Raw genomic sequence first — 72,089 nt, 5'->3', positions numbered from 1 at the left:
CTTGTTGTGCACCCACCAATCATCAAATTTGCATAAATGTATAGCAAATATTGTTCTTGTGTAGTTTTAGAGTTTACAGAGTGAGAATTGTTAAGAATAAAAAAGGAGAATTTTACACTGCTACTTTTCTGTGTATTTGATCAAACTCTCTTTCAATTAATCATACACAATAAACTTTGGAAAGGTGAAATCAAGCAAATCTAGCAACCTTTAAAATTAATCAAAGTAGCATATTCTCTTTATCAAAAAAAAAATAAAAATAAAATAAAAGTAGCATACTCTTGCCAAGTCCAGAGGCTAACGTACAGGCCGATAGAAGCCCTCTAACTAATGAAAGGAAGACCATCAATGAATAGGGAGAAACCAAGCGAGGCCGTTGCAGAAAAAAATTAAAAGAAGAAAAATCTACTGGTGCAACTCTTAAATTCACGGATTCGAATGACCTGGGAGGGGGTGGTAGTGCCTACTGGGCTTGCCGATGGAGGTATACTGGGTTCGGTCAGTGTTTCACATTTCTCTCTAACTTCTCCCTTCTATATATTTTTCAAAGGAAAAAAAAATACACACACACACGTCTTTCTCTACCCGCAGTGCGAAAGACCTTTCTTTAATCACGCACCACACGCAACTTACAAATCCCTTATATATTTATCTATACAGATTGTCTCACTTATTGTTTATGTCGTTTGAGTTTAGATTGGGTGAGAGGTTTTAAGTATTGCAATAGAATAACGTATTAGAAAAGAATTATTCACAAACTTTTAGAAAAAGCGATTAAGGCAATTGAAAGAAAAGCTCACCATTATCCTGTAGAATTAGAAAACAAAGAAAATGAGAAGGTTTGTGCCTATCTTAAGGGAAAAAGATCATTGTTGGATCCTTTTTCTAGGTATCCTAACGATTCCATGATCGTGATCGTTTATCGTACATCATACGTTAAGCTTTTATTAGATATTATTTATATTTAATATTTAATTTTAAATTTTAAAATAATTTCTAATTATACTATGTACGATAAACGATCATGATCACGATTACGAAATCTCTAAAATTCGTAAAAAAAAGAACTTCGCCCCATCCTTTCCCTATCTCAAGTACCACTATTGGAACATGCAGGGAAAAAGTGGAAGGTCTGAGATTCATCATTGCCTCCAACATTTTCTTTTCGACTTTTGTTCAGTGCTTTGAAAAATGCGGGTGGGGCGACAATTTTGTTTTTACAGTGGTTTTACAAAATTGGAATCGTAAGTTTAATTTCAGTTGCAACGTGGATAACTATCCCATAATTTCTAGTCTGCTCAACCGCTCCCTATTTTTTTTTCAATAAAATGAATTTTAAAATTTTGTTTCTTGACAAAATTATCTCTGCATTTTGTCATTGATTTTTTTTCGGCCAATTTTAGATTGTTTTGGTTTGAGAGGGTTTTATGTATGTCCGCTTATTTTTGGTGAAATCTTGTGATTCAAAGTGGAGTTATGACATGCTACTAGTAGAGATATACAAACCAGACATATTTGTCGATTTATTCCCCAAACTTGTATGGAGTTGCCAATTTTTCCTTGAACTTTAATTTTAGCCGATTATCCATTTGAACTTTTATAATTAGAGAATTTTCCTTCTGAACTATAATTTTAACCGATTACCCCCTTGAACTGTTATAAATAGCCAATTTTCCCCTAGTGTTAGATTTTTAAATTTTTTGGTCAAATTTTCATCTATCTTGATCACAGAAACAACACATGACAGCTATATGAGAGCAAAAATAATGAAAAATTGGATGGATGAAAAACTGAATAATTTTTTTTTTTTAAATCTAACGCCAGGGGGAATTGGCTATTTATTAAAGCTCAATGGGGTAATCGGTTAAAATTCAAATTTAATGGAGAAATTGATTAATTAAAAAAGTTCAAGAGAATAATTAGTTAAAATTAAAATTCAGAAGAAAATTAACAGCTGCATACAAATTCAAAAGGCAAATCAACAAATACATGTAAACAAATATAATATCTGCAGAACGTGTGGCCCGGCAAACTAGTGAAAACAACTTCCAGCAAATTATAAGGGAGTTGCATAAGTAACTTTGAGTTTTTATTTCCTCAAATTGTCTAAAAATTATGACTTGAATACGTCAGCGCCATTTTTCCTAGGAGTTTCAACCACCGACGGTTTCGATCTGTATACATAAATCATCATAGGATGAGGCCCAACTCGCGCACTTGATCGAAGTGAGGAAAAATAATTATGTTTATGCGGTTAGATTCATGTTTAATTTATATTTCCTTTAACAATTAATTATTTAATTTCTTAATGTTATTGTTTATAAAAAAAAATATATATAGCATAAGCCAATCAGTGCCACACTCGTCATATAGAAAACACTTGCTCATCAACTGTGTCACCACAAACACAATATACACTATATCATAAAGTGTATCAATAACTGTGTCAATTTGGCTAGTGCCAGAACAAAAAACAACAAAGCCCGACACAAATGACCAAGTTTACTGAATTAGCCACGCACAATTAAATTGACTAGGCACTCATAACGTGTACATATGTATGTTGACCGTTTTGGATGCGATCAAATGTCGATCACACTAAGTGCCAAATCCCGACACCTCATTGCAAAGGATTTCAAGTACCGTTTGGTACGCAGACAGGACGGGACGGGACAGGATGGGACAGAACAAAGGTTTCGTGTATGTTTGGTACGTGCAGGACAGAACATGACGGTTGTTCCGTTCTGCGTTTGGTACATGTTGGACTGAATGGAACGACTGCGGAGTCGCGATCGGAGGTGCAGAGATTGTGGGGCTTCCAGAAGCTGAGCTGCTACTGCAGCATACATAAATGTATCCCTTAAGCTCATCCTCCTTGCTCCAAAAGCCCATAGGCCCAAGACCAAGCATGACCGGTCTGACGCGCTATGGCTCCACCTCGGGCTCCCTCCTAAACTCAATCGCCGATTCCGTTATTGGAACCGCTGCCGACTTCGACTTCTCATCCCTTCAATCGCAGCCCTGATCGGCCACTACTTTTTTGGAGATAGTCACGGCGACTCTTCCTCCCTCACTAGCTCCAAGTCAACTTTCAAAGTGAACTCATCCAACGACGGCTATAGGGACGCCAGCACTACCAAGCCATTGCTCCGATCATACGGCTTGAATGAGGTTGGATCTTCTAATTCTTCTTCTTGTTTGTCGTCGTTGGCAGCTCTGGTTTGCCAGCGAAGCTCTCTAGCTAGCTTCCCCAACCATCTCACATATTCTCAAATTTCTTGCCTTTGGATGGCTTCCCCATTTTCTGAATACTGAGAGATGCCATGGAAAACTTGGGCTCGGATAGAAGTAAGGAGGAAGAAGAAGGAGACAGAGAGGTTGAGATCTGAGGAATAAGACAATAGGAGAGGGACATTTTTGTCTTAAAATGTTATAATTTTGTGTTCCACGGATGTGGCACGAGTCGTTCCAGGGGGTAAAGCGGAACGAAAATTCACTCAAAACTGGTCTCGTGGAATAGGGCATTCCACCCATTTTAGGCGCACCAAACGTGGGACGGAACGCCTCATCCCACTTCGTTCCGTCCCGTCCCACGTACCAAACGGTACCTTAGGTATCGTTTGGTATGCAGACGGGACGGGACGGAACGGAATGGGACGGGACGGGACGAGACGGGACAGAACGGAACGGAGCGGGAGCAAAGATGCCCTCGGATGGAAGCAAGGAGGAAGAAGAAGGAGACGGAGAGGTTATAATTTTGTGTTCCATGGATGTGGAACGAGTCGTTCTAGGGGGGTGTGGTGGAACTAAATTTCATCCAAAACTCATCCCGTGGAACAGCTCGTTCCACCCGTTTTAGGCGCACCAAACGTGGGACGGAACGCCTTGTCCCACTCTGTTCCGTCCCGTCCCACGTACCAAACGGTACCATAGCGCACGCATATATACACAAAAATTAGTATTCAGTTTTAGTTATTAATAATTATTGACTGAGACTCTACTAGTTTTCAAATTATAATTGAAGTTTTCAGCATAATATATTAATGAATTTATGTATAAGTTACATTTTTTTTTTCAAAATAAAAATTAATAATTGATTTAGGTTTAAATACCCTTATTAAACTCCTAATTAATTTTCAATTCAGAATGTTTCCAAAATAAAATAATAATAATAATTTAAACAAGTTTGTACCCATTAGTTTTTTTTTTTTTTTTTTTTTTTAATAAAAAATCTTAAATGCAGTCATTCATATATATTTTTTTATTTTTTGAAGGGTAAATTACACATTCATACTCAGGTTTGGGGTCTATTTCAATTCCTTACAACATCTTCAAAACATTTCAATTTCATACCTTAAGTACTATTTTATTTCAAAATAATACATCCATTACATTTTTCATCCATTGATCTATTAAGTGCTGACGTGGCTACTACATTTGTACTACGTGGATGCCAAATATGTGCTACATGGCAAAAAAAAAAATTTAATTTTAAAAAAACTGAATCTTCTTCCCAAAAATAAAATAAAATAAAAACGCAAAACCCATCCCCACCTCCGCAACCCCTCCCCACCCCTCTTCTCCCTCCCGAGCCTCCCAACCACCTCCCTCTCCTCCACTCTCTTCACCTTCCCTCCCATCCAAAAACCCACCTCATCCCACCCCACCCCCACCTCCCCCGCAACCATTTTTTTTTCTCCTATTTCTTTCTTTTCCCATTTCAAAGGGCCAAACCAAAAATCAAAAGCCTTGTTTTTCATTCTTCCAGTTCCAAATCCCAAGTATTCTTCCAAGTTGCAACCCAAACCCCATCTTAAAGCAATCTCTTTTTGTTTTTATTCAGACGCAGAAAGGATTTTGGTGGCGGTGGCGGTGACAGAACACCCACCAAATCCAAATGGAATACACCACAAGCTTAAGGCCTCAAGAATTCAGAGAGAGCCCTATTCATATTCCCCCAAAAAATCATCGAGAACCAACAACAATGGCACGGCCACCAACGCCATGGTCTGCAGTAGCAACAGCAATTCGGTGGTGGCGGCTCAAATCCCGACAACTCCGAAAGTCTCAACTCCCATATCTGAAACCTGTCTGCATCTCGTGGGTCCGATTGATGTCAATTCGAGGTTAGAATGAGAGAAGGGGGAAGAGAAAAAGATGGTGGAGGGTCGCCGGAAATAGGTGGGTGGGTGGGGTGGGATGGGGGTTTTGGTCGCGGGGAAGACAATGGCCTTTTTAAAAATAAAAAAAAATAAAAAAAAGGGGTAAATATTATAATAATTTTAATGCATTAAAAAATTATTATTTTTGCCATGTGGTGTGCCACGTTCGCAGCCACATAAGCACTTAACTGATTAATGGATAGAAAATGTAACAAATGTATTATTTTGAAATAAAATAGTACTTAATGTATGAAAGTGAAATGTTTTGAAGATGTTGTAAGGAATTGAAATAGACCCCAAATCTGAGGTATGAAAATGTAATTTACCCTTTTTTTAATCTCAAAATACCCATTGTTAAATATTCCAATTTATTATATGTAAAATAAATCATTTTTAATACAAAATGTACCCTTTTTTTTGTACAAAATCAATCCAATTTTTTTCTAATTCACTTTTTAAACTTATATGGGTATATTTTATTTCGTTGATTTATTTTCATGTCAAGTTTAATGAAAGAAGTTTAATAATGTTATTAACTATATCTATTTTTACTTTTATTTTTTGAAAAATGCACTCATGGTTTGGTACAATAATTTTTTCATTAATTTTGATAAACATACCCATGTTTACACACACACACACAATGAATTGGAGATATAATTTAGCCCTTAATATTTTTAACCCATAACTGGGTTTTATTTAAAATCTCATTAATATAAACACTACAAGTTTCAATTTTTAATTTAAAAATATAATAACTCACATAGAAATACATTATAACATTAAGGTTTGTATCACAAATGGTATCTGAAATTGATCCATCCCATCAAGATTGTCTCTAAAATTGAAAATTGATCAATGCAGTCCCTAAAATTGGGTGTCCAAAATCAATGTGGTTCTTGCATCACAATTCTGTTATGTACTAATATGACACATAAATGAGTCTCATAAATTTAATTAAATATTATTATGTGAATTAACAATACTTAAATAATAAAAAATATTTTTTATTTTTCATAATTAAAAACTTAAAAAATAAGAAAATAAGAAAAGAAGAAGAAGATTATTAAACACTGTTCATCATCTTCTTCCCCGCCCACCCCTCCCATTACAGCCCCCAACGCATCTCCTCCCATCCCATGAAGTTGTGGGTATCTTTAGAGTGTCGCCGTCAGACTTGTGGCCCAGTTCCCAGGTTAGTTGAAAAATCCTGGCCGCACAAGTGGTGGGCATCGGATCCTCCCACCCCATCCTTCCACCTTCGTGTGGCGATCCCTCGACGACCTTCTAGTCAGTTTCGGCGCCGTAGAATCGAATACCGGAACAATCCCATGGATAGAGTTCACGAACCCAGAAATCTAACCCATCTTCTTCACCTAAAACTAACACGAAAGTCTAACTCGCCTTCGATTCGACTCCATCTTCTTCACCAAAAATCTGCCGGAGTCAAGAATCTGAGAAATTTTTCAACAACCCAGATGGAAAACACTAAATCAAGATAAATACGAGGAAATTTCAAGAATTTAAGAACAAGAAATTTCAAGAACTTAAAAAATTAACCTTAAAAAGTCCAACTTTTTCCAGGGAAGAGGATGATGAACAGTGTTTAATGATCTTCTTCTTCTTTTCTTTTATTTCTTTAATATTTTTTTTATTATTTAGTATTTTAATTCACATAATAATATTTAATTAAATTAGTGGGACCCATTTAAGTGTCATATGAACATATAAAAGAATTTTTTATAAAATTATAATGGAATGACCACATTGATTGATTTTCTATTTCAGGGACAATTTTGATGGGATAGACCAATTTCAAGAATCATTTGTGATAAAAACTCTAATATTAATGTTGAAGACTTTGATAAAATACTAAAAACCACCGATGTTTTGACAAACATTGACTTTGATATATATATTTCACGTGTATTGACTTTGGTATAAAGTTGAGCAAGAAATACATTTCATTTTTAATTTTGATTTTTAATTTTTACGTTAAAATAAAATAAGGAGAAATACATGAGGGCAATGAGGAATATAAAACACGGAGGAAATATGATGTGAGAAATATAAAGAAGTGTACAAAATGAAAAGTATTTAAAACCTAAAACTATTTTAATGTTTAACTTTATTTCTCTTCTCCTATATATTTTCCTCGTATCCGCAGAAACACAAAGTTTAGAAATGAAATGAATATATTTTCCTTATTTCTCTTCTCCTTTTTTTCTCATTGCTTTGCATTTCCAGAGGAAACATCTAAAAAGTGTACGCGGTTGAGCTGCCTTAGTTTACTCTCCAATGTCGAAAGTGGCAAGAAAACTCTATCTAGCAACCGTTTTAGATTAAGGTTAATTTGATTAAGGTTCAGCACATGTCCATCAACATAATTAGATACATAATCCTTTATGTAACTTTCATGCAGCTCACCCCCCCCTTTTCCTAGGAGTTTCTAAGCTGATGAAATTCCTGTTCTGTATAAATTAAGCTTATCGTACACATCTTATCCATATAGAGAGAGCAGTTTCGATCGACAACATTTTTCTGTCACCATATAAAACCATGCACGCTATGAAGCTAATGATGCTTATTCTCTTGATCATTTTCACAGCCAAATTTCCGTCTGATCATGTAGCAGCTTCTGCTCGACCTCTGGGCGGCATCATGAAGCCCAAGACTTTTGGTCCAAAGACGGCGTTCCTACCACAAACAAGTGGTCCAGTGCCACCCACCGGCGGCCCAAATCCGTGCATCCCTAGGGCGGGACGCGTCAACGGCCATTGCAACCGAGTATAATCAACGAGTGGAAGCTCATCGTCGATCATCTCAAGCACCTGCTCTAAGAAAATCTGTAACCGCACACACACACACACAGATATATAGTTCTAAGCTGACAGACTTGTAAAAGGTTCATGCACAGGTTTATCATTTATATTTTTTCTTTTTTCTTTTTTGTCAATATTTATATTTTTTCGTTCTTGGCCGTGTTTGTATATTTTGGTCGTATACATGTATTTAATTGGATTCGGACCCTCTACATTTAGATTCTATGCATTTACTTTTTTTGCTACATCTTGACCATTATAATTAAGTTTTAGGGTAAAGTACAAAAAACTATCTCAACTATTAGGGTCACGACAGTTTCATACCTCATCTTTTAAAATTGACAATGTCATACCGCATCTTACGAATTTGTGACAATGTCATACCTCCGTCAATTTTTCTGTTAAGTGCTGACGTGGCTTGATTCGGGACCTACTTTTATTAAAAAATTATTAAAAACTAAAAAATAATTATTTAATATTTTTTAAATATTAAAATAATAATAAAAAGTAGAAGAAAAAAAACCCTCATTTCGTCCCTCTCCTCCCCCCTCCTCCCTCCTCTCTCCTCTCCCCATCTTCATCTTCTTCCCCCACTTGCAAATCCCAACAAAAAAAAAAAAAAAAAAAAGCCAAAATCCCGTCAGCAGGAAGATGGGTGCGCAGAGAAGGTGGAGGATGGGTGCGGAAAAGGATGTGGAGAATGGATGAGAGTGGTGGATTTGGGGTTTGATGGGTTTTCAAATTTTTTTTTTTTTTTCCTTCCTCCTTTTCTTCTTCTTCTTCTTCTTCTTCTTCTTCTTCTTCTTCTTCTTCTTCTTCTTCTTCTTCTTCTTCTTCTTCTTCTTCTTCTTCTTCTTCTTCTTCTTCTTCTTCTTCTTCTTCTTCCGCAGGGGGGTGTTGATGGGTTTTCAAATATTTTTTTTTCTTCCTTTTCTTCTTCTTCCTCCTCCTTTTCTTCCTCTTCTTTCTTCTTCTTCCTCCTTCTCCTTCTCCCTTCTTCTTCTTCCACGCCGACGGGGGGTTGGGGGGGGGGAAATTTTTTTTTTCCTTCCTCCTTTTTTTCCTCTTCTTCTTCTTATGCCTCCTCCTCCTCCTTCTCCTTCTTGTTCTTCCGCAGGGGGGGTTGTTGGGTTTTCAAATTTTTATTTATTTTTTTTTTTTTTGGGTTTGCAGGTGGGGGGAGGAAAATGAAGATGGGGAGAAGAGAGAGGAGGGGGGGAGGGGGAGGGGAGGGACAAACTGATGGTTTTTTTTTTTTTTTTACTTTATTATTATTATTTTAATATTTAAATAATATTAAATATTTTTTTTTAGTTTTTAATAATATTTTAATGATTTTTTAATAGAAAGTTGACCTCGAATCAAGCCACATCAACATTTAACTGAAAAGTAAACGGCCAAGTAACGGAAGGTATAACATTGGACCAAATTCTAAAGATGAGGTATGAAAGTGTCGTGACACCAATAGTTGAGGTAGTTTTTTGTACTTTACCCTAAATTTTATATTGAAAAAAATGAAGGCTTATTATATTAACACCCCGCAAATTGTTAAATAAACCTCACATACTTAATACATCCCACATACTTCCCCATAATACCCTCACACCTAACATTCTCTATATACACCTTACATTTTCTACATGCACCCCGTATTTCTCAAATCTTATAAAACTTTTAATTTGGACAAAAAATGCAGACTGAAATTTTGACAAAAGATGCCGCCTCAGATTTAAAGCATATGTGGGTTGTTTTCAATTCCACCATTAAAACCCATGTCGTATGTTTTTAATATTTGGTGGTAATTTTAGTTGTTTAATTCTTCATGTAATCGATGTGATCCCTAAAAGATGAATACGAATATAGAAGCTTGAATAACGCAGCAAAAGCAAGATTAAATAATTATCGATGTCGTCAAAATCACTAAAACAATAAAAAATATGAAGTCTTACCTTATGTGAAGCTTCCGAAACATTGATTTCGTGTTTCATTCGTCAAAAATAATTTCTCAATCAACATGCTTGAAATTTCATTGGTTAGGGTTTTGCTTAACAATGATGGGTTGGAGGGATTTTGATAGTTGAAGAAGATAAATAATACATTAAAAGTGATTTGGAGTGTATTTAGAATTTTTTTTATTTTTCTTTTAACCTAATAAGGTCAAAATTGCCTTTGTATGGTAGGGTAAATAAATAATTTAATATTAAATTTTAATGTAAGGTGCATTCAACATTTTGTGGGGTGCTAACATAAAAAACCAAAATGAATTTCCAAACTAACATTTAACTGTTGCCGTCAGTTTGTCCGTGCCTTCGATCTATTCGTGTTTTTCTTCTTTCACTGGTATGATCTCCCTTTTTTGTGATCGGCAAACTTAAGTTTTTGGTCCTCGAGTGACATGTTTATGTATTTTTGTTTAATTAGCACTTTATTTCGTATGGATGGTGAATTTCAGAATTGGATCCACTCAACTTGAGGATTAAAAAGTCTGGACTATACAAATTGAATTTGACGGTTCTTATAAACTTATTTCGCTGGCTCAACTCATACAAACCGACGATTTTGATTTATTTTCCACAAATGAAGGCCCATATTTTTTGATCCCTAGGCTCCAAACACTAACGTCGGAATAGATCCAATTTCGCTCGTTTTCTTGTTTTGCATTTTTTTATCCTTTAATTATCTTTGATTTACTCAGTACAAAGACAAAAACTCTGAATAAATAAATAAATACAAAGACAAAAAAGAGTTTTAAACACTCCTAGGTATTGTTCACTTTTTAACGAAAAAAATATTTTTACTCTAAAAAGTCACTCCTGATACTATTTTATTACAATACATTTTTGTCGTTTTAATTACAATTTAAAGTTTTCAAGTTATTTTCATTAGTTTTCTTCTAAAAAAGGGAAAATGTTCATCAATCTTCACTAACTTTTTAACGGATCCTACACTGTAGTTTTAGCAGTTGTGTGTTGTTTGAGCTAGTTGTGGAAGAGGAGAGAAGTTAAGAAGGGTGAGAAATATTGGGTGAATGAAGAAGATAAGGTCATGTTTGAGTCTGTACTAGGCACTGAGGCATTGTAGAGACACCAAGGGTGGTGGAGCTGGGGACGCGAATTCTAGTCGGAATACCCAGACAAAGGTTTCAAGTTCGGAGCTGCTTAACGATGAATCATCGACACAAATTGATGAAAGAGAGGGAGAAAGCCTTACCACGGCCTAAGGTGACAACAGCCAACCTTTCCCTCTCGCCGGCCGGGCCCAACCACAGAAGAAGGCATGCGCCTCTCTTCCTCTCTTCCTATCTCTTGGGCCGAGCCCAGCTCACCCGAGACTAGCGCCCCAGCGCTCTTGGCCTGCGCCAGCTGCACGCCGAGCCCCAGCTCGCGCCAGTCCCAGCGGCCGTGCAACACCACTGCAGTAGCTCCCCCAAGCTGCCTGCACAGCTCAATAGCCACATGATTGCCCCGTCATTGTCATCAACCCCCGCCGAGCCATTCTATCAAGCGCTGATGCTCCAGAAAAATAAAGAAGAAAGAAAATTAATTTTTTTATTACTTTGGTCCGGCGCAAAGAAGTAGAAAGAAGCCAATGAACAACTTTTTGCAAGGGCAAGCAAAGAAGAAGGTTAGTGGAGGGGGAATGAATTTCTTCTGGTTTTCTCTCTTTCTTGTAGAGTTGGTTATTTATTTATTTTCTTCCAAATTTATTAAACCCTTGCTTAAGGCAAACTTAAATCAGTTTTGGTGGTGATTGATTTCCCATTCCTAGAAGACTTTATTTCCAAGTCAAATTGGAAAATCTACATCAAATTAGGAACAAGTCTTTGCCTACTTAAGCAGCTTGGGATTTCTACACCTACTGTCACTTCCTACGAGCAATCTAGCAGGTGTGAGGGGTATTTGTGGAGTCAAAAATAATTCTAAAAATTCACAAGACAACATGTGAACTTTATTCCCACACATAGCTTAGCATCCCTAGAAGTGCAGAGAGTGGACTACGACTGCTTAAGGTTCCCTTGTTTGTGGCATGGAAAAGTCAAAGACATTAAAAATATATTAATTATAAAATCTTATATTTAATACATTCTCAATTGAAGACCAACTCTATTAAGTAAGGAATCCCTTCACAATCAATTAGGGGTATCGTCATCATCATTCCAAGATATTTTCTCTTAATTAATATCTTAGAAATATCATTTCCTTGCACATCTTACGGATGACATAACTTGGCCAATACGAGACTGTCATGTGTAGGTTAAGCTCTACACCATACCCGGCCACTACTTCCTATAAATACTCACATTACCTCCAAATTTTGGTAAGCTTTTCACGATACAGAAAACCCTAACACACTCACTTTATTCAGAGTTATTGACTTAGGAATCGGAGATTCATTGGCCAAATTTCCCCCCAACTTCTCCTGGGAACGTGAGGCTTTGATATTTGATCAAAGGTGTTGATTGTTTTATAGGTACATTTTCGTCAAAGACTGAAGACATCGGAAACTTGCTACCACAGAGAATGCCCCTATTAATCCCTAGGCCTTTGAAAATTAAGAAAATGTGCATAGACCTGCCTAGGCACCTGTCTAACTGGCCTAGGTTACGACGTTGACTTAGAGAGAAATTAGATAACTTTTATTTTCTATTTTACTTTTTAATAAATTGTAAGAAACTTATCAGATACTAGGATGAACATTCATTATATGCTTGTTCTCCATATTTTCAATATGTTCTAATACTTTATAATCTATATTTCATTCTATTTTGCAATTTATGTAGTCCAATATAATTATGTTTTTTTTTTAAATTTAAGTAGACATTTATTTATATATTACATAACAAATTGAATTAGAATTAACAAAAATTGCTTAGCCCCTTGCCTAGGTACGCCTAGATGCTAGCTGAGGCGGCGTTGCAGTTGTGCAAAATATGCACTAGCACAGAGCCCCAAAAGTTTTTCATCCTCCTATATTTTACATGTAAGTATAAATTTTCTAATAAAAAAGTTTTTGAGAAAAATTATCATCATACAATTTTATCTATGTTACAACTGATTAAGTGGAGCCTATACTTAATATATTAATTTTTCACTTTTCTCTAGTAATAAAAATACTTGTGTATTACTATCTTTACTTTTCTTTAGCAATAAAAAAACTAACTTTTGTATTAATTTCTTCCACAAATACAAGCGTATTTATGTATCTCTCTTTTAGTCGTGCTCTTTTTTTTTTTTTTTTTTTTTCATGGATGAACTCTAAATCATAATTTCATGGCAATTGGAAATTATTCAGTTAATAAGAATGAGATGCTAATTTAAATTAAGTTTGAATGTTGATTGTTGAATTTTGTATTAATATATTATTTAAAAAATTATTATTTCTTAAATAAGGAAGGACCTTTTATTAAATTCACACACCCTCACAATGTCAAAGACGACCTTGTGCAGAAACATAATTATATTATGTCACTGTGATAAAGTGCGGTTTGCTCCTTATGTTGTGATGATATATGTATATAGATTGAAAACGACGGAGGTTGAAAGTCCTAGGAAAACGTTGGAGGCCGTGATCAATCAAAAGACCTTCCACTTTTTCCCTGCATATTCCAGGAGAGTGGTACCGATCGGGAATATGGTGAACTTTTCTTTCAGTTGCCTTTGATTTCTTTACTAATACGTTATTCTCTTGCAACACGTAAAACCTCTTACACAATCTAAACTCAACAAAATAAAAAATAGGTGAAACAGTCTGCACAGATAAATCTATTAAGTATTTCTATGTCGAGCGTAGTGCATTATCAAATAAAGGCCTTTAGCACTCTGCATGCAGAAAGACTAATAGATTATGTTATGATGATATGTGGTTGAAGGAAGAAAAAACAGCCAAAATTCATTTTGCGTAAAATTAAATTACCGTCCATAGTTTTTATTTTTTGATACAGAATAAATTATCTTTTCATTCTCTTTTAATTAACAAATAGGATTTTATTAATAGCTAGTTTAGATTACAAAAGAATGGAAATAACTTCCGCACATTCATCTTCTCTCCAATATACATCTTTGTTTGTTTTTTATTTTTGAATTAGGTAAATCAAGAAACATAAACAAACAAAAGTGTGTAAAAAGATAAATTTAAAAAATGTGCACAAATCATACCTCTCAAAAGTGTGTAATAAAGCAACAAGTTGAACCCTGCGCTTAATTAAAATGTAGTTTACTTAATTGCATGATTACGATTAACGAATCTAATGTCCCTGTCAATGGAAAACAATGTTGAGCTTCCACATAAAAATCCTAGATGAATACCATTAATTACCCTACATAAATTTAGAAGTTTACTAAATTAGATAATACTAAAGTCAAAACATGTGAAATTTAGAAGCTTGATAAATACGACATTACCAAAGTCAAAACATGTGAAATATGAAGAAACTCCCATTAGAATCTTAGATACGATATATAAATTAGCTTCGTCGTTAAGCATATTAGCTTTACCTTAAACTGTATTTGAAAGAGTAAATTCCAAAAACAAAACGTAATTAGCACGTACGCACTTTTGTAATTTTAATGCAGAGAAGGTGGATCCACTGCTGTCGTACGTTAAGTGATTTTCCCTGACTTGCCACTACTTACTTAAAATGTAGTTTACTTAATTGCATGAGTACGATTAACTAATCTAATGTCCCTATCAATGGAAAACATTGTTGAGCTTCCACATAAAAATCCTAGATGAACACCATTAATTATCCTGCATAAATTTAGAAGTTTACTAAATTAGATAATACTAAGGTTCTAAAGCGCTAAGTCGGATGGTGGACAAGAGCCTATCATGATTATGCATCTTGATGCATATTTGATCTCTACTGATTCCTCTCTTCATTAACAATTCAATTTGTTAATGTTGTCGTTTGTAAAAAGTGCATGCGGTTGAGTTGCCTTAGGCCTGGTTTGGTACTGAGGTGATTTTGGAAAAAGCTGGTATAAAAAAAAGCTAGGAGTTGTTTTTGTGTTTGGTAAACATTCAGCTTCAGTTTTTTTTCACAATTTTGGATGAAAAAAAACCAAAAACAAGAAGCTACAAAACCCAGCTTTGAAATACCGGCTTTTTTTCACATCTGTTTTACATAAAAATCTACCAAACACTATAATACTGTTTTTTTTTTTTCAGAAGCACTTTTACAAAAAAAGTTTACCAAACACTCTGCTGCTTTATTTCACAGTTGCTTATTCTTACAGCATAGCAGAAGCAACTACCTTAGTTTACTCTCCAAGGTCGAAAGTGTAAAAGAAAACTCTATCTAGCAAGCACTCTAGATCAAGTTTAAGCACATATCCATCACCATAATTAGATACTTAATCCTAGAAAGTAGTAATATATGTAGTACCGTTCTTTTGTAATTAACTTTCATGCAGCTCAGCCCCACTTTTCCTACGAGTTTCGCAGCTGATATTCCTGGGAAATTTGTGTTCCAATACCGTATTTCTTAGCTCACACACAATCTCTGTATAAATTAAGCTTATCCCACACATCTTATCTTCCATATTTCCATATTGAGAAAGCAGTAAATCGACAACATTTTTCAGTCACCATATAAACCATGCACGCTATGAAGCTAGTCATGATGCTGATTCTCTCGATCATTTTCACAGCCAAATTTCCGTCTGATCATGTTGCAGCTGCTGCTCGACCCCCGGGCGGCATGATGAAGCCCAAGACTTTCGGTCCAAAGACGGCGTTTCTACCACAAGCTAGAGAGTCGGTGCCAACCCCCGGCCCCAATCCACGCAAGCCTAGGCGGGGAGGCGGCAACGGTAGTCGCAACTGATTATAATCAACGAGTAAAGCTCATCATAGATCATCTCAAGCACCTGCTCTAAGAAAATCACAAGAAAGCAATGTAACTATATATATATATATATATATATATATATAATAGATAGAGAGGAAGCCCTTAAAGGGATGAATCTTCATTTAAAAAAACAAAGAGAGATTAGTTGTGGGGTCCACATCACATCGAACTTTAACGATCCGAATCGTCTATTTTTCAAGTTGTACCTCATTGATTATCCTTACAAAATATTAGCTAAATTGTAAATATTTAAGACATCTAATTGGATTTAAATAAATAAACGAATACTTTGTTATATAGGAAACAATAAAATTTGATCTTGATAATTAAATAATCAAATGATTTCGTATTGAATTTTTGCAATGATGATCTATGAATCGAAACTTACAAAATAGACGGTTCGGATGTTGAAATTTGATGTGAAATGAACCCCATACCTAGTCCTCATTTTTTTTTTTTTTCAAAAAATAAGGATCTCTTTGCATAAGGGCATATATATATATATATATATATATATATATATATATATATAGTTGTAAGCAGACAGACATGGTTCATGCACAGGTTTATCATTTATATATTTTTATTCTTGGCCGTGTATGTATATTTTGGTAGTATGCATATATTTTATTGGATTCCGAGTCTCTATATTTATATTTTGTGCATTTACAAAACAATTTTGAATTAGAATTAACAAAAATTGCTTAGCCCCTTGCCTAGGTACGCCTAGATGCTAGCTGAGGCGGCGTTGCAGTTGTGCAAAATATGCAGTAGCACAGAGCCCCAAAAGTTTTTCATCCTCCTATATTTTACATGTAAGTATAAATTTTCTAATAAAAAAGTTTTTGAGAAAAATTATCATCATATGATTTTATCTATGTTACAACTGATTAAGTGGACCCTATTTAATATATTAATTTTTCACTTTTCTCTAGTAATAAAAATACTTTTGTATTACTATCTTTACTTTTCTTTAGCAATAAAAAACTAACTTTTGTATTAATTTCTTCCACAAATACAAGCGTATTTATGTATCTCTCTTTTAGTTGTGCTTTTTTTTTTTTTTTTTTCATGGATGAACTTTAAATCATAATTTCATGGCAATTGGAAATTATTCAGTTAATAAGAATGAGATGCTAATTTAAATTAAGTTTGAATGTTGATTGTTGAATTTTGTATTAATATATTATTTAAAAAATTATTATTTCTTAAATAAGGAAGGACCTTTTATTAAATTCACACGCCCTCAAAATGTCAAAGACCTTATGCGGAAACATAATTATATTATGTCACTGTGATAAAGTGCGGTTTGCTCCTTATGTTGTGATGATATATGTATATAGATTGAAAACGAGTCCTAGGAAAAAGTTGGAGGCCGTGATCAATCTAAAGACCTTCCACTTTTTTCCCTGCATATTCCAGGAGAGTGGTACCGATCGGGAATATGGTGAACTTTTCTTTCAGTTGCCTTTGATTTCTTTACTAATACGTTATTCTATTGCAACACGTAAAACCTCTTACACAATCTAAACTCAACAAAATAAAAAATAGGTGAAACAGTCTGCACAGATAAATCTATTAAGGATTTCTAAGTCGAGCGTAGTGCATTATCAAATAAAGGCCTTTAGCACTCTGCATGCAGAAAGACTAATAGATTATGTTACGATGATATGTGGTTGAAGGAAGAAAAAACAGCCAAAATTAATTTTGCAAAAAATTAAATTACCGTCCATAATTTTTATTTTTTGATACCGAATAAATTATCTTTTCATTCTTTTTTAATTAACAAATAAGATTTTATTAATAGCTAGTTTAGATTGTAAAAGAATGGAAATAACTTCCGCACATTCATCTTCTCTCCAATATACATCTTTGTTCGTTTTTTATTTTTGAATTAGGTAAATCAAGAAACATAAACAAACAAAAGTGTGTAAAAAGATAAATTTAAAAAATGTGCACAAATCATAACAAGTGAAATATGAAGAAACTCCCATTAGAATCTTAGATACGATATATAAATTAGCTTTTCCGTTAAGCATATTAGCTTTACCTTAAACTGTATTTGAAAGAGTAAATTCCTAAAACAAAACGTAATTAGCACGTACGCACTTTTGTAATTTTAATGCAGAGAAGGTGGATCCACTGCTGTCGTACGTTAAGTGATTTTCCCTGACTTGCCACTACTTAATTAAAATGTAGTTTACTTAATTGCATGGTTACGATTAACTAATCTAATGTCCCTATCAATGGAAAACATTGTTGAGCTTCCACATAAAAATCCTAGATGAACACCATTAATTACCCTGCATAAATTTAGAAGTTTACTAAATTAGATAATACTAAGGTTCTAAAAGGCGCTAAGTCGGATAGTGGACAAGAGCCTATCATGATTATGCATCTTGATGCATATTTGATCTCTACTGATTCCTCTCTTCATTAACAATTAACAATTCAATTTGTTAACGTTGTCGTTTGTAAAAAGTGCATGCGGTTGAGCTGCCTTAGGCCTGGTTTGGTACTAAGGAGATTTTGAAAAAAGCTGGGAGCTGTTTTTGTGTTTGGTAAACATTCAGCTTCAGTTTTTTTTCACAGTTTTGAATGAAAAAAAGCCAAAAACAAGAAGCTGCAAAACCCAGCTTTGAAAAACTAACTTTTTTCACATCTGTTTTACATAAAAGTCTACCAAACATTATAATACTGTTTTTTTTTTTTTTTTTTTTTTTTTTCCAGAAGCACTTTCACAAAAAAAGTTTACCAAACACTGCTGCTTTATTTCACAGCTGCTTATTCTCACAGTACAGCAGAAACATTTTTTTTCAAAGCACAACAATACCAAACCAGTCCTTAGTTTACTCTCCAAGGTCGAAAGTGTAAAAGAAAACTCTATCTAGCAAGCACTTTAGATCAAGTTTAAGCACAAATCCATCACCATAATTAGATACTTAATCCTAGAAAGTAGTAATATATGTAGTACCGTTCTTTTTAATTAACTTTCATGCAGCTCAGCCCCCCTTTTCCTACGAGTTTCGCAGCTGATATTCCTGGGAAATTGTGTTCCAATACCGTATTTCTTAGCTCACACACAATCTCTGTATAAATTAAGCTATCCCACACATCTTATCTTCCATATTTCCATATTGAGAAAGCAGTAAATCGACAACATTTTTCAGTCACCATATAAACCATGCACGCTCTGAAGCTAGTCATGATGCTGATTCTCTTGATCATTTTCACAGCCAAATTTCCGTCTGATCATGTTGCAGCTGCTGCTCGACCCCCGGGCGGCATGATGAAGCCCAAGACTTTCGGTCCAAAGACGGCGTTTCTACCACAAGCTAGAGAGTCGGTGTCAACCCCCGGCCCCAATCCGTGCAAGCCTAGGCGGGGAGGCGGCAACGGTGGTTGCAACTGATTATAATCAACGAGTAAAGCTCATCATAGATCATCTCAAGCACCTGCTCTAAGAAAATCACAAGAAAGCAATGTAACTATATATATATAAATATATAATATATATATTATATATTTATATATATATAATATATATATATATATATATATATATAGAGAAAGCCTTTAAAGGGATGAATCTCCATTTAAAAAAAAAAAAAATGGGGATTAGTTGTGGGATCCACATCACATCGAATTTTAACGATCCGAATCGTCTATTTTTCAAGTTGTACCTCATTGATCATCCTTGCAAAATATTAGTCAAATTGTAAATATTTAAGACATCTAATTGGATTTAAAGAAATAAACGAATACTTTGTTATATAGGAAACAATAAAATTTGATCTTGATAATTAAATAAACAAATGATTTCGAATTGAATTTTTGCAAGGATAATCTATGAATTGAAACTTACAAAATAGGCGGTTCGAATGTTGAAATTTGATGTGAAGTGAACCCCATACCTAATCTCTACTTCTTTTTTCAAAAAATAAGGATCTCTCTGCATAAGGGCATATATATATATATATAGTTGTAAGCAGACAGACGTGGTTCATGCACAGGTTTATCATTTATATATTTTTATTCTTGGCCGTGTATGTATATTTTGGTAGTATGCATATATTTTATTGGATTTCGAGTCTCTACATTTATATTTTGTGCATTTACAAAAGTTCTTCAGTGTGAACTAGTACATCACGTATTATTATACAAATGATGAGATATGTGTGTTAAAAAATTAGTAACTTAAAAGATAAAATCTCCTACCACTTATATAATAACACATGATATACCATCCATATTTCGATCAAAATGAAAAATTTATCCTGCATTTACTCATTTCGCTACTTCTTAACTATTATAATAATTTAACGATTTAAGATCTGCAATTAAATTTTACATTTAAAAGAAAATGAATTCCCAAACTGACAGTTAACTGTTGTCGTCAGTTTTTTTTTTTTTTTTTTTTTGAAGCCAAGAAACATATCATAAATAAGCCTACAGAGAGGCAACCATAATAACAATACCAAGCAGTGTCAGGGGATAACCACAGCGACCCCTCCACCAAGTAGAGGCGTCATCCCCAGCACCACTATAACCCCATTAATGAGGGCACGGTAATCCGTCATTGTTCAATACATAGACCAACGAAGATGGGGGCCTAACGACCCAAACAACATCACTCATCTCCGAAAAACCAATCGATGCAATCTTGTGAGCCACGCCATTAGCAGACCGTGGCACCCAAGACCATCGGCAATCAGTGAAATCCCCCCCAACTGTTTAACCCGAGCCAACACCGGGTATGCCTCCCAACACCCCATAGACAGAGAGATAGAAAGACATTTAATCGCATCCAAGGAGTCTGATTCCAGAATTACATACCTTACACCCAACTCTGCACCAAGCATGCATCCGTGCAACAACGCAGAAGCTTCCGCTGCTGCGTGCCTTCTCTTTCCGTTTGCCTTCTTTCACCCATCAGATCTTCCTTACTTGTGACGTCAAACTTAAGTTTTTCACCCTGGAGAGACATATTTACAGAGACATATTTATGTATTCTTTTATGTTTAACTTGTACTTTATTTCCGATGGATGGTGAAGTTCATGGAGTAGGATTTTCTTCTCTATTTTTTTTCTTTTTTTTTTCTCTCTTCCTATTTGAACTGTCACGGTTAAGTTACATTAACATTTTATATTAATTTTTTATAGCAAGAGAAATGCAAAATAAGATAATGTGAGATGATGAGATGAAAAGGGATGGAAAAAGAAGAAGAGAGAATTTTAGTCCGAATTTCATACCCATTTTGTTTTGCATTTTTTATCCTTTAATTATCTTTGCTTTACTCAATACAAAGACAGAAACTCTGAGTAAATAAATAAATACAAAGACTAAAAAAAAAAAAAAAAAAAATGGAAAAACTTCATCAATCATCACCAACTTTTTAACGGGTCCTACACTATAGTTTGTCGATGGGCTTGGAGGCTATTTGGGTTCCAGTTATTTGGGTCGGCCCATTGGGTGTACAAGGCCCATTATCCTTACCTCCGTCACGTTTCCGTTTGCTGAGCTTGCTAGGTTTCCGTTTCTGTAATTGCCATGACTTTGTATCAAACCTTTATCTGTTCGCATTGGAGGCTTATGAATGAATATTCAAGTTTCATCAAGTCTCTGCCTGGATTTTGGACTTTTTGGTGAGCCGATTTTGTGCTTCCTAAACCTCCATCAGCTTTAATTAAGCAGTAAATTCATGGTCTTTGTGTATGAATATGAAGTATCCTCAGGATCTGCCAATTGGGTAAGTCTATATTTCTCAACTTGTTCGAGTTTCATCGTTGTTTTTGTGGTTTAAAAACATTTTTAGGAAGTGGGTAGTTTTAGTTGGACATATTTTATCAAAGATGTTATATTTGTGTAGACATGATTCCCTGAGATGTGTTCAAAGTTTGGAACTTTAATTGTGATCCGGTCGTCAAGTTTTGCGAAAAGATTGCGAATTTCTGTAGTGGGAGTAAGAAATTTGAGAGCTGTATCGTGAATTTCTCTAGTTTTAGCAGTTTTGTGTTGTTTGAGATAGTTGTGGAAGGGGAAGAGAGGTTAAGATGGGTGAGAAATTTTGGGTGAATGAAGAAGACAAGGTCATGGTTGAGTCGGTACTAGGTACCGAAGCGTGCCGGTTCTTGATCTCACTGGCTTCCGAAAATGTTTTGTCAGATTTGATTAGGCCGTCGGGTAAATTGGGTGTGCAGCAGGGGCTGTGTCAGCTTGTCAACGGGTCGAATTGGAATTATGCCATTTTCTGGCAGGCTGTTGGCTCGAAATCTGGTGGATCTGCCTTGTGTTGGGGTGATGGGCATTGCAGGGATACCAAGGATGGTGGAGCTGGGAACGCGAATTCTAGTCGGGATAGTAGTTTGGAGGCAGTACAGAATAAAGAAGAGGTGAAGAAGCGGGTGGTTCAGAAGCTCCATGCATGTTTTGGTGGTTTGAATGCGGATACTTATGCAAGGAGGTTGGATGGTGTGTCAGATGTGGAGATGTTTTATCTCACTTCAATGTGTTATGCATTTCAACTTGATTCGATTTCACACTGTGGTCCTGCAGAGGCGTATAACTCCAGAAAATCAATTTGGGTTTCAGATGTAGGTAGTTGTTTACATCATTACCAGTCGAGATCATTTTTAGCAAGATTGGCTGGGTTTCAGACTGTGGTGTTTGTACCAATGAAATCAGGAGTTGTGGAACTTGGTTCGGTCAAATCAACTCTGGAAGAACAAAGTTATGTGGATATGGTTAGAAGTGCGTTTGGGGAATCTAGTCCTATTCAGCCAAAGGCATTTCCAATGATATTTGGACGTGAACTAAGTCTCGGGGGTCCAAAATCACAATCCGTTAACATTTCCTTTACCCCGAAAATAGAAGAAGATTTTGCATTTCCTCCAGAGTCGTTGGAATTACAATCAGTAGGTACTTCAAATGGATTTCCAAGTGAGGGTGGTGAAGTAAAACTGTTTCCTCAAATGAACCAGATGATGGTTGACGGATTCAATACCCAGACAAGGGTTTCAAGTTCGGAGCTGCTTAAGGATGAGTCATCGACACAAGTGGATGAGCAAAAACCCAGAAAGAGAGGGAGAAAGCCTTCCAATGGGAGAGAAGAACCATTGAATCACGTGGAAGCAGAGCGGCAGAGGCGCGAGAAGCTTAACCAGAGGTTCTATGCACTAAGAGCTGTTGTTCCTAACATATCGAAGATGGATAAAGCCTCTCTTCTTGGTGATGCCATTACCCATATCACCGATCTCCAGATGAAGATCAGAATCATTGAAACTGAAAAGCAGATGGTTAACAACAAGGGAAAGCAGTTGCCGGTTCCAGAGATTGATTTTCAGGAACGCCACGAGGATGCAGTTGTCAGGATGAACTTCCCATTGGATTCTCACCCGGTTTCTGATGTCATCCGAACACTAAGGGAACATAAAATTGTACCTCAAGAGTCTAATGTTTCCATAACAGACAACGATAAGGTTATTCATACATTCTCCATTCAAACTCAAGGTGGTGGTGCTGAGAAGTTAAAGGAGAAGCTGGTGGCCTTTCTTTCAAAATGATCCGACAGTAAAGTTGCTCTTGTAAGTTATTACTTGTATCTGTATGCATCTGCCTGATAAAAACATGGGTTTTCTTATCGACTAACTGATTATGTCGCATTAATGATTTGTTATATAACTTCAGATTCTAGTTATTGAATGAAGTTGTTTCGTTAATATATGCAAAGGATCTCATGTTAATTTTAAACATGTTCGGAAGATCCACTGGACCTATGTTATGAGTTTATCTCACTACTCGGCTTTCTTTGGAAGGCTTCTGAGTTGTTGTTTTACAGTTTGTGCATGCATGTTTAGATGAATTGGCCACTAGGCAGCTCTCTATTAAGGGGAGATTCGTACGCGTGACTTAGTCCCGTGATCCTAAGTTTTTCTCTCGTCATCCGATTTGCTATTCAAACTCCAGTTTTTAAACGGAGTTGAGTTTGACCGATAAATATGTACTCTTTGTTATTGGGGAGGCCGGGAACCTTTGGTCATGGCTTCTCTGCAAGTCAAGACTCATAAAGGACTCGATCAAAATCAAGAAAAAGGGAATTTGTTTTCGGTCTATTAAAACCAGCTCATGTGCGACACACATTCGCCAACTGTGTTAAAAATATTGTTGAATTTGACTCTTTGCATTATGCTTTCCTCAGGGCTTGCATCAACCATAAAAAAATTTACTTTTTAACTCTTCTGTTCTATATGCCTTGTAACTCAAGGCGGATTCTTGCACGTCACGACTGTTATATGATATGTTCCTGTCTAAGTATAATACTCAACACATTTCACGTCTTTCTCGTAGACTACTATGAACCTTAAACAATTGCTTTGCACTCAAAGTACACAGTATGTAACCCTGTTTGGTGTCCAAGTTAGCGTGTATTGATTCATTCCAAATGGACTGCCGTGCCATGGTTGAACCTTCAAACCATTAAGCCCAAGTCAGTTAGCTCAGAATAAATATCACAGCTTAGACACTAGTCAAGGGCATGAGATTTGAAATTTATAGAAAGCTTTGTATAAACAGCTCTCCACCTCCCCCACACTTCACCTCAGAGTCCATTTCCTTATTTTTCACAAACTTCTGTGAAAACTCATTTTTACTTTCCAAAACAATTTTCCCGATAATCCGTCTGTAAAACGTTACCAGACGAACCCTAAATGAGGTTCTCTTATAGGACTTTGTTCTCAACTCTTGTGTTGTTCTTGTCCTGTTTTCTTGTCTACAACTTGGAGAAACGAGGCAATTGAAATCAGTGATGTCATTTGAAGATTTCGATACTATTAACAGAAAAAGTCTTGATGGTGATTCAAACTCTTGAAGATTTCGATTTCAACGTTTCTTTAGGAATCGAATTAACTATTTTCTACCACATGATATCATAGCATATTTCTAATTTAAAAATAGAAAAATATAAATGTAAATCTTTCTCCGTTCCCATATTTTCTCTCTTAATCCCTCTCTTTTTGACATTTCTCGCTAGTTTCTCCCTTCCATATAATTTTTCAGAAAAATAACAAAGCAAAAAACCTGCTTCATACATAGTGTGTGGGCTTAAGCTAGTGTGCGTATTCATGTATATGTGTATTGTTGATGTACAAAATCGGCTAGACTTTAGAACAACGTAAATTGTCAAGTTTGTGACATTCGCAAGGTTGCTCTAATCACCTGATAAGGGTAATATAGGAACAGTTAGTGATTGGGAAGCAAACACAAGATGTACGAGTTCATCCTAAGTTGGGCTACGTCCATAGAGTAGAGGAATTCTCATTAATAGTGAAGAGTTTACATTATACATAGGTTTAAGCATAATCATCATTAGTAAGTTCTAACGACAAATTTAAGTACAATAATGGCATTAGGGATTAATTGTAGAATAATGGTCTCCTTTTATAGTTGAGGAGAGTCATACGCTTTCATCCGCAGTCGATATGAGATTTTAGGAGCTTTATTCTAATGTTGAAACATGTTATGTTGTGATTGGCTTCCTGGTTGAAAAAAAATTCTTGTACTTCAGCAAAGGTGCCTCAACACAAAGATCGTTGATCACATAGTACTTTGCTTTGAAGTAGACATGAAGATTAGGGAGATTCCTACTTTCTCTTCCTGCTCCTATATGTTTATTATATTTACCTGATTTAAATAAACAGAGGGAGAGATTTGAACAGTGTGAAAAAGTGATAGATGTTTCTTCTTCCCTTCAAAGAAGAAAATCACAAACGTTTAGAAAAGTGATTGAAAGAAAGCTCATCATAATCCTGATTAAAATTAGAAAACCAAGGAAAATGAGAAGGTAGAAAAAGCGATTAGGCAATTGAAAGAAAAGCTCACCATAATCCCGATTAGAATTAGAAAACCAAGGAAAAATGAGAAGGTTTTTACCCATCCCAAGTACCGCTTTCCTTGAATTTGAAGGAAAAAAAAAAGAGGGTTATGTTAGGGAGATCAAATTTTTTAAATTAAATTTGCAAACTAAATGATGTGATTGTAGATGAATGAATTATTAATTAAGTGTCGATTAATGTATTTGTTTCTTATTAGTGACATATAATTTAATTTGTAATTTGATTTCAAAAATTTAGTTTTCCTAACATTATCCAAAAATGAACCATTAATCATTGGCCTCGTCGGCAACTTATGTAAAAAAACCTATCTATATATAAAATGAGAAGGGCAGTGAACAGTGGCAATACACAGATTTAAAAAACCATACTCACAGAGATCTTTCGGAAGCCATGCAAAGTAATCCTGTGGAAGATCAAAGCTGTTCGGTAAAGAAAATAACAAAAATTGAAAAAAATCAAAACTTTAAATTACAACTAAATTAAGCAATGTCAATAATTAAAGGTTCAAAATTTGACCTAAATGATCAAAGTTCAAAATGAATATGGGTGCTTACGGCTAATTGTCATAATGAAAGATATAAATTTGGACCATTGGGTTGCATGTAAATTCATTTCCACAGAGTTTATAAAATACGACAGTTTATAGCATTAGTTGAATAACATGATTGAAAGATTTAAAACTGATACATTCAATTTTTATGTCTAAAACATACAAATACAACCACGAATTGACCCACAGTCTTTGCTATGTAACATACAAATACAACCTCTATCTTGAAAATTCAATAAAGAAAAGAGAATTCGGAAACCAAGCCCATCAATCAATTCATAAAATCCAAGGAAAACTAATGAAAATGACTTGAAAACTTTAAGTTTTAATGATAAGGATAAAATAAAGAAGTAAAGTGAATAGTAACATGTTTGACTTTTTAGTGTAAAAATATGGTTTTTCGTTACAGTGAATAGTAACGTGAGCTTTTCGTTAAAACTCTCTAAAATCAATTGCTAATCACAAAATTACCCGCCCAGTTCGGCAGTAAAACTCACCAGGAACCCATACTTTTCTGCGTTTAAATTTTTCTTTGAATTTTGGGTTGGCGTTGTTCTCTTCGTCAATAAACTACGGGCTTGATCAAGATCCGTAAAACTCCCACTTCAATTTTACAAAAGCTGCACAGAGAAACAAAGAGTAAATTGAAGATATGGTCCTTAATTTTAACTCAATTGGAGCAATGGTTTCTCAACTAAAAATTCATTATTATTGGTCCCTCAACTCCTCAAAACGTGCAGCTACGGTCCCTCAACTAAAAATTCATTACCATTGGTCCCTCAACTTTAATTCAACTGGAGAAATAATCCCTTAACATTAACCCAATTGTAGCAATGATCATTCCAACATAACTCGTTTTGACAAAATTTTTGACGTAGTTAACAAAAATGACCATAATTACACACTTTGATGAATTAAGGGACCCTTATTATATAAATGGTTATCCCAACTTAACTTATTTTGACAAAATTTTGATGAAATTAATAAAAAGAATTATAGCTACACATTTTGATAAGTTGAGGGACTAATGATAATGAATTTTTAGTTGAGGGACCATTGCTTCAATTTGATTAAAGTTGAAAGACCATTGCTACAATTTACTCAAACAAAAAACTACAAAACGAAGTCTCACAAAGGGGCACAACGACAACAAAGTTGCAACAAAGGTGATACAGAACACTCCCTCTTTGATGAGTCAAAGAAGAACCTCTGCTTTTGCGATAACCCTATCGCACAACAACGATTTCGACCTTTTTTTCCAGCAAACGTTAGAAACCGCGACCCAAAAATGAAATTTATAGGTATCCAATCCTTTCCAACTAAAAAAAACACACTGGCTAATTCACTTGGGCAAAGAAAGATGGGAAAATCAGAAGCGGCGAAAGAGCAAGCTTTGAGACAAAAAGAAAAGCAAGCCAAAAGTAGGCAAGATTAGTGAGACAATCAAAGAAAACTCTAAGGTATGTTTGTTTGCCTTTATTTGCATTTCTTGGACTGGACTAGACTAAATGATAGTCCAGTCTGGTGTTTGTTATTTACACGGACAAGAATTAATGAGACTAAAGGGGACTCGCCCCGATTGAACGCCTCGCTAGCTGTTCTTAGCGAGAACCCTCGATTTCGAGCGGACTCCTAGTTCCGTCTTCTCTCGCAGCTGATCCAACCATCATCTTCTCCTTCGCACTGTCGCCATCTCCCTTCTCCTTCACGACTTTGCGCCCTCTCCCTTGGGCTTTCACCTTCACCATCCCACCCAAAAGCTAAACCCATAGCCCGAACAAAAACTGATAAAGAGTTCACCGACTCCCTCTGGCGGACACGGCCATGGTTATTGCTTCAACCGCAGCTCCCGCTCCTTTTATGTTTTTTTTTTTTTTTTTTGGTTCTGTTCTGGGGTGTGTTTGGTTGGTGAGAAAATATGGAATTCAAGAGAGAGTTTTGGCCTTTTTATATTTTTTAGGGTTTTTTATTGTTTTTGTTACTTGGGTCTGGGAAATACACGGTATTTCTATGTGGGTTTTAGAGATTTTGGTGATTTCTTAGGGCTTGTTTGGTATCTTATTTGAAATTTTTTAGCATTTCTCAAAACATTTCTTAAGAACATTTATTGAAAACGATATTCTTTAAGACTCAAAAACTTGATGGGTTTGCGATTTAAAATTTTTAAATCTTACGACTTAAACTGGACAAAGAAATTTAAAAAGAGGAGGTCGCAAGAGAGGGAGAAAGAAGAGAGAAGAGGAAAGAAAATAAGAGATGATAGAAGGAAAAAGAAAGAAGAGAGAGAATCGAACAAGATAGAGAGGAAGATGAGTGAAAGAAATAACCAAGAGAATGAAGAAAACGAATTGGAGGAGAGATGAAAAAGGTAAAAAAAAAAAAAAAAAAAAAAAAGAGAGAAAAAGAAGAAAAGAGATAGAGAGAGATAGATTTGGAGTGAGAGGGGAGGAGGGAGAGAAAAAAAAAAGGAGTGAGTTTTAAGTTTAAAAACTGTAAAAACTCATTTTTTATGTTTTTAGAAAATAAACTGTATTTTTGAGTTAGTCTTGAGTTCAGTTTTTGAAAATAGTCATACCAAACAAGTTTTTAAGGCCTAAAATTTGAAAATTGTTTATGAGTTTAAAAAGTTGGATTCAAGTAGAGTACCAAACAGACCCTTAGTTTTTCTCTACTTTTCCAGCAACCAACCCGAAAATTCAGTTTTTCTCCATTGTGGGCACTAATGTTCTTTCTGTGAAAGTTTATGAATGGAAAGGGAAAATAGTGAGAATTGTTGGATGATTAATTAGTTAAACTATTTTGAAATTGAAAGGAGGAGATATATCATGTAAATGAATGCTCTGGAGTTAAGAATATATTTATAAGTTTGAGCTTTCAGCTGGGTTGAGTCAAGTATCATTTGAAGGTTTTGTCACTTTTAGTATCTCGTTGTGCAATATAAACGTCTTTATGCTGCGATTGCAGGTTACTTGTTATCTTTTGCTTGATTAACTTGATAAATTATGTGGACCGAGGAACAATAGCAAGTAATGGTGTCAATGGGAGCCCCGAAACTTGTACAGATAGTGATATATGCACGACTGGTACTGGGATTCAGTAAGATACTAAGAACTATTTGATGGTTTCCTTGTTTCTCTGGCTTTTCATATTTGTTTGTGTTCATGCATTGCTTGATTCCATTTATTTGAATGTGCTGAGTTTGCAGGTTTTCACATATAATCATGTTCTAGATGCTATGGTACAAAAACATTATTGAGATTTCTGAAATAAACAAATGTTCATCCGTATCAATTTGTTATGGATATAAAAGTTTCACTTGATTTCTAAGAGTACCATATTTGAGATGTTGCCAAATTTGTTCTCCGATTAATATACTTAGCTATGGTGTGTGAAACATATCCACCAACTACAGCTTGCAGCAGTGTTGAGACTTTAAGGTTGAGGCAGTTGGGGGATTATCTGCATTTTATCCAATTTTAACCAATTTCTGTTCTGTTTACTACACGATGCTTACAACATGCAGTCTTTTGATCTGAGTATCTGACATCATGATTAATCTTTCTTAGTATGAGCTTCCACCTGGGGTGGAGTCTAACGCAGGAAAAATGGGTTCATTGTCTCCGGAACAACAACAACAAGTAATAAAGCTCCAACAAATGCTTCGGTGAGATCAAATTTAGCCATCGTAGCAGAGCCATAAATGGCAGTTTTGATGCAGCAAGTTGTTATATGTGCAGGCACCAACTTGATTGCTAGAGCAACAAAAGGCGTGATATTGATTCAATCGATTTTGATTGTTTGTAACAGTATGTTCACTTGAGGAGTCGATTTAGAGGATCTGCAGTGCAGGAGTACTATCGTATTCGTGTAGCCTACACAAGCTTGTGTTTTAATCTAGTCAGTAAATTAGTTAGAATAGAAAAATTTTGTCTGTATCACAACATTTAAATTTACATTCCCTCAGCTAAAATTTGTTGCTTCACTTTTGACAATCCTTTGCTCCAAACGTTGTGTACTTTGCCTGAGGTATATTCATGATCTCTTCCTTTTGCATATTGTTATTGGTTTTCTTCAAACTAGTTGGAGCAAGCAGTTTACGAGCTCAAATCCAAATGTAGCAATGATCAAGGCTCGGCTATCCATTTGCCATTGCGCCTCACGCATCATTGTGGTCTTGGGATTGAATGCAATCAAACCAAAGGTGAATAATTAAGAAAAGCATTCTAAACCCCGTCAATTGTTAGGAAAACACCTTTGTTATATTGATGTTTGGAGCAATACTACTCTTGAATCATGTATGTTTCTTTCGTTGGCAAGAAATTTGATTTTTGTATTTTTTATTGAGTCATACTCTCATCTAATATTATTAATTTTGATAATATCTTTAAATAAAAAGAAATGAAAATAGAACAATAATTTAGTCCGACACTGCACCGAACGCTTCACTAAGTTAGTCCAGCTTAGTCTACTCTAAGCCAGTCCAGCTTAGTCCCTAAAGCTAGTCCAATTCGAGATAATCCGGTGCAACAAACGCACCCTAAAAGAAGAACCAACAAAATCATAGCAGGAGACCCGGTGATGATAGATGAGTGGCCTAGGAGAGCAATTCCGTCATTTAATTGTGCAACAAAGAGAAAAAACGCTTGTTCAAAAACCAAACGAAGGGTATTTTCGTCCGTTCACTGTCCGTGAACAGTAAACGCTGGTTTGGATTTTAGTATAGGAATAATAATTTGGCTTAAACCAATATGCAGAGAAACCTTCTAAAAGGTTTCTTGATGTTTCTTTGGGAAACCTTACAAGATTTTACTTTAATTATCATATGGTTCCTCCACAAACCTTAATTTTTTTTTCCTAATTAATTTTTTCCCTGCCCTCCATCCCCAATTTGTTTTTTCCTGACACCCATACACTCATCCCTTCGCTCTTCCCACCCCTCTTTCACTCACTCTCCCATCCCCAAATTCTAAATCCAAACAAATAAATAACGAAATTTTAGACAAGAGAAGCTTACCAAAGGAAGGATGCTAAGCTGGAGATCGAGAGAGATCGCTGGAGAACGAGAGAGATAAATGGCTTCTTTCAGATCTGGGTCAAGAGGTCGTCGGGGTTCGAAAATGGCATGCGAGAGTGAAAGTGTGAGGAAGGCAAGAGAAAGGAGGGCAATGTTGGCAAATTGAAAAATTCATTAAACCAATTTACTGTTCACCCGTGTTTTTAAATAAGTTGGTTTTTTTAAGCTGCTTTTTGCAGCTTCAAAATTTTGGGTTTTTTTCATTATAAACTTTGAAATAAAGCTGATTCAAACACCAAAAACTCTCCTAACTTTTTTTGATACTCAATTTTTTTAAAATCACCTCAATACTAAACCAAGGCTTAATTTAAGGGATTACATCAAAGCTAAAAACAAAGGATAAATGAGGTGTTGGCAAAATGTGCCATCCTTTGTTGACAAAAGCTGCCATCCTTTGTTTTTCCAAAAAAATAAGGTGCCATCCTTTGTTGACAAAATATGTCAACGCTTTGTTGACAAAAGGTGCCTGATTTTATATCTCATATCTGCACTCCAATAAAACATAATCCTAGTAAGTAGTAATATATACGGTACTCTTCTTGTGGTACTTTCGTGCAGCTGAGCCCCTCTTTTCCTAGGAGTTTCGAACCTGAAATTTCTGGGAAAATTCATGTTCCACTGTATTCCTTAGCTCAATCTCTGTATAAATTAAGCTTATTCCACACATCTTATCTTCCATCTTTCCATATAGTTAAAGCAGTTTCGACAACATTTTTCAGTCACCATCCACGCTATGAAGCTAGTGACGCTTATTCTCTTGATCATTTTCACAGCCAAATTTCCGTCTGATCATGTAGCAGCGGCTGCTCGACCTCTGGGAGGCACGATGAAGCCGAAGAATTTTGGTCCAAAGACGGCGTTTTTACCACAACAAAAAGGTCAAAAGCCACCCACGGGCCCCAATCCATTCTGTCCTAGGGATCCAGGCCATTGCTAGATCATCACAAGCACCTGCTCCAAGAAAATCACGAGAAAGCAATGAAACTGTCGGAAGTCCAAAGCAAAATGAATGCCAAAAGGAATAGGCCAATGGTTGAAATTGTTGGCTGCACAACTATCTTTTACAGCTAGCATGTTTTTAATCTTTCTGCCGGCTACCTTGTTTTTCTACAGCAGCAGCTATGCTTGCCTTTTTACGTAGATAGCACTTTAAGCTATGTTTTAGGATATCTTGTAAAATCTCTATAAGAGAGAAATGTATCGTTAGTATTTTCAAGTGTGTATTTTTCCAGAAGCTTGCTGCTTCGTTCTGTCCAGCTTCGTAAAGAGAGAAACAAGTGAGGTGTGACCTATCACCCACGTAATTGATATTGAGTTAGCAGACTGCAATCCCAACAGAAACGCGCATAATTTGGTGATATATATAGTTCTAAGAGCATCTCCAAATAATATGTTAAATATAGTATGTATACAAGTGCTAAATCTTCTTATTTTCCAATGAACGTGTCAAATATTTATTTTGTTATTTTATTGGGCCTAAAGTTACATTAATTATTAAAAAATAATCAAAATTAGTTTTAGTTTGTATTCTATTGGTTGTTAATGGGACTCATGCATTAAAAACTTAAATTAAATATATTTGACTCCTACTTTGTTTGCTGTCAAAAAAGGCAGCTAGAAAGTAAGGAGTCAAATAACTCACATGCCACATCATATATGGCGATATATTGGAGAACACTTGAATGCTTTTTAATCCTATTTGACGTATTTGGCATCTCCCTTGGAGATGGTCTAAGCAGACAGATTTGGAAAAAGTTCATGCAGATGTTTATCATTTATATTTTTATTCTTGGCCGTGTATGTATATTTTGGTCGTATACTGTATTTCATTAGATCTCCTCATCTCTATATTTAGGTTTTGTGCATTGACTCGCATTTCTCTACATATTGACAATTACAATAATCCAACGATGTAAGACATGACACATCAGCTACAATCAAGTTTTATGTTTAAAAAATTGAATTTCCAAATTGACAATTAACTGTTGCCGTTAGTTTGTGCATGCCTTCTCTTCGCGTTTTTCTTCTTTCACCATTATCTGATCTCCCTTCTTTGTGGCTGGATAAAAATTTCTCATGGTGAGGATATTAATACAGCTAATCCTATTTAGTGAAATAAGGTTTTGTCGTTGTTTGGTTGGAAGATTAATCTTCAAATTAATCAAATCAAGTTACTCTTTCTCATATATCAGCTGGTCACTTCGTTGTGTTGTTTGTTTTTTTTTTTTTTTTTTTTGTTAATATCATCACCATAGGCCCGTGATATTTTTAATTTTAATAGAAAAAAATCCCAAAAAACATTTAGATCTTGTAAGTTTGAAAAGCCACTTTGCTCATGTTTGGAATGCAAGTATGATGTATATCTCTCTATAACCCTAGTTTCTGCTACAAACCTATATCAATTTCAGGTAATTGGATCTCTGCTATTATCCCTTTGGGTTCCCAGTTCTTTGGGTCAGCCCATTGGGTTAGAAGGCCCATTGTCCTCATCTCCGTTTCGTTTCCGTTTGCTGAACTGGCTAGGTTTCCGTTTCTGTAATAAACAATACTTGCTACTCAAAGATGAGTACAAATTCTTACTCAAAATTCTTATTGTGTTTTAATCACAAAGCTTTGTACTTATAATCAGAACCGTTCATACTATGAATCACATTGGTGATGATCATCTTTGTAAAAAGTAAATTAAAATTAAGATCGTTTAGTCAATTTATTGAAGCAGATATATAGACTGTTAATAATGCTTTTACTAATACCGTTTTTTTTTTTTAAGCAGTTGATAACTTAACGACCTTAGTTTTAAAGGAAAACTAACAAAAAGTCCGAAAAAACTTTAGTTTTAATGAAAAATGACAAATAAAGGTGTAAGTGAATAGTATCAGGAAAGGTAAAAATGTGGTTTTTTTGTTAAAAATGAAAGTGCTAGGAGTGTTTCATTAAAACTCCCTATTTTTTAATTGATTTTTTGCAAAGGCAATCTTTATAGGATGATTTATAATATGAACGGTTCTAATTATAAAACACAAAGTTCTATAATTTGACAACAAATAATTTTGAGAAATTTTGAGTAGGAATCCTACATATCTTTTAGTAGGAAAACATTTTTCTTGTGTAATTGGCATGAGTAGTATTAAACCTTTTTCTTTTCCCATTTGAGGCTTATGAGAACAAGTCCACCGGGAGTGGATTGCCCGACACCCAGCACCCAAAACCAACCGACCCCCAGCCAAATCACTCCACCCCAGCCTAATAGGCTGGCACCTAGCCCAAGCTAGGTAAGAGACCGGCCCAGAATCAACAGACCCAACAAATGGGCCATCTGACGTCAGTCGGGCCATCCACGTTGTCGATGTCAACGCCAGCTCTTCCCATAACCTTCAACCTCCACCGAAGGACTTGAACACCTTGCGGGCGACCTTGGTCCCACTACGCAAGATCAACGCGTCGCAGAGCAAGATCTTGGTGCAAAGCTCCTCGAGGCTGAGATTGTAGGAGGTTGATTTCGGGTTCTCCGAGCTTTAAACGAGGACGGTGGGCTTGGCGTCGAGGTTAGCAGCAGACAACACCATGACCAGCCGCGGAGGAGCCTAGCGGCGCTAGGCGGGAGTTACTGAAAAAGTAAAGAGGGAGGACTTGGAGGTGAGAGAGATGGCAGGGTTTGAGAAAAAATGGGGAGTAGAAAAATGTCAAAAATTAATAATATTTTTTTATAAAGTCATAAATTACAAATAAAATTATTATTATTTTATAATAAATAATAATATTTTAATAAAATTGAATAGGCTATTTTTTGTTAGGGGTGAAGATGCATTTGACATATTACTGTTTATTGGGGTCTATCACTGTTCACTAAGTGGATTAAATAGGCTGGGTGCAGACATATTTTTTTAGGGGTGGATTTGCTCTGAAGGAATATTCAAGTTTTGTTTATTCTTCTCTCAGCGGACAGACCCATCAATTCTCTGCCTGGATTTGGAACCTTTCTGAGGCAACCCCTCAGAATCTTTTTGACCGGTGTTAGTGGACCGTTGGATTTTTATCCAACGGCTACAAACAGGGGTACTATAAAAGTTATAATAATTATAGTATCCAACGGTCCACTAACCCCGATTAAGAGGATGCCGAAGGTTTGCCTCTGGGAGGATCCAATTCCCCTGGATTTTGGACTTTTTCTGAGCCAATTTTGTGCTTCTAGAAACTCCATCAGCTTTAATTAAGCAGTAAACTGAGGGTTTTTATTTTTTATTTTTTATTTTACATGAATATGAAGTATCCTCAGGATCTGCCAATTGGGTAAGTCTAAATGTCTCAACTCTTTCGAGTTTCATCGTCGCTTTTGTGGTTTAAGTATATTTTTAGGAAGTGGGTAAGTTTTGTGTAGATATGTTTCCCCATAATGCGTTCAAAGTTCGGAACTTTAACTGTGATTCGAGTAGTAGCTTGATCTGGTCGTCAAGTTTTGCGAAAAGATTGCGAATTTCTGTATTGTGAATTTCTCTAGTTTTAGCAGTTTTGTGTTGTTTGAGATAGTTGTGGAAGTAGAAGAGAGGTTAAAATGGGTGAGAAATTTTGGGTGAATGATGAAGAAGACAAGGTCATGGTTGAGTCAGTACTAGGTACCGAGGCGTGCTGGTTCTTGATCTCACTGGCTTCCGAAAATGTTTTGTCAGATTTGATTAGGCCGTGGGGTAAATTGGGTGTGCAGCAGGGGCTGTGTGAAGAAGTTTACAGAATTAAGAGAGAGAGAGAGATTGAGAAAGATTGTGATTGTTAAAGAAAAATGATTCTCATTAACTTTATCTGCAGGGTACAAGGGATATATATGTATCCATAAAATATCTAATCAAATGCTGAGTCATCATCAATACTTTAGCTTAACAGCTAAGCTAAGTGCTAATCTAGTGCCTTATGCTCATTATAGTCTGGTGGTCCTTCACTATCCTTAATACACCCCCTCAAGCTGAAGGAAGGGGATCGAACTGAGAGCTTGAAGCTAAGTTGTTCAAATCTGTCTGCAAGTAAGGACTTAGTGAATATATTTGCAATTTGAAGCAAAGAAGCCACATGATGAACATGAATATGACCCAGAAGAACTTTTTCTCTAATTTAGTGCTAATCAATCTCTACATGTTTTGTTCTTGCATGAAAAACTGGGTTGAAGGCTAGAGCAATGGCACTTTTGTTGTCACAGAAAATACGTGGAGTTTGAAGAAGAGGAAAGGAGATGTCTTGCAGTATTTTGCAAACCCAACTAAGCTTGGCAGCAATATAAGCTAGTGATCGATACTCTGCCTCAGTAGATGACCGAGCTACTGTGCTTTGTTTCTTGGCGCTCCAAGAGATGAGATTAGGTCCCAAAAACACACAATATCCACTAGTAGATCGTCTGTCCACAGGGCATCCTGCCCAATCAGCATCCGTCTATGCTGTGAGAACTTGCTTGCCTTTATTAAACCATAAATCTGAGTCAAGAGTACCCTTCAAGTAGCGAAGAATCCTTTTAACAGCCTGCAAGTGAATCATTCTAGGACTATGCATGTATTGGCAGACTTGATTTACTGCAAATGCCAAATCAGGTCGTGTCCAAGTGAGATATTGGAGAGCACCAACAGTTGATCGATAAAAAGAAGGATCAGGGAGAAGGGTACCAGAGTGATCCAATTTTGTGGAACTAACAAGAGTAGTACATGGTTTGACCCCAAGCATATCAGTTTTCTTGAGTAAATCCAGAACTTATTTGGATTGATTGAGAAGTAATCCTTTGGCAGACCTGTGAACTTCAATGCCGAGAAAATAGTGGATATCACCCAAGTCTTTGACTGGAAATAGAGATTGCAGTTTGGAGATAATGGACTGACATACTAGAGTGGAACTCCCAGTGATGATAATGTCATCAACATAGACCAGTATGAAAGTGATGTGAGAATCTTTCTGAAAAAAAAGACTAGGATCAGAGGGTGATGATGAGAAACCCAAGGAAATAAGGACACTGTAGAGGGCTTCATACCAAGCTCTGGGAGCTTGTTTAAGGCCATAGAAAGACCTTTTGAGTTTACAAACATGTTGAGGTTTAGACTGATCCACAAAACCGGGAAGTTGAACCATATATACATCCTCTTTAAGATAGCCATGCAGGAAAGCATTGCTCACATCTAACTGATGCACAAACCAATCATAAGTCATAGCAATAGACAAGAGAATTCTGATGGTGGTTGGTTTAGTTACGAGGCTAAATGTCTCTGAAAAATCAAGACCTTCTTGTTGATAGAACCCCTTAGCAACCAACCGAGCCTTATACCTCTCAATGTAGCCATCAGCTTTGTGTTTGACTTTGAATACCCATTTGCAGCCAACTAGATTGTAACTTGGATGGGAAGGTACTAACTCCCAAGTACCAGTGGTTTGGAGAGCTACAAACTCATCTGCCATTGCTTGTACCCAATTAGGATTCTTAGAAGCTTGATGATAAGTGGTAGGTGGAGAAGGAAAAGTGGTGAGTTGGTCAACAGATGGTGGAAGAGGGTGTTTAGTGGCTGTAAAAACTTTGGGCTTGGTTATGCTAGATTTGGCTCTTGTAATCATGGGATGGTGATTAACAGGAATAGAAGAAGGAGGGTGGGCTATTGGTGAAGAAAAGGAATGAGGTGGGGTTGCAGGTGATGGTACTGAGATAGGTGAAGTGTCAGGGATGGGTGGAGGAGGAGAGATAGGAGTAGGAATATGTATAGTGAGGGAAATAGGGTTGGGAAATGTAGGAGTAATAGGGGGAGAAGACTGAAGTAAGGGTGAAAACTGGGATTGTTTGAAAGGAAATGAAGTTTCATCAAACACCACATGTCTCGAAATATAAAGCTTATTAGTGACAGGATTGAGATATTGATACCCACTGTGGTTTAGGCTATATCCCAAGAAAACACAAAGCTTACTCTTTGGGGCCAATTTACTAGAAGAATAGGGTTGTAACCACGGATAACATGCACAACCAAATGTCTTCAAGGTGTGATATTTTGGAGAAGCTTTGAATAACAATTCCCAAGGGCTAACAGAAGAAGTCTGAGGGGGCAGCCGATTGATCAAATAAACAGCAGTCTGAAATGCTTCAATCCAGTACTGAGATGGTAAGCCACTCCGAGATAGCAATGCTCTACCCATTTCAATGACATGCCTATGTTTCCTTTCTGCACATCCATTTTGCTCAGGAGTGTGGGGACAACTTAATTGATGAGTTATGCCATTAGCATTAAAGAAATTTTGTAAAGTAGCACTTAAGAACTCACCCCCTGAATCGGACCTTATACATTGAATCTTACTAGCAAATAGTGTTTGAACTTTCATAAAAAAAGTCTGAAGAACAGAACACACATCTAATTTGTAATGCAGTGAATATAACCAGCTGTATTTAGTAAAATCATCCACTAGAATTAGGTAATATCGATATCCAGTACAAGAAAGGATGGGAGAATGACCCCATACATCAGTGTAGACAAGATGAAATGGCCGAGTGGAAGTACAAGGCAAAGTAGAAAATGACAATTTAGAGGCCTTCCCCATTTGACAATCTGAGCAAAAAGATTTCTGAGATAATGGACTAACAACAGACAATTGACCTTTATTTACTACTTTATGTAGAGCTAAACTAGAGCTAAACTCCAAGTCTTCTGTGCCATGTAGTGATGTCAGCTTTAGCTATCATTAAGGTATGAGGCGAAATGGCAATACCAGAAATACCATTGGAAGCATTCCAGTAGAAAGGGTACAAACCACCTTCACTAGGGCCCTGGAAAAGCATCATCCCAGTGCTTAGATCCTTGATGTAGAAACCAAAGGGATCAAAGGTTAGGGAACACCAATTGTCATACACAAATTTATATACGGACATGAGATTATGAGAGGCCTGAGGCACTAAGAGCACATCATGAAGTTGAAACACAACATTATGAGTGTTAATTAAAGCGTGGCCAGTATGAGAAATACACAGACTTTTGCCATCACCAACAAAAAGTTGGTCGGTGCCATTGTAGAGTATAGTAGAATTGAGAGACGCTAGATTGGGAGTGACATGATGTGTAGCGCCACTATCAGTAATCCAATAACTTGGAGAGGGAGAACCAATCATAGCAGTCAAACCCATAGGAGGAGGATGTTGAGAAGCAAATTGGGAAATATGACTACAATAGAGAGCAAAATGGCCATATTGATTGCATAGTTAACATGGCATGGAACGACCAGAGAGAACTGAAGATTGTCCCAACTAAAAATTGCCAAAATTTTGGCCAGTATTTCCAAAAAATGAGGAACGAGAGGGAGCAGAACCAAGAATACCTCCAGAGTTATTATTTGGGCAATTTGGACCAGGATTATGTACTGAGGAAAACGAGTGCGATTCTGATAGTAATTACGATTTTGATTCTGGTATCTGCCTTTAGAATTACCCCGAAATGAGGTTGGATTCGAAGATCCTTGTTGAGCAGCATAAGCATGAAATGGTGCAACAGTAGAGGAAGAAGATGCTCGAGTTTTGCGTTTCTGAAGAGAGATCTCCTTGCTGAGTAAAAGTCCATGAAGTTCATCGCCATTCACAGACTCAGTTCTTGTTTCAATCGAATCAACAAACGATTCGTACTCATCCGGAAGACCAGCAAGAATATAAGCAACTAGATCAGAATCAGAAATCGGTTCTCCAGCAGCAGCAAGTTTATCAGAGACATCCTTAATAGAGTTCAGATAATCAGTCATGGAAGCATCACCTTTCTGAATGGTCTGGATCTTAGAGCGGAGACTGTGAACATGAGTGCGCGACGCTCCGGCGAAACGGCGTTCAAGAGACTGCCACAACGAACGAGAATCTTCCATTCCAATAGTCAGTGGAAGAAGATCTTCAGCAAGGGTGGAGTTGATCCAGATCGTTAAGATCTGATCACGTTCACACCACAATTCATACGCAGGATTGAGAATTTTTGATCCAGATGAATCACAAACAAACGAAGGAGGGCAAAGATCATCACCAGTGATAAGGCCAAAAAGCTTGAACCGCTTAAGAATGGGAAGAAACAAGCTGCGCCAGGTGATGTAGTTCTGACAATTGAGTTTCATCGGAACCATTCCAGCAATATTGTGGACAGTAATTGTCGCAATCGATGGAGGTACAATGTTTGAGATCTCACCAAGAGGATGAGGACCAGAAGATGTAGCAGGATAAGTGGAATCAGAGGAATTCAGAGTAGCCGCCATAGAAATACAGACAAATCGCGCAGATGAAAGAAGGAAAAGAAAAAAAAAAAAAAGGTAAGACTTGTTTGGGAGATAAGAAAATGCAAGAAATTCAAGAAAGTGGAAGCGGAGGATCGACGTCGGTGGACTCCGGCGAAGATACCATGAAGAAGTTTACAGAATTAAGAGAGAGAGAGATTGAGAAAGATTGTGATTGTTAAAGAAAAATGATTCTCATTAACTTTATCTGCAGGGTACAAGGGATATATATGTATCCATAAAATATCTAATCAAAAGCTGAGTCATCATCAATACTTTAGCTTAACAGCTAAGCTAAGTGCTAATCTAGTGCCTTATGCTCATTATAGTCTGGTGGTCCTTCACTATCCTTAATACTGTGCCAGCCTGTCACCGGGTCGAATTGGAATTATGCCATTTTCTGGCAGGCTGTTAGCTCGAAATCTGGTGGATCTGCCTTGGGTTGGGGTGATGGGCATTGCAGGGATACCAAGGATGGTGGAGCTGGGGACGCGAATTCTAGTCGGGATAGTAGTTTGGAGGCAGTGCAGAATAAAGAAGAGGTGAAGAAGCGGGTGGTCGAGAAGCTCCACGCATGTTTTGGTGGTTTACATGCGGATAATTATGCAAGGAAGTTGGATGGGGTGTCAGATGTGGAGATGTTTTATCTCACTTCAATGTGTTATGCATTTCAACTTGATTCGATTTCACACTGTGGTCCTGCAGAGTCGTATAACTCCAGAAAATCAATTTGGGTTTCAGATGCAGGTAGTTGTTTACATCATTACCAGTCGAGATCATTTTTAGCAAGATTGGCTGGGTTTCAGACCGTGGTGTTTGTACCAATGAAATCAGGAGTTGTGGAACTTGGTTCGGTCAAATCAACTTCGGAAGAACAAAGTTATGTGGATATATTCAGAAGTGCATTTGGGGAATCGAGTCCTATTCAGCAAAAGGCATCTCCAATGATATTTGGACGTGAACTAAGTCTCGGGGGTCCAAAGTCACAATCCGTTAACATTTCCTTTACCCCGAAAGTAGAAGAAGATTTTGCATGTCCTCCAGAGTCGTTTGAATTACAATCAGTAGGTACTTCAAATGCATTTCAAAGTGAGGGTGGTGAAGTAAAACTGTTTCCTCAAATGAACCAGCTGATGGTTGACGGATTCAATACCCAGACAAGGGTTTCAAGTTCGGAGCTGCTTAAGGATGAGTCATCGACACAAGTGGATGAGCAAAAACCCAGAAAGAGAGGGAGAAAGCCTTCCAATGGGAGAGAAGAACCATTGAATCACGTGGAAGCAGAGCGGCAGACGCGCGAGAAGCTTAACCAGAGGTTCTATGCACTAAGAGCTGTTGTTCCTAACATATCTAAGATGGATAAAGCCTCTCTTCTTGGTGATGCCATTACCCATATCACCGATCTCCAGATGAAGATCAGAATCATTGAAACTGAAAAGCAGATGGTTAACAACAAGGGAAAGCAGTTGCCGGTTCCAGAGATTGATTTTCAGGAACGCCACGAGGATGCAGTTGTCAGGATGAACTGCCCACTGGATTCTCACCCGGTTTCTGATGTCATCCGAACACTAAGGGAACATAAAATTGTACCTCAAGAGTCTAATGTTTCCATAACAGACAATGATAAGGTTATTCATACATTCTCCATTCAAACTCAAGGTGGTGATGATGAGAAGTTAAAGGAGAAGCTGGTGGCCTCTCCTTCAAAATGATCCGACTGTCACTTGTATCTGTATGCATCTGCCTGATAAAATTGTGGGGTTTCTTATCGACTAACTGATTATGTCGCATTAATGATTTGTTATATAACTTCAGATTCAGGTTATTGGATGAAGTTGTTTCGTTCATATATGCAAAGGATCTCATGTTAATTTTGAACATGTTCGGAAGATCCACTGAACCTATGTTATGAGTTTATCTCACTACTTGGCTTTCTTTGAAAGACTTTTAAGTTGCTGTTTTACAGTTTATGCATGCATGTTTAGATGAATTGGCCCCTAGGCAGCTCCCTATTAAGGGGAGATTCGTACGCGTGACTTGGTCACGTGATGAGTGCTGCAGGCTGATGTGGATATATCCTGGTTACACCTAAAGTTTTTCGCTCGTCATCCGATTTGCTATTCAAACTCCAGTTTTTAAACGGAGTTGAGTTTGACTGATAAATATGTACTCTTTGTTATTGGGGAGGCTGGGAACCTTAGGTCATGGCATCTCTGCAAGTCAAGACTCATAGAGGACTCGATAAAAATCAAGAAAAAGGGAATTTGTTTTCGGTCTATTAAAACCAGCTCATGTGTGACACACATTCGCCAACTGTGTTAAAAATATTGTTGAATTTGACTCTTTGCATTATGCTTTCCTCAGGGCTTGCATCAACCATACACAAATATTACTCTTTAATTCTTCTGTTCTATATGCCTTGTAAGTCAAGGCGGATTCTTGCACGTCATGACTGTTATATGATATATATGTCCCTGTCTGAGTATAATACTCATCACGTTTCACGTCTTTTTCGTAGACTACTATGAACCTTAAACAATTGCTTTGCGCTCAAAGTACACAGTATGTAACTCTGTTTGGCGCCCAAGTTAGTGTGTTTTCATTCATTCCAAATGGACCGCCGTGCCATGGTTGAACCTTAAAACCATTACCCCAAGTCAATTTCAAGCTCAGAATATCACAGCTTAGGCACTAGTCAAAGGCACGAGATTTGAAATTTAAAGAGAGCTTTATATGAACAGCTCTCCACCTCCACCACACTTCACCTCAGACCATTTCCTTATTACAAACTAATGTGAAAACTCATTTTTCACTTTCCAAAGCAATTTTCCTGAAAATCCGTCTGTAAAACGTTACCAGACGAACCCTAAAGTTCCATTTGGGTATCAGACATAAGATTCTGTTGTAGGAGGACTTTGTTCTCAACTCTTTGTGTTGTTCTTGTCTGTTTTCTTGTCTACAACTTGGAGAAATGAGGCAATTGAAAGCAGAGCAATGGGTTAAGAACCACAGTGATGTTTGTTTCAGTCCCTCCATAGGGGTCGACCTCTCCCCCACCGGCCCTAAACCCTGCACCCACATCCCCGGGCGGAGCTCGGGTATTTGCACCTGAATGAGATGAATGTAGCTTTAGCACTCTGTGCTGCATGAAGCCTTCTTAGCCATGCCTTTCCTCACTCTGCTAATACCGAGAATTAGCGTTCCGGCCAGTGTTACTGAGACCACTGTTCCAAAAATCCCCACCTAATGCCTAGCGCCGTCCAGTCATCGCTCATATTAATTCTTAGGCATTTGAAAATTAAGAAAGAATACCTTGACCTGCTTAGGCGCCTGCCTAAACTGCCTAGTCCGCCTCGATCCGCCTAGGTTGCAACTCTCACTTAGGTAGAAAATAGATAACTTTCATTTTACATTTTATCTTTTTCAATAAATTGTAAGAGACTTGTTGAATACTTCAATGAACACGTATTATATGCTTGTTCCCTATATTTTCATTATGTTCTAATATTTTATAATTTATATGTCATTCTATTTTGCAGGATGTATCCCAATGAAATTATGTTTTTCTTAAGTATAAAGAAACATTTATCTATATAATATATAATAAATTTATTTAAATTTACCTAAACTTCTGCCCCACCTAGGCGCTAGGCCTCAGCTTGCCGCTTAACCAGCGCCTAACTTTTTTTAGAACCTTGATTGAGACTCAAACATGGGAGGGAGCAATAGATCTTAATTAGTTCAAAATGTTCATATTGTTTAGCTGGATTAGCATCCCTGCAGAGCAGTTCATGTGTATTAACCCATTTTTTTCATTATTTTTTTTGCTTGGCGACAACCGTGTCAATTGTCCAAAAAGGTTGATTGTAACCCATGAGACTATTATAACTTCAAAGATTTTGTTTTTATATTAATTGAAATCATTCTATTTTATTTATAGTTTACACTAAATTCATTTAAATTACAGAAGAAAAATTCAAATTTGGATACAGATGAAAGAGTACACATCTTTAACTAACTTAGCTATGTCCATATTTGCATTCATTCTATACATTTTATCTGAATCCACCCGGAAATAATTCCACCCTCATCCATGAATCCATCTTATATAAGTAGAGCAAAAAGAATTGAATTCGAGTGAATCATAGCGATGGTAAAAATCTGATTTCGCCAAATGATGGATGAACAAATCTCAACTTTTCAATAAATAAGGGAACATCTTAATACTTTATATTAACCGAAAAAGTCTTGATGGTGATTCAAACTCTTGAAGATTTGAAACTAATGCATGATAACAAGTTGTCATCAGTGATGTCATTTGATCCAAAGTTCCAAACTATTCCTCAATTCTCATTTCAACGTTTCTTTAGGGGTCGAATTAACTCATTTCTACCATATGTGTTACTAAGTACAACACCTTCTCTTAATTTTCCTTACAATAATATTTTAATGCACTTCGTTTGCTCATTATTGTTTGGGTTAGTGGCACCAAATTTCCATTTTGCGGGAGGAGATTGTGAGTTTAAATATCAGAGACAACAATTTTTTAGAAAAATTGAAAGACACCCGTTTTAGACATCATGACTTATTCTTATTCAATACTAAGCTCTTAATTAACATGCTTGGAAACATTTCAAGTCAAATAACACTTGAGTCATCGCAATATGATTCAATTTTTGTGTGTGTATGTGCGTGTGTCATGCATCCGTGTCGCGTAAAAGCTTAGCACACACCAATACAATAGCTACAACTAAGACTTCAAAACAGTCAACGTTCAAACTTCAAAGGCGTTGCACACGCCTTTACCTGCACGCCAAACTCCAATCTCACTTCCAAATTGCAATGCAAGAAAATAGCAAGTAAAACTCGACAAGAGTTACTTGATTACAAAATATACTAGAATAAGTAAACAAATTTATAGCTCAACTTAAGAGAAATATTTCTTTACATGAACAGAAAATTTCAATCCTTGAAAAATATCACTTTTAGAATAAAACCTTGTGTAAGATTAAAAATTGAGTCTAGTCCTTTGACATTTAATTGTAATTTTCGGATACTAATTAGTTTGTGATAATTATTGAGTTTTTTGTGTGTAGATTATATAGTGATTGCCATAAACAATAAAAATGCTATTTATCACTGATAATTATTATTAAGTTCCCATATTAAGAGAAAAGTCATATATTATCATCTATTCTTTATTGTGCATAATTCTCTATATATAAGTATATGCACATTAAATACTTATAGAGTTTAGATACTACAGTTATGTACTGATACATTCATACTAAAACTTATGCACCGATATTTTCGTACTGATAATACCTACGCACGAATACTTTCGTAACTATTCTTACATATCGATATTTTCGTACCTATGAGGCTTTTTAAAAAAATAAAAAATGTTTTTATATTGATGTTGACTTTTTCTTTATAATAAGATTTTGAATTTTGAATTTTTTTTATGTATTAATATGATTGGAGCAAAAATTGTGGATGGGTAGAGAACCTTAATACGTTAAAATTTAAGAAGAATCTTATTGAAGTCCTAAAATTTTAAAACTCCGTTATTTTAACTAATTACCTTTGATTTGATTTATTATATAAGGTCGACAATATATATAGTGAAAACCTAAAACCAAAACCCTTGCGCGACCCATTCAATCCCTAGTCTTTAGCATATAAATCGTCAATAGTCAAAACAACGAAGCAAATAGATTTATATTGAAAAGTCCAAGTCATATGAGAGTTGGTCCTAACTCATGCATACAAAAAGCCCCATATCCCCCACCTATTCATCCATTCAGTTCATCCATTCCTTCAATCATTTCTATTTTTTCACAAAGACAGAAAAAAAGAAGCAAAATCTTTGTTTTCCCAGCAAAACATTTTTCTTTATTATCTTCATTCATTCATTCCTTCTTCCACAGACAAAAGAAGCAAACTAATCTTTGTTTGCCCAACAAAATGAAGTTTCTAAAAATGTGTTTGGTGGCAGTGTTTGTAGTGGTTATTCTTATGAATGTGCAAACGTACGAGGCCTGCAGAGTATTGCATGGAGAAGAAAATTTTATGCATCAGATGAAGAAAGATGTTTTGCATCATATGGATCGTCCTTTCTTCCCTTTGATCAGGCAAATACTTAGAGGCACCGCCCCGCCCACAGGTTCTAATCCGACCACACCTTGAAGTAGTACCAATTCCAAAGACTACATCGAAGAACCAAAGCACTAGCAGAATTATTATTTTTTTTAAACTCAGATTAAACATTTAATATGTTTTCTTTATGTCTTAGCAGGGAATAAGTACGTGAATATGCCTGAATTCTAGGTTTTTTTTTTTTATTACATAAGTTGTGTAAGAATGTAAAAAAAATTGTGTATTAGCTTCACAATGTATATGAAGTTGACTGAATAATACGAAGTACAAAGGAAATTCTTTATTTACTAATTTCTTTCTGTGTATTAATTAATTAGTTGAGTTTATTTACCTTTTAATTTAACGGTGAGTTTGAAGGCAATTGCCATTTTGTTTTGAAGTTCAAGTTTGATATTCATTGAATGATATATAATACTTACAAATGAAGGGTAAGGTACTAATAGTGGGCCTTGTTAAGCTGGAGAATTGCAAAAATATATAGAGGATGATTCTCTACCCTCCTATTCTCATCCCCTTCCATCCCCTCCTCTCGCACATTGTTTTTTGTCTTATTATCTTTATAAAAAAAAATCAATATAAGATGTTGACGTGGCTTAACCGTGACCGTTCAAATAGGAGGGCATGAAAGGGTAGAGAGATTAGGAGGGTAGAGAATCCTCCTATAAAATATTACTTCCCCCACAAACACCTCTGACAGTGTTTGCAGAGATTCGTATTATACAATGTATAACCTGGAGGCAGAGTGTCTGCCTCCTATTTGGTGTCCTTCTTATCCCCTCTTATTTTATGCGGTCACGGTTAAGCACGTCAACATTTTATATTGATTTTTTTTATAGAGATAATAAGACAAAAAGTAATAGAAATATAAAATGTTGACGTAGCTTAACTGTGACCGCACAAATAGGAGGGGATGAGAAGGGCACCCAAACAGGTGGGCAGACAATTTGCCTTTGTATAACCTGGTTTAAAAAGCACATTTTGAGGTGAATTTTGAAGTGAGACGTCTCAACCATCACTTGACATGATATATAGGTAACAACACTTAAGGGTGTAACAAAACTAGGCTTAACAATTTCTAACACGACCTGTTAATCCGACATGAAATGATACCAAAATTAACAGGTTATCGGGTCGACATGATAACAAATAAGGTCATTATCGAGTAATCTGATAAGTACATGTTAAGATAACAAGTTGGTCCGGATATACACGTGAGTAACCCGATACACGATAAGCAAAATATTAATTTTATAATTTTATACCCTTAAAAATACTATAATAATCATACATATAGAATATTAAATTAAATTTAGAAGGTTTGAAAATGAGGTAATATATTTTTATATGGTATAATACTATTGCTTTATTTCTTTTCATAATTATTTTGGTAAACTTCTCATAATTTGAATGATTTATAATGTTTGGTTTTTCTATACTTAGTTTATGTGGAAGAGAGTTCTGATGTGGAAAAACCTTACTGAAAACATCATCAATACAACTCTTGAAGCAATAGATCAAGTCAAAGTTCCAATACAATTTCTCTATGATGATCGATGAAAATTGAAGGATTTTGTAAAAGGAATAACATGCAAACTTTGAGTTTCATTGGTAAGATTTTAACTCCTGAGAAGGGCTTCACAACCTTGAAAAGAAAAACTCCTTCATTTTGCATATCTTTGCACATTTGATATTTTATAGTAGACTATTAATGTTGGTGCTCTTTTATTAGGCTCTTAATTTTGCAGTGTAGATGTAGTACTTAACGACAAATGTGTTTTTATGTTTTAAAACAATATTTATGTGCAAATTTAAGAAAAAAATATTTTTCTTAACGGATCGGATCATTTTACTTGTTGGGTAAAGTGACCTGACCTGTTAAAAACCCATTAAGATAACGGGTGTTACACTACATGATTCGTTAAAATAACAAGTGTTACACGAAAATGACACAAAACACGACAAACACAACCAGTTTTCCAGGCCTAAGTAAAACCCTTTTAAGCAATGTTGTTCACAATTTGAAGCCAACGCTTTTGAATTGGAAACTCATTTTTTGAATAGTGAATATATATAAACTTAATAGTGAAGATATATGATTTATAATTAAACGTGATATGTATAATTAATATATATGTAATAACGTGACTCACGCAATAATGAACGTTTTCTTTCATGAACGATATGCCTGTGGCCTGTGGAGCATCGAAATATAAATTAATCAAACTTGGCGTGCGGTAATTGAATACAATTCATATGCTCCTTCGCGGCCCATTGAGTTAGTTTGAGTTTAAACTAATTTATGTTGTTTTACATCGTTTTAATGCTCCACTCCCTTTGGAGGTTGTTTAGCCATTCATTAATATATCAAATAAATAAACATTTCATCATGAATATGTTACTTCGTACTCACGTCGTTATTTTTGTTTCGTATATTTAGATGCATAAATGATGTTTTTGTACGGATTTTCAAGTGAAAGTTAAGAAATTGAACAGTTCTAATTATAAGATTTATATGATAAAAATACATTATTGGCAAAAAGTAGGATATATGCATTCCCATAAAAATGCAAGTATTATTCTAAGGTTTATTAAACCAAATAAACAATCTTAATAGAAACTAATTTAGTCGTTCTTCATATTATACATGATATATTAATTCAAGGTCAAATGGTACTTCGGTTATCAACGATAAAATCAACTTTTTTGTCTGAGTATATATTCATGACTTCATGTCGTGTAAAAGGTCCTTGTAAACGCTTCCCCACCATAGTTTTTAGTTCCCATCAGTTTGCGGAGCAAGCAAATGAATTGATCAACTCCAAATTTTCTCACTCGGTTTACAACGATCCATATATAATATTGTGACATCAATAACGAATCCAATTTGATCATATATTACAAACAAAGAAAAATGTTTCTACGCGTCATTCCACCTATGAGATTTTAGAAAATATATAATAACGAAATGAAATAACATTTTCCAACGTGAATTTATATGTATACTCTGTTATGACCTATTCAATTTGTAACGATTTGACACGACCTTCAGTAGTCAAAACATAGAAATATAGTTAGATAAATATTATTGAAAGATTCAAGTCATATAATATCAGTCCAGGTGGTATCTATATACATATAAAAGAAGAGCTAGCTATCCCTATAAATATCCCCGACTTATTATTCATTTCATTTCACTAATTCCAATTTCCATCTTTCGTTTGCATTAGTACATACAGCTTGCATAGGGAAAGCAAATTATTGTTTGCCAAACAAGGAACAACATGAAGTTTTTTAATATGCTTTTGGTGGCCATGGTGGTAGTTTTTCTTGTGAACGTGCAGTCGAATGAGGCCTGCAGAGTGTTGTATCATGGGAAAGAGAAGTTGATGAAGATGGAGAAGGATGTTTTGCATAAGCACTTCCCTATGGAGGATAGAATTATCAGGCAAATATTGCAGAGGGGTCCTGCTCCACCCGGTGGTCCAAATCCAACCAAACCTTGATCGTTATTTAGATTTATATTCTACAACATTTAATTAATCATCTTGTAGTGATAATTAAGTACATGGTGCTGTTTTTTCCCTTGGAAAAGTTGCGTAAGCTATAAAACAATACTGTTAAATTAGCTTTGACAATGTACGTGACTATATTTGACGGAATATGTATAATACAAAGTAATAAAGAGGAAATTCTTTCTTTCATTATTCTTTTCTGGTTTATTTATATTTTTCATCGTGTACATAGGAGTGGACATCAAATTGACTGATTCAAATTGTAATGGGCATCTTGATTTGGTATTGCTCATCAACAATGCAATACTCTGTCCACTAGGATATTAGATTACATTCTGTCCACACATGGTGGTAGTTTCTAAATCGATTAAGACACGTGGGTGAATAGTCAACACTCTGTCCACTAGGATATTAGATTACATGTATATAGTATTAGTTAACTAGAGATGACACAAAACATAGTAATTGAAAGTTGAAAGTCTATAATGTAACCTGAAAAAAAAAAAGGGGGGGGGGGGGGAAATTCCTCACAAACTTTGAATATTTGCTCAATTATATAGGGTAAATAACAGGGTCCAATAATACATGGTTTAGGGTTTATGGTTATAACATGCATGCAGAAGTTTTGCAACTAAAGACCTTTTTTTTTTAAAGACTGCGCTGCAGTATCACATTTCGTGTACAAAGATATCAAAACCAAACCATGTGCCTGTGGATCATCCAAATATTAAAAACTTAATTGGTATTAATTCACTTGTGTTAACATGCATGTATTTATTTATAAATATTACTCCCTAGTGTATGATATATCATCTATGATGTCCACTCTGTTAATTATACACGTGTCACGTGTGACCGTTAATTACACTAAAAATTGCTTACTACTGCATACCTAGCTTAATATGTTTATATGAGAAACCTCCTAAATCCTTATACATAAATGAAGATATAAAGTAGTAATTAAAGATTAGTGTTCATAAAAAGAGGGAGTATTTAACCTAATTAAGACAGAATCATTCTACACATCATGCATGCATGATATGTTCCAGTCAAATGGGACTTTCAGTCGTATACCATGAAATTCAACTTTTTATTTTTATTTTTTTTATTTTTTTCAGAGTAATCCATGTCGTGTAAAAGGTTAGCACACATCCAATACTACAAACGTTCAAACTTTCAAGGTCGTAGTTAATGCTTCCCCGTCAAGCCTTATTTCTAATTAAGTTCTCAGTTTGCGAAGCAAGCAAATGAATTGATCAATTCTCAACTTTATCACTCGGTTAATATAATTAATATTACCTTATTCCATATAATATTGCGAGATATTTCCATGTATATATAGTTAAATACAATGTATAAAAACGATCGAAATGATATGGAATTTTCTGAGGTGATTTTGTAAACCAATCTAGACATATATCAGAGAAGAAGAAGATCGATAGAGAGAGAAACGAAGAGAGAAAGAATACTTGGAGAGCAAGGTATATTTCTGAATTGTATTTACTATTTTCACATTAACTTCTACTGTTTCATTACAAAGGATATTTATACTATCTAAGACAGCTTCCTAACTAAGCTATCTTCTAACAATCTTATAACTGCAAGACTAATCTATTGACATTTGGCAACATCTCATCCATTCATATAATACTCCTAACATCCCCCCTCAAGCTCAGGGGCAGAGAGACTGAGCCTGAGATTGTTGCAATGGTGCTGAAACAAAGGTGCGGACAACCCCTTTGTGAAAATATCAGCAAACTGCTCACCAGAAGATACAAAATGCACTTGCAAAAGGTGGTTAGTAACTCGTTCTCGCACAAAATGAATATCAACCTCTATATGTTTTGTTCGTTGATGCTGGACAGGATTCAAGGTTAAGGCTATAGCAGAAAGATTATCACAATACAGAGTTGGTGTATCAGATATAGAAACCTGCAGAAATGCCAACAACTGTTTAATCCAATCAATCTCAGTGGCTGTAGAAGACAATGCCCGATACTCGGCCTCTGTGGATGACCGAGATACAGTTTGTTGTTTCTTGGAGGACCATGAGATCGGATTCGAGCCCAGAAAAACAACCAAACCAGTAGTGGAACGCCTATCATTAGGATCCCCTGCCCAATCTGCATCACTAAAAGCTGTAAGATCCAAGTCACCCTTAACATATCGAATGCCACAGCCTTGTGTAGCCCGAAGGTATCTAAGAACCCTCTTGACTGCCAGAAAATAAGATTCCATCGGGGCCTGCATAAATTGACTCACTTGATGCACTGCAAAAGCAATATCAGGTCTTGTGAAAGTTAGATACTGAAGAGCACCCACAAGACTTCTATACAGTGCTGGATTGTTATACGGTTTCCCATCATCTTTCAATAAACGAGTATAAGGTAAATAGGGAGTGGCACAAAGCTTGGAAGACATCATTTCTGACTTGGTGAGAAGGTCAGTGATATACTTATCTTGAGACAAAAAAATCCCATTTGGTTGCTGCACAATCTGTATCCCCAGAAAGTAATGCAATGGTCCCAAGTCCTTAATATCAAACTCATGTGCCAAGGCATGAATAACATCAGTAACACAGTGACTGACACTACCTGTGATGATTATATCATCAAGATACAATAAAAGAATCACAAGAGAATCACCAGCATGCTTGACAAAGAGTGAAGAATCAGAATAAGTGGACTGAAATCCCAAAGAAGGTAGAAACTTGGTAAATCTGTCATACCAGGCCCTAGGGGCTTGTTTCAAACCATACAAGGACTTATGGAGCTTACAAACATAACCCTCATGTTTAGAATCATGAAATCCAGGAGGTTGAGACATATAGACCTCTTCTTGAAGAATGCCATGTAAAAAGGCATTTTTCACATCTAACTGCCTTAAACACCAGCCATAGTGTGCAGCCAAAGCAATAACAAGTCTCACAGTGGTTGGTTTTACCACAGGACTGAAAGTCTCCCCATAATCGATACCTTCTTCTTGATTAAACCCCTTTGCAACTAAACGGGCCTTATACCTCCCTATAGAACCATCAGCAGTCTTCTTTATTTTGAACACCCATTTACAGCCCACTAAATTCTTGTGAGGAGGAAGAGGAACCAAAGACCAAGTACCTTGATGATGTAGGGCTGAGAGTTCTTCTTTCATGGCTTCACACCACACAGGAGATGTCAAGGCAGATTTATAGGTAGCAGGTTCCACTTTAGTGAGATCAGCCCCTCCATTTTCATGGACCACAGACAAGAATGCAATTTTCTTAGAAATACCACTCTTCGATCTAGTTTGCATTGGATGCAAATTAAAGGATGGAACAGAGAGGACTACTTGGAGGTGGTCAGGCTGGAATTCAGTACCACATGAATAGAAGAGGATGCGGATTGATCTGCAGTGCTAGTAATGGGTGCAGCCTCAGGAAGATCACCAGGGAGATTATAGCTACTTGATGGTGCAGAGGGCATAGACAGACTAGATCCATTTGAAAAACTAGGGGTAGTGATAGGGTGACACCTAGTTGCTAAAGAACTATTTGGAGCAGACTGTGAGGACCTAGGCTGCATCAAACTAGAAGAAGAAACAGAAGGCACAACCATCACATTATCATTGTTTGGTACCAAACCAGAAGTAGAAACATGGGAGGTAAGGACAGGGGAATTAACTGGTTTAACAGAAGACACTAGGTTGGAATAAGGAAATTCCGATTCATCAAAAAGGACATGTCTTGATATATAAAACCGTTTCTTAGCCACCTCAAAACAGATGTACCCTTTAAACTTAGAAGCATACCCCAAGAAGACACACTTTGTAGTTCTAGGTTGAAGTTTAGTACTATTATAAGGTCTCAAGAGTGGGAAACAAGAGCAACCAAAAACTCGAAGATGTTGAATTTCGGGAATGGCATGAAAAAGTAGCTCAAATGGGGATTTGTTATCCAAGGTAGAAGTTGGCATCCTATTGATAAGATAGACAGAAGTTTGAACTGCATAGGACCAAAAAAGAGGGGGTAAAGAAGCTGTTTGTAACAATGTGATGGAAGTCTCAATTATATGTCTATGTTTGCGCTCAGCGAGGCCGTTTTGCTCAGGGGTATGAGGATAGGACAAATGATGAAGAATCCCTTTATTCAAAAGAAAAGCTTGAAAAGATTTCCCTATATACTCCCTTCCCCCATCTGTTTGTAATGTTTTCACAGAGGCATCAAATTGATTTGAAATGTATTGATAGAAAGAGACAAAAGTTGAGTAAACATCACTTTTATTACTTATTGGAAAAATCCAAGTATAACGAGTACACTCATCAATGAAGGTTACATAATACTTGAACCCTTCAATGGACAAACAAGGAGCTGGACCCCAAACATCACTATGAACTATCTCAAAAGGTTTGACAGACTTAAACTGAGACACAGGAAAAGGAAGTTTTGTAAACTTGCCTTCCAAACAATTAGAACACAACAGAGGCAATGAATCAGGATTACAAGACAATCTGGACTTTCTTAAAATCTGAGATACTATAGGATTAGAAGGATGACCTAGTCTGTTATGCCATAATCTTGAATTCACTTGTTGTCCAAGATAAGCAGCAGCATAGGCACGTTTGGAAGAAGCATCAAATGTGGAAGAGAGAATCGGATACACCCCATTACTGCACAGTCCTTTGTAGAGTATCCTCCCTGTGGTTTTGTCCTGAATCCAGAAACAAAATGCATCAAAGATTATCCAACAATTATTTTCCAAGCAGATTTTATGAACTGACAGCAGATTCTGTGTTAATTTCGGAACATATAAAACAGAATTTAATTTCAGAGAGTGTAATGGAGTTTGAAGATTGGTGGAGCCAATATGAGATATGGCTAAACCTTCACCATTGGCAGCTTGGATAGTCTCAGTGGATGGATAAGGAGTTGCAAGAGACAGATTCTACAACTCAGTGGTCATGTGATTAGTTGCTCCTGAGTCAGTGAGCCAAACTTGCTGAGATGGAGCAGATGACTGAGGAGAAATAGACTGAGTTCCAGAGTTGGTATGAGCATACATGGCAGTCATCGGATCATTAGAACTCTTCTGGAAACAAAACTCAGCACTATGACTAAAGTTCCCACAGATTTGACATCCGGAATTAACCCCCAGTATTTCGAAATCGACAAGTATCAGCAAAATGATTAGTTTTCCCACAGATTTGGCAGCCTTGAGAAACAGAAGCATTTCTAAAACGACAAGTAGTGGCAAGATGATTATGCTTGCCACAGATTTGGCATGTCATCAATGAAGAGGAACCAAACTGTTGTGGAGAATTTCCCAAAATTCCAGGGCCAGAATTAGAAAAGAAGGACTTGTTAGCGCCAAACCTGTTATTAGAATTAAACCAATCTCTGCCTTTATTCTTGTTATTGAACCCTCGAGAACCATTATACTGATAATTGGAGTTATGATTCTGAGACAAAAAACCACCAGAATTCTTAGAAGGAAAACCCGACTGTTAAGCAACCAAAGCAGTAAGCAAAGGGGCAACATGCATAGTTTCAAGCATTGCTTCTTCAGCAAGGAGTTGGGAACGAAGATCTTTCAATGAAATAACTGTATCACGACCCCTAATGACTGACCGAATGGTATTGAACTCAGAAGGTAAACCAGTCAATGTAAGAATGACAATATCATCATCGTCAAAATGAACACCAGCAGCAGACAAATAATCGCGAGCTTCCTTGATCCTTTGCAGATATAGAGTGATGGAATCATTACCTTTCTTGATAGTTTGTAACTCAGATTTCATCTGGAAAATACTGGATCGAGTAACGGTAGAAAATTGTTCTTTCAGACGAGTCCACAAATCCAGAGAACTTATACTCCCAATTGCACAAGAAATTGGAGGAGGCGACAGAGTTGCAGAAATGAGCTGCATCAACGCTTTGTCATGCATTTTCCAAATCCTGTATGCATCAGATTCAACTTGTGCAGTAGTACTACCCGAAACAACTTCAGAATCCCCAGAAATCACATCAGAAAATCGAGGAGGGCAAGGAGTAAACCCATCAACAAACCCCATAATGCCATAGCCTTCCAACAAAAACTGCATCTGAAAATGCCATGTCAAGTAATTGGTATCGTCCAGCTTCATGGTTACGGACGTAGAGACAGAGGAGAGAAGAGATGTAATAGGTGATTGCAAGATTTGCAACTGAGACACGGTCACCATTTTGGTAGAATTGCTTCACCGAAATTGACAGAGAACAAACGTCGAACACTTGGTGTGCAGAAAACCAAACACAAATGAATGAACCCTAACTCGAGCAGAAAAGACCCAAATCAAGAAGAAAGAAATAGAAGAGAGAGAGAGACACATATATGTGCGATCAGAAGCGGAAGCATATACAGAAACCCCAGATCGATACACCCCAAAGCTTTATGCTTTTTCCGGCGATGATACCATGTAAACCAATCTAGACATATATCAGAGAAGAAGAAGATCGATAGAGAGAGAAACGAAGAGAGAAAGAATACTTGGAGAGCAAGGTATATTTCTGAATTGTATTTACTATTTTCACATTAACTTCTACTGTTTCATTACAAAGGATATTTATACTATCTAAGACAGCTTCCTCACTAAGCTATCTTCTAACAATCTTATAACTGCAAGACTAATCTATTGACATTTGGCAACATCTCATCCATTCATATAATACTCCTAACAGATTTTACATACATATATATATATATATACATATTTTTTTTTTTTTGTGAAACCCAGTTTCTTCTCGTAATTGTATAACTCATTCAATATCTGACATTTTGACACAATAGTCAAAACAAAGAATAGCTTCATAAAATATTATTGGAAAATTCAACTCATAAAATAAGTTGGTCCATATATATATATATAGAGAGAGCTCTATAGTCCTCTATAATTCATTCATTCGTTCTCCATCTCCTTGTTTGCATTGCATACACAGAAAGAAAGAAGGAAGAAAAAAAGAAAAATTATTAATTGCCAAACAAGGAACAACATGAAGTTTTTGAATACGCTTTTGGTGGCCATGGTAGTGGTGTTTCTTGTGAACATGCACTCACACGAGGCCTGTAGAGTTTTGCAGGGGAAAGATCATGATGATGAAGGAGGATGTTCTGCAAATTAGGGATAGGGGTACTACTGTCAAATACAACTTCCCTATGAATTTGATTATCAAGCAAGTACTGTAGAAGGGTTCTGCCCCACCCGGTGGTTCAAATCCGACCAACCCTTGAAGTTGTAACAAATTAATAAGACTCTACAAAGGCGGGATTCTTGCATGTAATGGCCAGATGACGAGTACAATACTCACATGAAAAATGATGGCGACCAGTTTATCCTGCGAAGAGGGCCACATCGATCCACATATCAACTTTTAACCATCAACCAAAGATTATTATTATTATTTTTTTTTGGCAAATAATATGCAATTAATGTTACATTCTTTCTAATGAATAATTAAGGAAAGACCTAACTGTTGGTTTTTTGTTTTAGCTTAATAAGTTGTGTAAGCTGTAAAAAAATTGTGTATTAGCTTATCAATGTATATGAGTTTGACATAATTAATATAATACAAATGACAGAAAAAATCTTTATTTGATAATGTATTTCGTTTTTACACATTTTTTGTATGTGATACGATGCAACTTATACTATATATGTTTGTAAACATTGTATTCTTTTAAGGGACAGGAAAAAATTATAAAACGAATTTATTTTTCTTTTCTATTTTCCTTTAACAGTGTGGTTTTATTATTGGGTTTTGCTTTTGTTGTACCCGCCGCGTTATCCGACTTAACTTTGCCCTAAGGGAGGTTGGCTCCCTTTCTTTCTAGGATGAAGCTATATTCCTTTTATGGTGTGAAAAGCTTTAAATGTGCTTAACCTATTTAGGATTTCATTTGTTTTCGGGAAAGGAAACAAGCCTATGACAAACAGTATAAATTTAGGGCTTAGTATTCTCAACACATCAACGTATAATTTCCTTGAGTACTTGGCTTTAGGCTTCTTCCATTGGCCTTGTGTTTGTTCGTTGCAAAGTAGTGTATGCTTTAACTTATTTTAGTGATCAAGTTGTCTGAAGTAAGTGCAACGACCCCAACAACTAAAGGAAGTAGAATAATACGACCGGAAGATGTCCCATGCCCACCAGCACCGAAAAAGTACCAACCTCGTAATAATGGTGCTGATCCTAAGAAAGCTCCAAAGCGTGATTTGAATAAAAGATTCAGTGAAGAAGGAAATTGAGTAAAGAAGGAATATTAGGCTACCAAGAGAAGGATGGAGTTCGAGTTAAGCGTAATTAGGAGTTGAGAGTTTAATTTGTTGTATTTTCTTTGTTTGGTTATCCTATTATTATGTCAGTTTTTAAGACATAATTTTTCTGTTATGGTAGTTACAAGGAGCTGACAGTTATGAATAAAAATTTACTTGTTATTTTATGTAATCTATTTCATATATCTATACATGATATGGAGTTAATTAAGATTTTTACATAATGTTGGAATTCAACACATATACAGCAGATGCTAGCCTTTTTCTTTGCCTGCAATCCCAGAAAACTCCCCAACTACAATTATTGTGATCAAACTTTCCAATAAAAAGTACTGCACTTGGCAATTATTGTACAATATTTATAAACCAACACCGAAATAAATTTGAACCAGTTGTTCTAGTTTTGCCACCCACATAGAGCAAAGAGAAAGCAAGTTATATATTCAAATGAAAACAATACAAAACTAAAATTCTTGCATGATGATCAACTAAGCTTGGAGCGTAAACGTTTCTAGTAAAACTTCGGTTTTACCTTGCTTCAAAACATAGTTGATAAAGAACCCTTTGTGTTGAAAGGGTTTATAGAGTTGTGGATTGCTTGCACTAATAAGAGCTCCAGCAGGTTCTACATTGCAATTGTTTGAAGGTGCGACGAAAAATGCAGCAGATGTTCAGCACTTTTCAGCTTCCCATTACTGATAATCTACATCTCATGTCAATAAAAAAGAAAAGGGTTTTCATATGGTAATTAAGAAGGGTGAATGTGGGGAAATATACTCAGGCCCTCATATCGACATGATATTGACAGCTATCTATTAAAGTACCATTACTATCAACTATATCAACAAACATTATATTGACAGCTTTGAAAATTATATATAATCTTCCCCGTAAAGAAGGGTACATACTGAATCTACTGATGTACCTGTAGCTGATGGCCAATGTTAACCACCAATGCTTGTGAAATAGGCTCCACACTGATCCATCCCCGTCTTTGAAAACTTGAAGTCCATTTACATGATCTTCTTGAAGTAAAATGGTTATGGAGTTTGGATCACAATGTTTAGGTACACCTAACGTCAAACTTGGGTCCAAGCAAGGCGGGTAATGATAAACTGAGAGTGTCACATTATGGCAAAGTTCATCCCTAACATACGCAGTTCTGAGCCCAAGTCCTTCACTTATTAGCTCCAAAACTTTCATATCTACTTTTCTCACTTGTGCAGAACATGTCCCAACTAGATCTCTGGAATCCACATCATCAATAATTAGTCTTTGTAGATATGAAAATATATATGTCACATATAGCAACAAAAAAAGAACGGAGTTTTCAGAACATGAATCTATATATCTTTGGTACCTATATCTACTAGGCTGGTGAGGCCATTGCTGCATACATTCCTCTAGAGGATGGCAAGGGTGTCGTAGGTAATCATGCCACAAATGAACATCTTCCAAATCAAAATATCCACTGCTGGTTGAGAGCCTGCAACTTTTTTTTCGGGTCGTTAGGGTAGAGGTTTGCCTTGTCTTCTGCAGGCAAGCAAAAGAACTCCTTGAACACACCCATCGTGTCGTTCAACAAACTTTCTGATATGCCATGGTTGACAACCTGCTTTGTAAATAACATTAATCGGATAACGCATAACATAGTAATTGAAAATATGAAGCAGTGGTTGCTCAATGATCAAGGAAGAGTATTTGAAGTCTCAAAAAGTTACCTAAAAAACCCAAATTCCTGGCTAGCCTTGAGTATTTTCTGGTTTATATAGGTTTGATCGCCGCCTTCTGCTCCACCCAGATCAATCACTGGAATGTTGTCTCGCAAATGAGCGGTAGTAAGATTCTCGGGTCTTGCATCCGGTGGGAATATGTAACTCTCAAGCAAGGTTTGACCGTTGTACCAGCTTAAAATAAGCTTCTCCATTCCCTCAATGTGTATCTAGCCTCACCACTGTTCTAAATTTTCCCGCCTAGCTCAACCTATGCCCTGCTTAGGCGCTAGACGGCTGGTCACCCCCCTCCAATTAATGCCTAGGTGTTTGAAAATTAAGAAATGACTCCTAGACCAGCTGAGGCGCCTGACTATACTTCATAATACGTATATCATTCTATTTTATAATTTATGATGAAATTATATATATTTTAAGTATAAACAAACACTTATTTACACAAAATATAATGGATTTATTTAAATCTGTCTAGTCCGCCTAAGCGCCCGCCTAGACTCCGCCTAGGTGCCTAGGCGCTAGGCCCCAGCCTGCCTCCTCTCGACTAGTACCTAGTGTCTTTTAGAACCTTGAGCCTCACAATGATTGAAGGGGAAAACTGTAAAACCCCTCCGCAAATTTAGTTTGTAATTTTACATTTCCCCTAAAAGTATTTGAAGTTTTCAATTTAGTCCCCACTTATTTACCCTATCCGGATCCTTAATCCATATTTTCCTCCTCTCACTGGCTGCCACGTGGCAACCTACTAACCCACTTACTCAGCTCTTTATCCTTCTCACTCACCCTCTCTTTCTCTCATGCTTGCACTCCCATTTCTCGATCGACACCCACTGTCACACTTGAGCCATCCTAACGACGGCGCAGTACCACCATTGCCTTCTTATACTCCCTCTCTCACTCCCCCTCGTCTCTGCCAACTCCAGGACACCCAGAGGCACCCAAATCTATATGGTGAGCCCTGTGCATTTCGAACAAGATTCCGGCCACCTCGTCCATTCTCTGTTGGATCTCAGGTACAAAAACTCTTCCCCTTTATTATACCTTCATGTTCGTAAGTAGATTGGAGGGTAGATTGACGTTTTGCTGTCAACCGAAACCGAGGAAGCTCCGGCGTCCTATCCGTCGAAATCAGGCATTCGGGCCGTTGCATCTGAGCCCAAGCCTTAGGGAAGCCCAAACCTAAAACCCTGCCTCTTAGGCTTATGGGGCATTTGGAACTTGGGCTTAGGTTCGTTTAAACCCAAGCCAAACCCTTTTATTTTTATATATTTTATTAACCCAAAAACAATCGGGCCAAACTTCAATGCCCACTTAATTGGAAACCCTAAACCCTATCGGGCTGTGTAGGCTTAGGCCTTCATGCCTTTGCATCCAGCTCGTTAGAACCCAACTCACTAGACCTTTGGGCCGGGCTTTCCAGCCTATGCCCTTTGACCCAAAACCCTACGGACCTAGGCCCTTGGGCCTTAAAACCCAGCCTAAGCCCAGAGGCCCAAGCTCAGACCCAATTTGACCTAGGTTGATCAACTCAAACCTGTTGATTTTGACCTGTCTAACTGTTGACCCAATCAACGGTTAGCGTTGACTTTGACTTTGGCCAGTCAACGTTCAACATTGACTTTTTGACTTTTTTCGGGTTTTCGTTAGGGACCCCTCCTAGGCTAATTTCGATGTCCTCGACCCATTTTTTTACGTTCGTTTTTCCAAATTCAATCATTTGAATAGAGTTTTATTAATTGGACACTTTATGTGTTTAGGTGCGAATATTAGTTGCGATTTTGTTATTCCTATTTTGTACAGCTCTTCGACGATGGAGTATCTATGAGTGGACCCTTTCTAAAATGCATGTTTTAATAGTAGAAATGCATACATGAAAAGCACGATTTAATGACTATGTTTTATGAAACATTTTATGAGATATTATGCTTACTTAGAATATTTTGAATTACCATATTTTATCAAACTCATGTTCTTTGTAGTATAGATGATGAATGACTTTATACTGCTTATGAACATACTTTTACACACTTCTTTATAGTATAGATGATGGATGACTTTATACTGTGAAGTTGATTTTGAGATATATGTACCTATGTTTGGAAATATTATTTTAAGTGGTTTTGTGCTTATCTAGTGGTCACTTATATTGACCTTCGGGTTGGGTGCTGTAGTAGCCTACAGGCGATTGATACTTATATTGACCTTTGGGTTGGATGTTGTAGGAGCCTATGAGCGATTGATACTTATGAAGGAAGTTTCTGAAGGAAGAGTTCTATATGCCTTCGGGTGATACTGACACCACTAGTTAGCACACTATATACGAGTTATGTTTCAGGAAAGGTTTTATGGCATGCTAGGATTTTTGGAAAACCTACCACTTATTATGCTATTAGTTTTCATAAAATTTTGGGGGTTAGTATGTTGATAACTGTTTTATTATATATATATATATATTAACTTTGTTCACTTATATTTGTTTTGCGCCCCCTCAGGACTTAGAATCGAAGCATATAATCCTGGTGTTAAGGCACTTCCACATCGGCATCTTCGAGTTCTCTCAGTGTAGGACCCACTCCTTTACTCATTCAATTTTATATTATTTCTTTTCTAATATCTCGAATTAGTTGTATGCTCTGAACACGTTCCTCAATTGCATGTTAATTCATTATATTTAAATTTATAAGTCTTGTTTATTTCTTGTTCTCAACATTTGCATTCAATAAATGGCTTTCGTCACCCTCTAGTGTCAGCCAGCACGTGACCATCCCGATGTCCGTAGGACATCGAGATCGAACACGGACATCGGGATCGGAGCGTGTCAAAAACTAGTGCACATATAAAGCTGAGAAATTGCTTTCAAACTTGCCTATGATTTAAAGTCAACCATCCATATATTCCAATTTTTTTATATCAATCTGGAATAAAGATAATTCTTTACGTGTATCAATTGGCTTGATAAAGGCTCACATAATGCAGACAATCTTGTAATTAAATAGAAGACATAAACAATACCTTGATTGTGATCCAAGGCCGGCAAGGCGATGCTCGACATTGTTGAGAAATAATTTCATATTGATGGGGGAAAGAACCTTGCGTAGGCTAATAAGAGGTTGGATTACTTCTCATATTGCCAATTGGTTTTATGGTGGAGCCCCAACTTTCTTCATGGTATAAGAGCAGGTTGTCTCACATGTGAAGTCTAACGGCCATACATGCTCCACGTAACGCCGTTTGTGGTGTCCACATGTTTGGCTTGAAAGTCGCCACACGTAAGGGGGTATGTTGAGAAAGAATTTCACATTGATGGGAGGAGAGACATTGCATGAGCTTATAAGAGGTGGGTTACTCTCTATATTACTAATTGATTCATAGAGGAACCTCAACTTTCATGAGACATTAAAAAAATGAAGGAAAGAATTTGAAGTCTCGATAGTCAATAAGTTACCTGAAAAAGAAAAAAAAAATACCGAATTCTTGACTAGCTTTGAGTATCTGCTCAGTTATACACGTATGAACACCGCCTTCGGCTCCACCTAGATCAATCACTGGAATGTTGTTACTGCATTCTATATTTGCACAAAGTTTCCTTATCACAACAAACTTTTAAATGAGTATTGAGAATCTTGTTATTTGCCTATGGCGGACGCGGGGAGGTTAAATGCTTGTGATGGACTCTATCGGATTTCAGTGTGGGATGCAGATGGGAGGTCGGCAAAGCGTTACATGTTTTTTGATGCTATGGTTATTTACCGAGGCACACTGCATTAGTGTACCAAGTCTAACTTGACATTTCCACGATTGATTAGAAGATTTCAATATTAGGAGATATGGTCGTAAACGCTTGTATGTGGGTTTTTTTTTTTTTTTTTTTTGCCCCATGATTAGACCTGTAAACAGGTTGGGTTTGGGTCGTGTTCAATCTGACCTGTTAAGCTAACAGGTCTTCCGAACCTAACCGCTTAATCTATTAGGTCACCCGTTAACAATTTTTTTTTTTTTTTTTTTTTTTTTTGCATTCCAATACAATTACACATATTAACTGCAAGGATGTATGAAAGGGTGCTCACAGTGAAAAAGGTATTGACTTGGATATATAGTAAACAAACAAGGAGCTACGACTTGGATTTCTCCTCCGTCTGGTTCTAGAACTCTTCCTTAAGGTGGAGAGGTCGATGGTGAGCTCATGGAAGCTATTCGCTAGAGACTCAGTCTGGAGGAGGAGCCACATCCGGCTGCCGTTGGAGGAGTCTTCAAGAAGGGTCTAGATCCTCTGGAGCAGGATGTAGAGCTCCTGGAAGCAGAGGACAACAGAGTGGGAGAAGACAGTGGTGGAGCCGCGGATGATGTCTTCGAAGAGGATGGAGAGGAGGGTTGACCTACGGATCACGGAGCGGGAAGTGCGGCGTAAGAGGAACTGGAACGGCTTGAGAGAGGAGATTTCTTGGGAGAGATGGTGGAGGGAACGGAGGAGGGTTTGGTCAGAGAGCTAGCTTGGGTGATATGAAGGCCCCTGCCGATGGTCGGCGTTTTCGCAGCTGAAATGCTTGCGGAGATATTGCCATGAACTAATCAAATGAATGAATCAATGAAGTATTAGGTTATTATCGATGATAAAAAAAAAAAGATAGGAAAATAGGAAAAAGATAAGGTGTGGTTATAATTTATAATGGGTGCTAATGGGTTTAACGAGTTGACCCAAAGTGATCCGTTATTTAACGGATTCACCCGTTAGTGACCTAACCTGTTAAGCATCCATCCAAATACTAATATTGACGGGTCGGGTCGGGTCGGGTCAGGTCCAAAATGCCAGTTCTACGCATGATAGTGTTCGGGCAGCACATCTTTTGATGACGTTTTTGTTACTATAATGCTTATGTTTGACTTTCAAATATAACATTTTAAATTGTTCGTTGAATCATCTCATGGTGCATGAATAAAACGTCTTATTACATTCTATTCGTCTCAACCCCCATATTGCATAAAGAAGAAAACAAGATATTTGTAAGAGAATTCGTCTATTTTCTTATTCAAGTAGAGTGTGCTGCAAGCAATACAAAGACAACTAGGGTTTTTCCCCTCTACTTATTCTGCACAGTAAACACTATATTATATCATATTATATAGGTTTTTTCCCGTTTACTTATTCTGCACAGTAAACACTATATTATATCACATTATATAGGTTTTTTTCCCGTTTACTTATTCTGCACAATAAACACTATATTATATCACATAATTTGATGTATCTTATTAGGTTGGAATTTTTGTAGCTATTGTTAATCATTCAAATAAATGATTAACGATCTGTAGCCACGCCGAGTAGTTATCTAGCCACGGCATTATTAGGGTATGCATCGTGTGGAGGAGGCGGAGTAGTAGTAGTGTGGCCTGCAAAGTTCCTTTGGTTGATGGTTGTATCGGCAAGATCAGCAGACCTTGGGATCTTCCGATTAGATCCAGTGGGAGGAGGATCGCCCTTCTGCTTCGAATCCATCAACACGATGTTTTTGTTCACCGTCGTTATAGTCTTCAAGTTTTCTTTCTCATCATGCAATATCCTGCCTGCACTAACCACATGCAGGTCCATACTCATGAGAAATACAACTGCTAGAACTGCGAATAAAACATTAAGAAACCTCATGGTGATCTATTGATCTGGTACTTACAGATATTAAACAAAGATAGCTAGCTTAATTATGAAGGATGTGTTATGTGGAGGTTCGATACGTGTGTATTTATATGCACCAATCTGCATGACTTTCAACCTTTTTCTTTTGTGGAAAACATTAAATATTGAATGGGTCAGAACAGAAGAAACGAGTTTGTTCGTCTACGATAGTAGAATTCAAAGTAAAGCTTTCAAATTTTTTAAGTTGGCATCTCTTCTTACATGTATTAGCAGGAGTGTTGCAAAGAAAGTTCTCTATGTAATTGGCATACATTTTGGGTCACAAAGAAATCAAAACCAAACCCACAATATATGTTTCTTTGCACTTACTATGGACTTCGCAATACCTTCACATCGAGACCTACAACCGAGATAGTGTTGCAGAAATATCTCTGATGACAAAACAGATTCTCTCATTTTCCGCCCGAACGTTTGACCAAAATGTTAATGAAAACTTTTGGGTTGACTTGCTGATTGTATATTATTAGGACTTGAATTTCATTTAACCAAAATGTTAATCAAAACTTTTGGGTTGACTTGCTGATTGTATATTAGGACTTGAATTTCGTATATCTCAAGTTTGAAGTCGTGGATGTATGAAAGCGAAACTTGCAATCCATGTTGCGGTTTAACGCCGCAATCTGGTTTGAGTTTTGACTTGTACCCCATTCTTCACGGCCAGCTAGTTTTTGCTTTAGGAACTGGATCCTTTCCTAAGCTCAGGATGGGGATCCTCTTGAGCAGCTCATCCGGGCCAAATTTGATCCAACGACTCCAAACAGAAGGCCTTTTTAAAAGTTATAATAATTGCAGCTGTTGAATCAAGTTTGAACAACCCGGATGGGCTGCTCATGAGGTTCGCCATCCTGAACTCAGGAGAGGATCCAGTTCCTCTGCTTTAGCCGCACTAATTGCTTCGTCATTATAGCAAATGTTGGAACTCACCAAACCGGGTGGAAAGCTGAATCTTTACTTGGGAATGTCTGCATTTTGGTCTCAATTTTTGCCCGTGCTACTAATTTACACTACATTCTTTTCGTTGGTTGGAAATTCCGAAAAGACTTCACTTGTTGGGATAACGACTCGTGTTTCTAACACGAGCCGTTTTAGTTCTCAACACGGCACGAAATGGGAGCAAAGGAGAGAGTCCGACTCTGTCCTTAGATGTAAAGTATCATTATCATACGTATGGAGGAGCAAATACTTGGTGACGCTACAAACCCGGGAACCGGACTTGAAAATCATACTATAATTTTTACGAAAATCAATGAAAAGTTCTCAAAAACTTTAGTTTTAATGAGGCAAAATAAAGGAGTATGTGAATAGTATTAGGAGTGCCTTTTCAAGGTAAAAATGTCTTTAACGTTAAAAGTGAACAGTACCATAAGTGTTTCGATAAGATTCCCATATTTTTTCCCATTACGTACTACATCCATGTTAACAAAAAACTGATCATATTTTCAATTAAGAAGTCTTTCACTGATTAACACCAACATGTTCAATGCCAATTTCCTCCCTTGTGTGGAAAAGCGTCCATGGAATATTATTGATCAATAACTTTTGAGTATTTCTTCATGTTCACTATTTAGCCCAGAATGGAGAAGGGAAGAAAAAGAGAATACAAAGTAGTGGCATAGAAAGGGAATGCAACATCGAGAGCGTAAGCATAAAACGGCCTCTAAATCTATGTATACTCATATTACATATCGTACTGTTTGTTTACTCCCTTTCTCTCTAAAGCAATATTCCTTTTATGGTTTGAAAAGCTTTTTTGTCCTTTTTCTCCCTTTCTTTGTAGGATTAGCCTATTTGGGACTTCCGTTGTTTTCGGGAAAGAAAATAAGCCTACACCAAAACTAGTACAAATATAGGCTTATACTATTCTCAAGTTCTCAACGTACCCCTCTTTAATTTTCCTTGAGTACGTAGCCATCTTCAATTGGCCTTGTGTTTGTTGCGAAGTAGTGTACACTTTAGTCGATTTTAATTATCAAGATGTCTGAAGTAGGTTCAACAACCCCAACAACTAAAGAAAGCAGATTAATGCGACCGGAAGATGTGCCATGCTCACCAGCACCAAAAAAGCACTGACCACCCAATAATGGAGTTGATCCTAAGAAAGCCCCAAAACGTGATTTGAATAAAATTTTCAATGAAGTAAGCAAATTGAGTTAAGAAATAATATTAGGGCTATCAAGAGAAGGATGGTGGTTCAAGTCGAGATCGTTATTTATAACTTAGGAGTTTCATTCGTTATGTTACTTTTATGAAATGATATTTCTTTTTGGTTGCTTATTAGGGGTATGCATGTAAGAGGAACTGATAACAGTTTTGATTAAAGATTTACTTGCTGTTTTATATGGGGTTTGACAAATCTATACATGTAAGAGAAACTCTAGAGTTGATTAAAATTATTTTTGCATATTATATATGTTGGAATTCAATTATTTGTCGTGGTATAATGTTTGTTACCATGGCATGGAACTGCCTGGCGCCTCTTACATACCGATATCTAATTTGTAGAGACGAATTTGGTAATTGTGTTCTTCTGCATGCAGACAACTGAAAGAACTCCTTGAATAAAATTTTCTGATATTCCGCGTCTTGTAATATTAGTTAGCTTTTTTTTAGAAAAAATTAGAGGACAGTTGGAAACTCCTACAATAATTTAAGGAAGGAAAAAGTTTCTAAATCAATTGAGACGAGTGGGTCAATAGTCAACAATCTGTCCACTAGGATATTAGATTACATGTATATAGTATTAGTTAACCAGAGATGACACAAAACATAGTAATTGAAAGCTGAAAGTCTATAATGCAACCTGAAAAAAAGAAAAAAGAAAAAATTTTCTTCACAAACTTTGAGTATTTGCTCAATTATATAGGGTATATAACAGGGTCCAATAATACATGGTTTAGGGTTTAGGGTTTATGGTTATAACATGTATGCAGAAGTTTGGCAACTAAAGACCTTTTTTGTTAAGACTGCGCGGCAGCATCACATTTCGGGTACAAAGATATCAAAACCAAACCTTGTGCCTGTCGATCATCAAAATATTAAAAACTTAATTGGTATCGGCTGTTAGTTGCAGTCCTTGGAGATTTTATGTTGTGACTATCACACAGTTATGTCTTGTTATTAATTCACTTGTGTTAACTTGCGTGTATTTATTTATAAATATTATACCCTAGTGTGTGATATGTCAACTATAATGTCCACTAATCTATTATACACGTGTCACGTGTGACCGTTAATTACACTAAAAAATTGCTTACCACTGCATCCTGAGCTTAATATGTTTCTATGAGAAATCTCCTAAACCCTACATAAATGAAGATATAAAGTAGTAATTAAAGAATAGTGTTCATAAAAAGAGGGAGTATTTAACCTAATTGAGACAATCATTCTACACATCATGCATGATATATTCCAGTGAATGGGACTTTCTGTCGTAGACCATGAAATTCATTTTATTAATTTTTTTTTTTTCAGAGCAATCCATGTCGTGTAAAAGGTTAGCACACATCCAATACTACAAACGTTCAAACTTTCAAGGTCGTAGTTAATGCTTCCCATCAAGCCTTATTACTTCTCATCAGTTCTCAGTTTGCGAAGCAAGCAAATGAATTGATCAATTCTCAACTTTATCACTAGGTTAATTAATTAATATTACCTTATTCCATATAATATTCGGAGATATTCCATGTATATATAGTTAAATACAATGTATAATAACGATCGAAATGACATGGAATTTTCTGAGGTGATTTTACATATATATGTATCTTTTTTTTTTTTTTTTTGAAACCCAGTTTCTTCTTGTAATTGTATGACTCATTCAATATCTGGTCTTTTGACACAATAGTCAAAACAAAGAATAGCTTCATAAAATATTATTGGAAAATTCAACTCATAATATAAGTTGGTCCATATATATAAAGAGCTCTATAGTCCTCTATAATTCATTCATTCGTTCTCCATTTCCTTGTTTGCATTGCATACAGAGAAAGAAAGAAGAAAGAAAAAAAGAAAAATTACTAATTGCCAAACAAGGAACAACATGAAGTTTTTGAATATGCTTTTGGTGGCCATGGTAGTGGTGTTTCTTGTGAACATGCACTCACATGAGGCCTGTAGAGTTTTGCAGGGGAAAGAGAAACTCATGATGATGAAGTAGGATGTTCTGCAAATTAGGGATAGGGGTACTACTGTCAAATACAACTTCCCTATGAATTTGATTATCAAGCAAGTACTGCAGAAGGGTTCTGCCCCACCCGGTGGTTCAAATCCGACCAACCCTTGAAGTCGTAACAAATTAATAAGACTCTACAAAGGTGGGATTCTTGCATGTCATGGCCAGATGACGAGTATAATACTCACATGAAAAATGATGTCGACAAGTTTATCCTGCAAAGAGGGCCACATCCGTCCACATATAAAATTTTAACCATCAACCAAAGATATTTTTTTTGTTTTTTTTTAAATAATATGCAAATAATTTTATATTCTTTCTAATGAATAGTTAAGGAAAGACCTAACTGTTGGTTTTTCGTTTTGGCTTAATAAGTCGTGTAAGCTGTAAAAAATTGTGTATTAGCTTATCAATGTATATGAGCTTGATAGAATATAATTCAAATGACCGAAAAAATCTTTATTTGATAATGTATTTCGTTTTTACACATTTTTTGTATGTGATACGATGTAACTTATACTATATATGTTTGTAAACATTGTATTCTTTTAAGGGACAGAAAAAATGATAAAACGATTTTATTTTTCTTTTCTATTTTCCTTTACCTGAAAAAGAGAAAAAAAAAACGGAATTCTTGACTGGCTTTGAGTATCTGCTCAGTTATACTGGTATGACCACTGCCTTCGGCTCCACGTAGATCAATCACTGGAATGTTGTTACTGCATTCTATATTTGCACAAACAGTTTCCTTACCACAACAAACTTTTAAATGAGTATTGAGAATCTTGTTATTTGCCTATGGCGGACGCTGGGAGGTTAAATGGTTGTGATGGACTCCATCGGATTTCAGTGTGGGATGCAGATGGGAGGTCGGCAAAGCGTTACATGTTTTATGATGCGATGGTTATTTACCGAGGCACACTGCATTAGTGTTCCAAGACTAACTTGAAATTTCCACGACTGATTAGAAGATTTCAATATTAGGATATTAGGAGATATGGTTGTAGACGCATGTATGCGTGTGTGTGTGTGTGTGTGTGTTTTTTTTTTTTTTTTTTTTTTGTATATTTCTTTGTTTTGCCCCGTGATGGTGTTTGGGCAGCGCATCTTTTGATGACGTTTTTGTTACTATAATGCTTAATTATGTTTGACTTTCAAATGAAACATTTTAAACTGTTCTTTGTATCATCTTATAGTGCTTGAATAAAACATCTTATTACATTCTATTCGTCTCAAGTCTCATACTGCATAAAGAATAAAATAAGATATTTGTAAAAGAATTCGTCTATTTTCTTATTCAAGTAGAGTGTGCTGCAAGCAATACAAAGACAACTAGGGTTTTTCCCCTCTACTTATTCTGCACAGTAAACACTATATTATATCACATTATATAGGTTTTTTTTCCCTCTACTTATTCTGCACAATAAACACTATATTATATCACATAATTTAATATCTTATTAGGTTGGAATTTATGTAGTTATTGTTAATCATTCAAATAAATGATTAACGATTTGTAGCCACGGCGAGTAGTGATCTAGCCACGGCATTTTTAGGGTATGCATCGTGTGGAGGAGGTGGAGTAGTAGTAGTGTGGCCTGCAAAGTTTCTTTGGTTGATGGTTGTATCGGCAAGGTCACCAGACCTAGGGGTCGTCGGATTAGATCCATGGGGAGGAGGATCGCCCTTCTGCTTCGAATCCATCAACACGATGTTTTTGTTCACCGTCGTTATCGTCTTCAAGTTTTCTTTCTCATCATGCAACATCCTTCCTGCACTAACCACATGCAGGTCCATACTCATGAGAAATACAACTGTTATAACTGCGAATAAACAATTAAGAAACCTCATGGTGATCTATTAATCTTGTACTAGTAGATATTATACAAAGATAGTTCGCTTAATTATGAAGGATGTGTTATGTGGAGGTTAGATACGTGTGTATTTATATGCA

The 72,089-nt window shown here is 36.3% G+C and overlaps 2 protein-coding genes and 1 pseudogene across 2 annotated transcripts; 2 read left to right on the top strand and 1 right to left on the bottom strand.

The window, feature by feature from the left end:
- The first annotated feature begins 21,388 nt into the window (after positions 1–21,388).
- LOC137728776 (transcription factor MTB3-like) lies at positions 21,389–23,556 on the top strand. The gene is made up of 2 exons (XM_068467535.1): positions 21,389–21,583; positions 21,704–23,556. The coding sequence occupies exon 2, from the start codon at positions 21,888–21,890 to the stop codon at positions 23,394–23,396; it is 1,509 nt and encodes a 502-aa protein (XP_068323636.1). The 5' UTR covers positions 21,389–21,583; positions 21,704–21,887; the 3' UTR covers positions 23,397–23,556.
- A 12,275-nt stretch (positions 23,557–35,831) lies between these two features.
- LOC137730290 (transcription factor bHLH3-like) lies at positions 35,832–42,584 on the top strand. The gene is made up of 3 exons (XM_068469354.1): positions 35,832–36,058; positions 37,983–37,989; positions 40,960–42,584. Exons 1-3 carry the CDS (start codon positions 35,901–35,903, stop codon positions 42,304–42,306), a joined length of 1,512 nt encoding a protein of 503 aa, XP_068325455.1. The 5' UTR covers positions 35,832–35,900; the 3' UTR covers positions 42,307–42,584.
- A 16,449-nt stretch (positions 42,585–59,033) lies between these two features.
- Positions 59,034–60,472, bottom strand: LOC137727715 (flavanone 3-dioxygenase 2-like; annotated as a pseudogene).
- Positions 60,473–72,089: the final 11,617 nt, after the last annotated feature.

The sequence above is a fragment of the Pyrus communis genome, chromosome 3 (genome assembly GCF_963583255.1).
Source record: "Pyrus communis chromosome 3, drPyrComm1.1, whole genome shotgun sequence".
Taxonomy (NCBI): domain Eukaryota; kingdom Viridiplantae; phylum Streptophyta; class Magnoliopsida; order Rosales; family Rosaceae; genus Pyrus; species Pyrus communis.
This window is presented reverse-complemented; position numbering and strand designations above follow the sequence as displayed.

What these genes read in the sequence shown, in the direction of transcription:
- LOC137728776 (XM_068467535.1), top strand. Translation starts at nt 21,888, where the DNA reads ATGGGTGAGAAATTTTGGGTGAATGAAGAAGACAAGGTCATGGTTGAG.
- LOC137730290 (XM_068469354.1), top strand. Translation starts at nt 35,901, where the DNA reads ATGGGTGAGAAATTTTGGGTGAATGATGAAGAAGACAAGGTCATGGTT.